The sequence below is a fragment of the Microtus oregoni genome, unplaced genomic scaffold, assembly GCF_018167655.1.
Source record: "Microtus oregoni isolate MIOR12 unplaced genomic scaffold, Mior012 000065F_ref0000479, whole genome shotgun sequence".
NCBI classification, from domain to species: domain Eukaryota; kingdom Metazoa; phylum Chordata; class Mammalia; order Rodentia; family Cricetidae; genus Microtus; species Microtus oregoni.
Window position 1 is genome coordinate 930,805 of NW_024543875.1, and position 72,089 is coordinate 1,002,893.

At 39.9% G+C, this 72,089-nt stretch overlaps 1 protein-coding gene across 1 annotated transcript; it reads left to right on the forward strand.

Annotated features, from left to right (window-relative positions):
- The first annotated feature begins 16,278 nt into the window (after positions 1–16,278).
- Positions 16,279–41,972, forward strand: Socs6 (suppressor of cytokine signaling 6). Its single transcript, XM_041640833.1, has 3 exons — positions 16,279–16,464; positions 22,451–22,574; positions 36,612–41,972. Exon 3 carries the CDS (start codon positions 36,739–36,741, stop codon positions 38,377–38,379), a length of 1,641 nt encoding a protein of 546 aa, XP_041496767.1. The 5' UTR covers positions 16,279–16,464; positions 22,451–22,574; positions 36,612–36,738; the 3' UTR covers positions 38,380–41,972.
- Positions 41,973–72,089: the final 30,117 nt, after the last annotated feature.

Consider the following 72,089-nt stretch of genomic DNA (forward strand, 5'->3'; position numbering starts at 1 on the left):
GTTTTTTATAAGCGTCTGCAGAGTCTATTGTATTTGCTTCTCATATGAAAACATATTCTATCACCGTGACAATTAACAGTAGTTATTGAAGAGAAAACTGGTGGAAAGGAAGTTCGTTGGTGGCCTTCAATATTTATATGTTGTGATCATTATTAACATAACACATAGTAGTAGACACTTGTGATCCCAGAACTTAGGATACTAATTCAGGATACCCAGAGTTTGAGGCTAGAATGGATTGCATAATGGAAGCCTTTCTTAAAAACAAACCAATCAAAACTACCAAATTGTCATTTGTAACTTGTAGTGATCGTATAGGATAGGAAAACAGTTGAAACTGGTTGGACCCCTTTTTGTCACAGCAAAGGGTTATACTCTCAACAAGAAAGAGAAACCAGAAGACTAGATTAGAATAAAAATATGGGTGGGGAGCTGGGCGGTGGTGGCGCACGCCTTTAATCCCAGCACTCGGGAGGCAGAGGCAGGCGGATCTCTGTGAGTTCGAGACCAGCCTGGTCTACAAGAACTAGTTCCAGGACAGGCTCCAAAACCACAGAGAAACCCTGTCTTGAAAAACCAAAAAAAAAAAAAAATATGGGTGGGGTGTGGTTTATTTTATGAAGATATGGGATTGAGATATTACACAGTTAATGTATTTTAAACATTCACAAGTAAATGTTGAATGTTTATTTTTGGTCTTGAAACATTAGTTGTTTATTTCATTATGTTGTTTAAATTAAACATTGAATTGCTACAAGTTAAATTTGAAAAATATCAGGTATTAATGAAGAAGAGATTAATCTGGGAAAGAGCAAAATGCTCCACCCCCCCAAAAAAAATGATTGCAAGAAGTGAAGAAATTGTTTATTATAAAATCTCCAATTACTATTATCAGTTTCTGCCTCAGTTCTCTTTCCTTTTGTGTGACAAAATAGCTCAGCAAATGGCCTGTGCGATGGATCCTGATGGGAACAGCTGCCTCACAAGCCTAATGACTTGAGTTGGATATCTGTAGGGAGGAGAGAACAACTCCTGAAAGCTCTCCTCTGACTTCCACACATGGGCATCCCCCAACCACAATAATAATGTAATATAATTATATACTCTAGTTAATAATAAATAAGTAAATAAAGATACCCTGACAGAAGGTATTTTTAGTACCTTCTTTAATACAACTTGAAGGTAAAAGGGACTTTTTTTTTTTTTTGGTTTGAACTTCCTAAGGATGCCATCATCACAGTTGAGAAGGCATGGCAGAGGAAAGGGACCGTCTGGAGGCAGAAACGGGAGGCTGGCTGCTCACACCACATACACACTCAAGAAGCAGAGAGAGACAGGGAACAAGGCTAGGCTGTAAAGCTTCAGGAACTTTCCCCAGTGACTCTTTTCACCCAGACAGGCTGTACCTCCAAAAGGTACCACAATCTTTCCATACAGTACCACCAACTGGAGCTCAAGTGTTCTAACATGAGCCTTTGGAGGACATTTCATATTCAAACCACAACTGTTATTTTTTTAATAAGGTTAATTAATATTCAAAGGTTTCACAGCAAATAAATAAATAAATAAGTGCTGTTCATTTTTGCTGTGAACTAGCACTGATTACTATGGCTTGTATATAGTTTGATGTATCCTTCAGAGGGTCACATATTGGAAGTTTTGATGCCTGGCATGTTGGTCTTGAAGGACTAGAACTTTTAAAGGTAGAGTCTCCTGATAGGAAGTTGGGTCACTGGGGTTGAGACCCGTAGAAAGAACTAAGATATGCATTTTTAGGCCCTTATTAGTTCCCACGAAAGTAAGTTTTTGTAGAAAGAGCAAGCCTAGACTCTGGCATCCTGACACATCCTATAATCTCTCTCATTATTGTGGCATCATCTGCTCTGAGACCCTCATCCCAGGCAGCCTCCCAAAGTATGAGCTCATAAACCTCATTTTTCTGTAAAGAACCTTGCCTAAAATTTTGTAACAATGATAGGAAAGAGGTTAAGACACTATATTAAAGGAAAAACTAAGGTTTTGAAAAGAAATAATACTAAGATGAAATGTTACAGATAGGCAAAGACATGCACCTGCTGATTGGCTAGAATTCCTACTCATGTTCCTGCCTCCTCTTCTTTGAGCAGTAGGGGCATAGCTAACAACAACATTCACACGCAAATTCTGGTTGGTTTTGCTACTTTTTGCTGCATGATACTGGGCCGGTTACTTAACTTCTCTGTGACTTAGTTTTCATTTAGAAAGTTGAGTGTGTTAATTAGCAGCTACGATGTTATAAATCACCAGAAAACTTAGTGGTCATGACTTTCCTAGTCATAGGGACATAACCCCTAACAGAAACAACTTTAAAGAGGAAGGATCTATATTGGCTCATGATTCCTGAGAAGCAGTCCCTAATGTCCAGGAATGGGTGGTGACTGGAGGCATAGCAGCAGGAGCTTGGAGTACAGATGTCTCACATCCCTGCTTCTGGTAGGAAGCAGCGGGCCACTCTGGAAGCAGGGCTGTCTGTAGAGAGCTGCGTGGAGCCGCACCTGACTCCTATTATGGCTAAGGCCTGATCACGCAATGATCACGCAATGATTGATCACGCAATGATTGCATATGCGTGAACCTATGGGCAGTGCCCACCTGGCAATCCGGGGTTGGCGGCCCGTGCCTTTTTAAGGGCTGGGAGAGGTTTGCCCAGGGAGAGAGGGGAAGAGAGAGATAAACAATAAAATGCAATTGTTAAAAAAGGTCCTGAAAAAACTGCTGTAAGAAGAGCTCCGGATGTTGCGTCATCCTTGCTGGTCGAGGCTGAACGCGACAGCTGTCCTATAACCCTCAACGCTTGCACCTATTACTCTATGTCTGCTGGCTAAGTTCCATATCCAGAAGGATTGCACCACCGCCCCAGTTAGTGCCACCAGCTGGACTCTAAGTGTCCCAGTGCATAAACTTTCAGGAAACGTTTCACCTTCAAGCCATAAGACGTTTAAAACAAGCATTCATCATTTTGTGTCTTCTTTGAGTAATGAGTTCAGAAGTAACTCCCTGAGTCAGATGTCTGTTCACTTACTGAGCTTATTTTTATTCATCTGTTTCTTTAATGAAATGGATGGTACCAGTCTATGTTAGAGAGAGTTCTGCTTTACCCAGTCTGCCAATTCAATGTCCACCACACACAGAAACGCCTTTGTAGACACACCCATAATGTTTGTGCCACCTGTCCCAGTCAAATTGGCACAAACATTAACCATCATAACCTTCTATGATGTCCGAGAAAACATGACTATTCCTTTCCAGTTCCTAACAGAAATAGAATTCAATATATACATGACCAATTGAAAAAGAAAAGCTTTTTTTTCAAACTTTATGATTGGTTTATTCATTTGTTTATTTATCTGCAAAAGAAAAGAGTTGGTGTATGGTACTATAGAATTATTGTATGTAAACTCCTATTAAGAAAGAAATATTACTTTCTACAACTATCTCATCAAAATAATTAATGGATACAAATGCTCTCACTCCTAAAAGTTATCTCTAAGGAGATCCTCTGATTTTTCATGCATTCTCAAGTAAGAAAAAAATTCTCATTACTTTTAAGACTTAAAAAAATTCCAGCCCATTGTAATGCCAAGTGCAGCATTCTGCAAATGTGACTTTGCAGGGAGAGCACCCAGTTGGCACCAGAAGGCCAAGGTTCTCTCTCTAGCCCTGCTCTAAAGTGGGGAAGTAGCAACAACACACAATCCTATGTGTGATGATACTGACCACTCCCACATTAGATACAGTCACAGAGCAACAAGCTCTGTCCTAATATGGTAGCTGTAAAAGCGCTTACCACTATTGCAGAAGACCAAAGTTCAATTCCCAGTACCCATGGTGGGCAGCTCACAACCACTTGTAACTCCAGTACTAGGGGATCTCACACCCTCTTCTGATGTATGAAACCTCCAAGTCCACCCCCACAGTGACATACTTCCTACTCCAACAAAGCCACGTCTCCTAATAGTGCCGCTCTTATGAGCCTATGGGGGCCAATCACCTTCAAACCACCACTGTCTTTTCAGGCGTGCGTCAGTCTGCTCCCCTGTTTGTTCTAACAAATCAAGCACAAATCCAGACTTAGCAGTAGACTTTTGTTTTTTTTTTCTGAAAGATATTACCAAAGTGCAGAGAGGGCCTATTGTATCATGGGAGAGGAACTGTTGCTGCAGACTAAGACTGTCTGATGGGAGGCTTTGGTTTACTCAGGCAGTAAGGGCACAGTCCATGGTCTCTGTCTGGTTTTCTTAAATCACCTCATCACTTGGTTCAAATGAGGAGGAAAACCCATTTTCTCCATCATTGAAAGAAAGTGTATGTATCTTTCTGTACCCTGAAGCCAGGTGGTTGAGCTTGCTCAGGCAGAACAGGTTCTGAAGCACCCTTTTTACAAGTCTGGCAGGGACTATCTTCACTTAATGCAAAGGTGCTTAGCTCCTATTGTTCTAGCCTCAGCCAAAGCTCGGAGCCAAGAGGACAGTAAATGAGTCCTGGCATGGAAAGTCCCTCAGTGGGAATTCTGCTGCTTTTCTTTCTGAGAGTTCTTTCTGGGCTTAAACTTTTGGCTTGCTGAGATAAAGATGTGACTCACGATAGGAAATACACACATGCCATTTCAAAGGCATTTTAACTACTAAGACAGAAAGACTCAAATGACCAACGCCTCTCTTAGAAAAGGGAATGGCAGCTGTGAGTTCAGCAATAAAAGCCGACATGAAACTATCCTTCATACATGAGTTTTAATGGCAGAGAGGAACTCATGGCCATAGGAGCTATGATTGGGCTTTGAGGTGTGAGAACATTAAAAAGGGACAGTCCATCATATCAGAGACAATGTATTGAGGCCTTAGTCGGGGGAAGATAGGCTTCCATTTAAAACCTGGAGAGGAGCTTCATTAAAAGATATCTTAAAGTATAAGAGAAAGCCTCTATGAGCAGGTGACCTGGATGAACCCAAAGGAGAGTCTTCAGAGTAAAGATGAAAATATCTGATTTTATATCTTTCAAGAGTAATGGGAAGTTTCATATCATGGGATTTAGTTCAATATAGCACAGAACATGGAGGAGCCAAGCAGCATAAACCAGTGGTTATTAGGCTATAGTATATCATGGGTTCTTCACTCTCTGTTCTAGAGAGAGAGAAAGAGAGCGCTACAGAGAGGCAAGGCCCAATTTCTTCTTCAGCCTATGTTGTATAGCCACCTGGAGTTACCAGCACCTTAAAAGCCTGTGAGCTAATGCTTTTATTTAACATAAATAATATGCTTCTGACATATGTTTGTTGCTAATGGAGGAGAGCAAAATCAGGTCTGTATGATATGCTCTAACGGTCCTTTAATACCATATGATGGAGACCTAGACCTAGCTGTTTATATCCCATATGTTTGCTTTGGGCCGCACACTAAGTGATATTGAAACAGGATAGGAAGACTTGGATAATTAAAGAGAACACAGGAAGGGAAATGCGGCCCTCACCCTGGACTATAGATGAGGACTTTTGCCAGCTTTAGTGCTAAGAATTCCCACATAATTAACTATTTATTATGAAGATTCTGTCCATACAGACAGTATTCCTCTTTTTTGTTTGTTTGTTTGCTTGCTTGTTTGCTTGCTCGTTTTAAAACAGGGTTTCTCTATATAGTCCTGACTGTCCAGGAACTTGCTCTGTAGACCAGGCTGGCCTCAGACTTAGAGATCACTTGCCTCTGCTTCCCAAATGCTAGGATTAAAGCCATGCACCCTCACTGTTCAGCAGTATTTCTCTTATATAGGTATTTTAAGTAAGAATTTAAAATTTCTGCACAAGTATGAAAACCACAGGTTGGAGCCCCAGCAACGACTTAAAAACAGGCACAGTAGCATGAATCTATAATTCCAATGCAGGGGGTGGGAATTGGGAGACAGAGACAGGCAGGTCCTTGGAATTCATCGGCCAGTTAATCAGTGGAAGATTCTGTCTCAAAAATAAGGCAAAGAGCAATCAAGGAAGACATCCAAAGTCAACTTCTGATTCCCGTACACATGTGCACATACATGTACAGATCTACACACACACACACATTTAGTATTGCTGAGACATGAGTGTGACACTCTTGAGAAACCTACTCTCTTGCTTGGGTGGACACCATCCTTTCCCCAGTGTCTCTTTCTATTAACTCCAACTCATCTTATTAAACTCCAACTCTGCTTCAAACTGGCTGTGCTGATACTCTTTTCTAGAGTGAAGAATCTCAACCTCACCTGAGTGGAGGTCTCTGTGAAGAACTCCTAGGGTTGCTGCAGACAGCAGTATGGAACTGTCTCCAGCTCATGCCCCTCTGTGGCTGACTATAGATAGCTACCACCTTATTTCAAAGCCTTCCTTCTACAGCGATGTTTCTCTCAATGAGAAAAGCCTAGGTTTCAATCAGATGTTTCTTTTTAACTATCGGGTATCTGGCTTCATTCAGGAGAGCTTGAAATGAAAATTACAAAAGAACTACCCCAAAATAAGTGTCTGTGCCAACAGGTACCAGGCTGTGCTAGATGTAAACAGAAATTATGGTTGCTCTGGAGGCAACTAGAAAACCTGGATTTTGGAAAACTGTCTACCCTCTCTCTACTTGCCTAAAAGTAGTGCACAAGTTTACAAGAACAAAAGATGCCCTTCTGCTACTTTTGCCAGAGAGAACAAAGTTTATTCCTGAAGATTTTTTTTTTTTTTTTAGAATTCCATGAGCCTAGTGGTGGTTCCAGAGTTATCTACTTTAATGTTGACTAACTAGCCTTGTTTGGCAACCCAAACTTTCCCTTCTCCCTTTGCCACCCACACAGACTTACAGTATTTTTCCTTTGTCTCATCATTTTTCTAACACTTCGTGTTTCCTTGTTGAAGATCCCATATTGAGGCAAGATAGACCGAGAGGGAAAATTAAAGGGACACGGGGAGAGAAAGGATCCCCTCACTCCAAAATCTGATGTAAGTTGCTTGCTGGTATAGAGTCAATAATTCCACTACAATTAACAAAATTGCTATGAAGATTGCTGGCATAGAAGCAATATTCCTTTTGTACAGAGATATTTCACATAAAAATATTAAGAAGAAATGAAGCACACTTGCAGCCTAACAATAAGTGACGTTCAAGAACAGCCACAATCCTTCTTTTCCAGATATAAGCCTAGAATTTTCTGGGACTCTACAAATAGGATTATAAGCTTCATTTACAATAACTTGTCTTAGCTTCCAAATGCACATCTTGTGACCTTTGTTTTGGGGCGACATCTGTTGGAGTTCAGCCTCAATGGTGTTCACTCATTCCAGGGTAGGTGTGTGTGGATTAGAAATATTAGATGGGAGAACAGAAATATGAAAGAAAAGGAACAGAGATGCAGAATAGAGCTAGGAGGGTGAGCCAGCAAATACTGAATTTGCCCAAGTTGATTTTCCATATGCTTCTATACCCCAATCCAAAAGGAGGCTAGGAAGGCAAGATTGCTTTAGCATGATTACAGTGAACAAACAGAGCAATTATCTGCTTCAATACCTGAAGCATCAAGCAACTATATCCTGAGTTAAGCATTCTGCTCTTTAGGCAGGACATGCAGCCACCATACCTTAGACCAAGCATCCTGTAGGCAGTCATTGCCTGGGTCAAACCTCCCATCATATCCTTGAAGGAGCAAGAATAGGTTTGAATTCTCTGACTTTTGGTCATGGTGTAATGGGTCCACCTTTGTGGCCCATCTTAATACCTAGAACACTGAGTAACCACACCCTAGGTCAAGATAGTTTCTTTGTAGCCACACTTTAAGTCAGACAGCTTGTCAATAACCTTAAAAGAGCAAGAGTAGCTGTCTGACTTTCAGTGAAGGTGGAGCGGACCACTTCTGTGGGCCCCTACACCTCTAGTTAACCTTACAATTCATCTTGGTAACCACCCCGCCCCATAATTGTCATCTGAGATGTAGCTTCAGAAGCATCCAAATCGTGTATTTGGTTACTGAAAGCCTATAAAGACACTTCAAACTAACTCTTGCAAGTTGTTTTATAACTTCCACGTTTATGTCATGGCAAGTCTGTACACACATATATGTTTGTGTACACACATACAAACAAACACATGCAATAAAACTTGCCTTCTTAATAAATTCAAGCTCTGCTCATACTGACACATCTTGAAATTAATTTCTGTGAGCTCCACCTGACTAAAGTCCTCTGAGAAGAATTCAAAGTACCACAGCTCTTCTCTAGGCCACATCTACTGCTGTTATAACAATGAAATTCAAAGCCACCTCATGCCTTGGGCATCTCCTATTATGTGTGAAATATACATATTAATAAATTCATTTTTCTCATGTGGATCTGTCTTTTGGCCATTCTGTAGTAACTAAGAATATATAAAGTTGAATAAAAGTTATATTTCTCTGTCTTACACCACCCTAAGAGTTTGTGACTTTGAATTAATATTCTATTTAAAAATAAAATGAGAAAAAAAATAGTTACCAACAAAAACTAAACTGTCCTTAACTGAACTTTATGTGGGGCTCTCCAGGTCCCCTTTTCCCAGTTTGGCTCCATCAGCAAGCCCCATGTGGCCCAGTGTTAGCATTCCTTTATGTCAGCTTGTGTAGAATCTCCATCATTTATATCTAGTTACTTTTGCTATCTGATCGGTTTCCTCAGCCTCCCCTCCAGGCTCTGACCTCTAGGTGATGCCTGGTCTCTCTAGCCTGCCTTCTACAAGGAGCAAGCACAGTTGGCTTAGCTAGAATCCCAGCTGCCCATGAGGTTTCCTCTTAGAAACTTTGCATCCACTGCCCACAGATGCTCGGCAGCTGTGTATCCCCAGGGACCTAGCAAATACCATGTGATTGGAATTGAGCCTACACTGTGCTCCCTTCCCGAATAAAACTCATTTACCATTCGTTAATAATCTGTGCACCCTCCAAATTCATATGTTGAAATCCTTATGATATCAGCAAGTGAAGTGGTTGGGAGAGATGATTAGACTGTGAAGGGGCCTTCTTGAGTGAAATTAGTGTTCTGATGAAGGAGACCGTGGGGAGTTCCCCAGTCTTACCTTTGAAGATGGCTCTCCATGGACCAGGACATGGTTTCTAAGCAACCTTCACTTACTGGCATCTTCATCTTGGGCATCTAGGTGTTGGAGGTGTGAGAGGCACATGTTTGTTGCAGTGTTTTGTGATAACTGTCCAACCAAACTGACACAGCTTGAGTTACAGTTGGTTTCTGGCTTTCTGTAATGTAAAAAAAAAAAAATAGGGTTTTGTTGTTGTTTGTTTTGTTTTAAGATGGAGTTGTCACTATGTTTGAAAGACTGATCTTGAACTCATGGGCTCAAGCAACCCTTCTGCTTCAGGCTGTGGATAGCTGAGACTATGGGCAAGAATTAGATTCTTAAAACATGATTAATCTTGAATATATGTTCTTTATAATCTAAAGTCTTACTTATATGCAGAAGCTGGTGTTTGTGAGACTTTAAACATGCCTTGAGATAAATAACAAAATATATCTCACTTACAAGTATGTGTTATAAAGTTTGTTTGAGTGACTAAATTATAAGCAACTCAAAAGTTTGGCAAACTTGATGACAGTTACTTAATTAGTTCCATATATGATACACAAATAAATTACCCACACAGATTCTCATTCACAAATTGACAATACTTTTGCTAAGCACATCTGGGGATTTTGCAAACAGAAATAATAAAAAACACCATAAAGCAAATTTACTGCCAGTCTTTTCTTTCCTACTGTGCATTTGGCGTCACTCAAAGTGAGCAGTTTCATGTTTATGTCTTAGGAAACAAATGCACTGGCATCATTAAATCATTCATTTATCCAGCAATGAGTTGCTATTTCTGCCTCGCACACAATGTGCCCTGCACAAGCAAGTGCTGAAGGCACAGTGGTAGATGTGAAGCCTCTGCCCTTTTGAAATTTAAAGGCTCAGAACAGAACGATGTTTAATGTTTAAGGGATGATCCTGTAAGAAATCACGTAGCTACACATGTAAGAAAATTTATAAATGAGCAATAAAGATAGCTTTCATTTATTAAGGATTTGTGACAAAGTCACCTTGTGTAAGCTATAGAATACTTAGTTCTATCAGCAACTCTGTGAGATAAGAGTCATTTTAAGTGTTGACAGATTTCCACTACCCAACCATAGCCAACGATGTCTGAGGCCTGTCTGGTTACTATTTGCCTCTGATTGTATCATCTCTAAAACCTGTATCATCCAGTTTTAGAGAAGATCTTGGTCAGTTTAGAAAAAAAAAACTGATCAAATTAGTCATTCCCCACCATCCCTTAGGTGCTATGTGACCACTCTGGTCTGTCTGCCATAAGCACTTTCTTGTTGTGGTTTAGTACACAATACTCAAAATTTATGACACCTTAACATGCTGAGGACTTTGAACTGAAGGTGTTTGGAAGGGCCCCAGATCAAGTTATCTCTGCTTTCCTCTCTCCTGTCCTTTAACCGCAAATAAACCATAGAAACCAGACTCTGTTCTCATGATGAGTCATAGAAACTAGAATCTCCCTTCCTCAAAGCAAGTCGTAAAACCTGAAAAGGTTACTCTCTCCCTTCTTAATTCTGGGAAGACCCTCACCCCAGAGGGATAAGAATGCTGCACAGAAAGACCTAAGAAGGGGATGAAAACAGACCTTTCTTCTGGCTTTCTCCAGGTCAATTTGTTACCCTTAGCTCAGTCCTTTTGTCTGTGTATTTCTCAATATACAATTCTGTTCAGTCTTAATGGCACTGAAACACAGAAATAGTTTTTCTTTGGATCTTTGAGTCTGTATCTCTGAAGTTTCCCACGCCACATAAAACCTTGATTAAGTAAATGTGTTATGCTTATTGCTTATTGCCCTGATATTTTTTCAAAGGAGTGTCATCTAGGACCTTTATCTTAAAAAATATTTCTTATTTATTTTATGTGCATTGGTGTAGTAATAAGGTAGTTGTGAGCTGTCATGTGGGTGCTAGGAATTGAACCCAGATCCTCTGGAAGAGTCAGATGGACCTGGAGCTAGTGCTCTTAACCATTGAGCTATCTCTCCAACCCCAAGGACCTTTATCTTACGTGAAGGAAATGTATTATACCTTTACACCCCATGCTCTGATTCAGCCTCAATGCCTTCTGTTCTGACGTTCCTCTTAGTAATTTACATGCTCTGACTTCATTTTCTCTGTTACTACAAATCCCACTGTCTCCTTGTGTTTGGAACAGAGTTCAGTTCTGTGACAGGGTCTCTTTTCTTCCATTGCAAGATTTCCTGAATAAATTCCTTTTTTTTAAAAAAAATTGACATTATTGTACAACCCTGGTGGTGTTCTTAAACACTGTAATGGGGTTCCATTTTCTGACTGGCTCTATGTCTTTGCCATCTTTGTGAAATGGATGTTGAGGCTCAGAAATCAATATCCCAAAGTCTGGCATTTTGGAATGACATACTTTTTAAATCAAAGAAGCATCAAGGCCTATCTGACCGTATCTCTCCTCATCTCTACTTACATCTTTTCTTTTCCAAAACACAGGCATTTTACTGTACTTGAAAAAATGAAGGACCTTGGGTATTTTCACTCATGTGGTCATCAGGGCTCTTGGTGGTATATTCTCATCTTCTCTATTTTGTTTTGCTTTAAATAAAGTTTTGTTTTTTTTTTACTGCTTTAGCTTTTTGTATTTATTTTTCGACTTATAATTATGTGCATAGGTGCATATCTGGATGCAAGCATAGGCACTTATGGCACCTGGAAGATCATAACAGATCTCCTGGAGCTGGAATTACAGGCAAATTGTGAGTAATGTGAACTGAGCCCTGGAAACTGAACCAGGTCTTTTTTCAGAGAAGAATGAGCTCTTAACTGCTGTGTCAAAGCTCCAGACCCTCCTTCCTACAAACAAAGTCGGGCAGCTACTACAGGAAAAGCCCGGACATATCTTTGTGACCCAGAATGTAAGCTGTTAGTCACTAAATTAAAATAATAGCCACAGCAATGTTAATCATATAGGGCAACTAATTGTAAGGATAATGGCATCTAAAGATACTGTTGATATCTCTGTGCTTGGCAGAACTTCATGCCCCGTCTTGTCTACAGACAGACCTCTTCTTGGCAGTCCACCATCATGCCCTTCTTTAAAATACTCTGTATTGCTTTGGGTGACATCTTTTCCCTACACCCAGAATAACCAAGATACATGTCCATGACTTTCACTATCAGTGTGGAACAGTGATGCAGGTGTGTGATCACACATGAGAAGGAGGAGCCATACTAATAGCGTACATTGATAAACTGATCCTGGTGCCAGGGGACCTAAGAAAACCTTGTTTTGCTAGATACTCAATTATTTTCCTCTCCTTTGTTTTCCTTTCGTTTGGTTTGGTTTGTTTGTTTGAACTATTATTTTTAAACAGTCTACCTAGTAGAAGATGACCTGGATACTCTTGCCTCTGTCTCCCTTCCCGTGTTCTAAGACTGAAATACATCCTCAGCCCCACAATACTTCTTTTACATATGGAAGGATGTTGAAACAGTAACGAGCCCTGTAGAGTGGATCTTAAGTATAATTAGAGAGCTGTGGTTACTGCCAAGGTGTGCATGCTACCACTGCACCCCTAGGGCTATCTTGTCCTGCTTATCATTGTGTGGTTCACAGGTATCATAGCAACCATTGGTTGCTTCCCTCCTTTGGGAGCTTGCACAGTACCTTCTGGTATCATGTAATGTACTTCTCTGGGAAGACGCTTTCAGGGATGTTGTTAGGAGGCCATTAATTTGTTTCTTGGCAATGCGGCAGTTCAGACCTGAAAAAATCACACAGAAACTGTATTAATTAAAACACTGTTTGGCCCATTAGCTCTAGCTGCGTATTGGCTAACACTTATATCTTAATTTAACTCATTTATAGTAATTTGTGTATTGCCATGTGGCTGTGGCTTACCAGATAAAGTTCCGGCATCTGTCTCAGGAGGGGCTACATGGCTTCTCTCTGACTCCACCCTTCTCTCTCCCAGCATTCAGTTTAGTTTTCCAGCCTAAGTTCTGTCCTGCTATAGGTCCAAATCAGTTTCTTTATTCATTAACCATTAAAAGCAACACATAGACAGAAGGATCTCCCACACCACAGGGAAGTTTCAGTTCAGGGTCCTCAAGGTCCACATAGTACCTTCATCAATAGGTACTTGCCTTCCACCTATGGGAGCGACCAAGGGAAATAGCAATAACCTGTAATATTTGGGGAGTCTCTTGGACAGCCGTTGGGTTTCTTATGCCTGGTGTTGGGTTTATGTAAGATGGTCTTTGACTCTTGGGGGAGGGGGATCATTGTCAGCCCAGATAGGAAATTTTCATTTAAATTCTCTATGTCCATTTTTATAGCAACTAATGTGTATTATACGTATTTTTAGGTAGGTACTTAATAAGTAGTATGAATCCTTATGACTTTTACAGATGTCCTTACTATTATTTTACCCTCCCCTCCTTTTTCTGTATTTAGCTCTTTCCCTCTCCCTAAACAGAATCCCCCCTTTTCCCCTTGCCCACTTCAGATCATTTGCACCCCTCTGTTCACCTCTTAAGTGTTCGCCCTGCTCGATGGACCCTTTTCACCTTTGTGGTTATGTACTCACATCTGAAGATTTGGAGCTAGGAGCCTCGGATAAGCAAGAACATTGAACATTTGCCTTTCTGGACATGGGTCACCTCTTTCAGTGTAGTATTTTCTACTTCCATCCAGATCTCATGACTTCAGTTTTCTTTACAGCTGAGTAATACTCCATAGTGTACATGTACTACATTTTCATTACTCATTCACCAATTAAGGACACTTAGGCTGTTTCTGTTTCCTAGGGTATTTGTCAAGTTTCTTTACAGCAGTGGTTATCAACCTCCTTAACGCACAGGCTCTTTCGTATAGTTCTTCATGTTGTGGTAACCCCCAACCATAAAATTATTTTGTTGCTACTTCATAACTGTAGTTTTGCTACTGTTATGTATCATAATGTAAATATCTGATGTGTGACCCCTGTGAAAGGGTCATTCAGTGCCCAGAGGGTTGTAACCCACAGGTTGAGAACTGCTGCTCTAGAGGAACAGAATTTACAGAATGAATCATATACACACACACACACACACACACACACACACACACACATATATATATAATTTATTAGCATGATTTACAGGCTGTGGTCCAGCTAATCCAACAATGGGTGGCTATGAACGGGGAGTTCAAGACTCTAGAACTTGCTCAGTCCCTGAGCCTGGATACCTCAGCTTGTCTTCAGTAGACCCTGGAATCACAAAGAAGCAGGCCCTAATTCCAGTGAAGGTGAGGGCAAACAGGCAAAGAACAAAGGCTTCCTTCTTTCAGGTCCTTTTATAGGCTTCCTGCAGAAGGTGTGACCCAGACTAAAGGTGTCTACCTCCACGATCTAGATTAGAAGTAGATATTTCCACCTCAGATTAAGTAGAAATCCCTCACTTAAAACCTTTTGGGGTTTTGGTTAATTTCAGATGTAGTCAAGTTGACAACTAAGAATAGCCATCACACCTAGCTATTGTGAATAGAGCAGCAACGAACACAGCAGAGCAAGTATCTGTGGAGTAGGACGTCAAGTTCTTTGGGCAAATGCCAAGGCCAATCACTCCCACTTTTTGGAGGTAGAAACTGGTTAAAACTTAGGGACTAGTCTATGTTTACGTAGTTCTATGAACTGTTCAAACTGTAACATGGTCCAGGTCTGCCACATTCACAGTCCAGGGTCTTGGTTATGTGCATTGTTGCTAATGGTCGACGGTTTCTACTGCTCAGTCATAGCATCCTGCCCTTAGAGCAGGTGAGGAATACCATTACTGGGAGCATCTCTAAAAAGCTTCCTTCTACTTAATCATCATTAATCTCTTTGGTAATTGATTTCAGTTTATATTCTGTTACTCACTGAAAACAGATATTGGACTTCAAATTAAATTGGACTGGGTTTGGTGGCTCAAGACTAAGAAGGCTATCTTGGGGATGACGAGAGGGAGGGAGGGTAGAAAAGAGAATATGAAGTGAGTTATATTTCAGCCAGGACACCAGTAGTGAGTGTTCATTAATCTATTCAAGTAATACTGAGAGTGACAGTGGTCAGTCTGGTAAATAACACATATGCCAACTGTTATACCATCCCATTATAAAAACTGATTTAACACACTTTCTAGTATTTACCCAGATTTTGTGTTTAAATGAACATCTTCTACTGAACATTTCTGGAAATTAATATCAATTATTTGAACTTTACTATTATTTTCTTCAACTAACATATTCAATAAAACATAACAGGCCTGAAGTTTACTTACACCTGAAGCTCTTCTAAGTCTTCTATTCCCCAGTCTTATTTCTTTGTCTATTTTCTTTTAAAAATGCCCATACCACTTAAGAAACACTTTGAAGGCTCACACTAATTCTGTTATATTTTAACAATATGTATTCCCCCGCTTTATTGAGATATTAATATTGTCTTCAATTGCTCACCATTAGAGGAAAAATAAACTCCAATTGGCCTACTTATAAACAGTAATACAATCTTCTGGATCTGCTGTACATTAGAAGCATATTGTGTTAATTTGTAAAAACAAAAAAAAAAGTGAGCCAGGCAGTGGTGGCGCATGCCTTTAATCCCAGCACTCGGGAGGCAGAGGCAGGCGGATCTCTGTGAGTTCGAGACCAGCCTGGTCTACAGAGCTAGTTCCAGGACAGGCTCCAAAGCCACAGAGAAACCCTGTCTCGAAAAACAAAAAAATAAACAACAAACAAACAAAAAAGTGAGTTAAGTTGCCAAAGCCTAACACACACACACACACACACACACACACACACACACACACACACACGCAGAGAGAGAGAGAGAGAGAGAGAGAGAGAGAGAGAGAGAGAGAGCGAGCTATTAACTGAAGGAATTCCCCTGAAAATGACTCCACAGAAGCATAGATGACTTGAAAGAAGGGCTAAGCCTAATTTCCTTAAGACCAAGCCTGAGTGGGAACGGAAGGCTTTCCCACTTGTGGCTCAGCCTGGACCTGGCTCAAGGCGGCTTTGGAGTCCGGAGAAGAGCAGAGCTCGGGTCCAGCCTCCTCTGAGAGCCTCCGAGGATTGAGAACTGCCCCGGTGCCAGCTCGGGAAAGGGGCGGGGCCTCTCGCATCCGCGGCCACGGCCCCGCCCTCCGGAGCCCCCCCACCCCGACGCCCCGCCTACCGGGCTGTGCCGAGGGCGCGGGCGGCCCGGGCTCCTGTGCGGCGGCTCCGCTCCCGCCTTGGCCGCGGCCGCGCGCCCTCCCTTCGGGGAGGAGGAAGAGGAGGAAGGAGGAGCGGCTTGAGGAAGGCCGAGGGCGGCAGTCGCGCCGCGGCGGGGGAGGAAGCGGAGCCGGCGACCGCGGGGGTGAGCGGTGCGGGGGGAGGGGGGCGGGGGTCGCTGGTCGCGTGCGGCCGGGAGGGCGGCGGCGGGAGGGAGGCCCAGGCCCCGACCCTCGGCTCCACGCCGGGCCCGCCGCCGCCGCCGCCTTTGTTGCCCGCGGCCCGCGGCTGTGCGAGACCGGGGTTCGGCGAGGCCTGGGCGGCGGGGCCTGCGGGCCGGGCCGGTCGGGGTTCCCGGAGCGGGAGCGAAGAATCGTCGCGGCTGTCCGGGCCGGGGGTGGCTGGGCTGGCGTCCCGGGGCCGAGGTGCCGAGTGGACCCGGGACCCGGTGGCCGCGCGCGAGGGGCCGCGGGAGGAGGGCCGTGGCATTTAAACTGCCCTGATCCCGCACAGGCCCTCTTGGGCTCCCGGAGTTGGCAACTTCAGGTACACACACACCATTGTGGCTCTGAGCAGCACAGTTGCTGTTCCCCAGAGCAGGGCCTGGCCCCAAACTTGAAAGAGTTTGTGTGTACCAACTTAGTGTGTAGTCAGAACACGATTTGGGGTGCTCATCCCCACTTTTTGTAATTGGAGACGGAGGTGGAACTGGGGCTTCCGGTGGGGAGATAATGTTGAATTCTTGAAGGTCTCACTAAGGCAACAGACTGCTGTGCCCGAGGACTGTGCAGTATACTGATTACAATTATAATGCGAATTAACACACCAGAGACTTCCCAAATTCAGTTTTAATTTATAGTGTTCCTTGGAATAAAGATAAACTTGTAATCAAACAAAGGTAAACTCCTGCCTACACAAAGGTGAAAGAGCAGCCATAGTAGGCAGCTGTTTAGTTTTTTTAACCCACCAAGCCCCACCATGGACCACGTAGTTTACTTGAATAAATGAATTTCACTTGGAATTCTCAGTGCTGTGAAGGCAGTGAAAAACACGAGTGGTACTGTTTACAGGTTTCACGGATAAAATCCAAAAGAGGTAGTTTATAATCTGTGACTTTCTTCTTCACTGATTTCTCTCCAGTGCTTTGTAGATGGATGTGGGAAGAGAGGTTTAGGATCCCTCCCTGCCCCAGGAAAGTAGGTCACCTTAACCTTTTGGTTCCACCACTCTCTCTAACCCTTGTTTATTTGAGGGCATGACACTCTGGACAGTGGGCTTCATAAGGGATATAGGAGAGTTTATTATCCAGGACTGAACTGGGTCAGACTGTGCCAAGTTTTTTACCTGAACCTTTAGCTTTTCTAGGGCTCCGTTTAGCATCTCCTTAAAGACTGTGCGTGTTTGCTTTTTACCTTTGAAGACATCCTCCGAGTTGGTCCCTGGCCCTGTTCCTTTCCCTTCTGACCACAGAACTAAAACACTGTCTCCCTCAGGAAGTCATCTGAGTGCCCTCCCTTGTTAGGACACCTGCAGGGAGTGGCAAGGCAGGGATTTGGGTGCCAGCCGAAGCACAGGGTGTGGTGTGGAAAAGTGCTGCTGTACCAACTGGATTCCAAGTCATTTACCTTACCATGTTCGTCTCCAGCCTTGCTTGAGCACGGAGACGCCGTTGCTTTTAAGAGCTGCCCTTTTTCAGAGGACAGAAACCACTTGCCTTTGTAACCTTCTTGTGTAAGTTCATCTTTAGAGAAAACCCTGTTATGTTTTGCCACTGTGGGCAGTTTTAGGAACCTCTTGGTTTGCTCACAGAGGTAGTTGTGTAATCTTATTTAAAACTTCTGAGGTCCATTTCTGAATTCTTGGTGGTCACTGACACCCAAGAATATGTGTTCATGAGAAACAGGGCAATGCACACATATGTGGACGACATATGTGTGTGCAACTTCTCTTCTGACCTCTTGCTGTTATAAAGGTGGTACTCATATCTGTGGCACCTGTGTCCTTTTGCAGAATTGTTATTTTCATGAGAAGTCAGGGTATGGCTTTCTTAAACTGACTGTCCTGTTGATATCTGAATGACCAGACCAAGTTTAAGATTTCAGTGTCCATAGTGCACAGAGAGGACATGACGTGTTTTAGGGTGTTCGTTTGCTAGGACTATGACCTTGAACAGGCTTTGGATCTCTCAAGTCTTACTCCTCAGATGGAATCTATCTCACACTTATAATATGTATTTTATTTGAAATAAATCCAGAGTCTTAATTGGGCTACAGGATTTCTACATCGGTTTGCACCTTGTCTTACACCACAGTTATATCCTGACCCTTCAGTTCCTCAGGATTCCACGCTGTTCTCCAACACCCAGCTCTGATACACTGGTCCTATTAGCTCTCAGTGTGTACCAGTGGCTACTTATATGGGAGGGTTTTTCCTAGGCCTTCAAGCCAAGTGTCCTTTCTTCAGAGAACCTTCCTAAGTACCTTGGAGTAACAAACTGGCATGTTTCCTTTAGACATTGAGTTCTAACTGTTCTATTCTCTTCTTTCTGCTCTGTTCTCATACAGGTTCCATGAGGGTAGTAGCCTGTGATAGTCTCTTTTCCCGTTGTGTCCCCAACGCATTCCATGGAACTTGGCTACTTTCCCTTTTTTGTCCTTAATGTATCCTGTGGAACTTGCACACTGAACAGGGACCTGGTATGCAGAAAGTATATGCAGTTCTCATCACATTAAAGAAAGAGGCTCACGGTGTAGATGTTAGTTAGCCTTTGGTGTTGTTTGTCTTTGTTTAGGCTGATCTGCACAAATGAATAAATCATGACACTAGTAAAATCAAAACCCTTGTGTCCACATGACATAAACAACCCTTCACAAAGAGAACCATTTCCCCGTGGAGCCATAATATGTGTGAGTTACTCATGAACCAAACCAGCTTATGGCACAGATGGACAGATCTGCCTCACTTTCGTTAAGTGTGGTTGTTTGTCAGTGTGGAGAGTAACTATTCTGTAACATATTTCCTCACTGTTCCTTTACATAGCTTTGTGAAGTCAAGCCTCAGTTCTGTGGATCCTTTTGGCAGCCTCACTTTTTAACAGATAATCAAGCAAGAAGAAAAAACCAATTTGTAATTAGACATGCCAGACAGTTAGAAGACTGATTGCAACAGTCTTTCACTGAAATACAAATCTAGATTGAATTTTAACACTTTGATTTTGTAGAATAGCTTTTTAAAAAGTTATTTGTTTTATTTGTAAAATAATAGTTTCTGAGAGATAAGTTGAAAAATTGAGAGTGCATGTGACTAGGTTGATGTTTAGCATATTAGCAAGTGATAATAGTAATTAGTTTAAAATATGCTTGAGCTGCTCAGCAGGAATATGCCGGGAGCCAGCAAAGTCTCCATATGATAGAAACATTCTTGCTAAAGAAGTCCAATATGGGAAAAGGGTATAAAAGACAACATGGCAAGAGAAATAGACATGACGGGGAAGCGACTGGGCGTCCGCACAGATAGCTGGTAGAGTGCAAGTTGCTGGGATGTGTGTGGGGTCACAGATCACAGCGTGGGTGCCAGTGGGAACTTGGCTGTGGGTTCAGTAGTCTTAGGCGGTATGAGCCCTCTCCAAAGTTCCTTGACATGTGGTGTGAGGCTGTCTTCCTTCTTATAGCCACCACACTAAAGTATTGCCTTAAAATTTTGAAGACAGATTATCACGTTTTCCCATAGCCAGCTCTTGGACATTAGAGAAGAAAAGAAAGAAATGATGGACTATAAGATGTCACTGAAGACCTTAGTGGCAGTGGGAGCTTGTATTTAAACTATTTTTTATCAGAAAATTAATCATTTAGTTTTGATCTTTGTAATTACACAGATAAGCTTGGTTTACGAAGTGATTCAGAGAGCCAGTCTTTGCTGTAGACCTCATTCTGACCATAGTGTCAGAAGTCTTAAATGGTTGAAGCAACAGGCTTAACAAACAGATCAAGATAAATTCTCATTTGTGATGTAATACTTTGCATGTGTGTTATTTTATCTTGATATTTATAATGCATTATTCTAAAAAGTTTAGCTTTGGGTTTTTTGTTTGTTTTGTCTTTTTTATTTTTCCAGACAGGTTTCTCTGTGTAACCTGTCCTGGAACTTATTTTGTAGACCAGGCTGACCTCAAACTCACAGAGATATGCCTGCCTCTGCCTCCTGAGTGTTGGAATTAAAAGCATGTGTCTCTATGCCCAACAGGCTTTGCTTTCAACTGAAATACTACCTTCTTTAATTAATACTTGTCTGTTGGCATCCCTTTCAGGGATGAAATAAACAAACCACATTTAGGGAATATTGTTACCAAATATCACAGATTGGCAGAATAAGTGGGAAGTGTCTGGATTTTTGTGCTTTTATACATCTGTAAAATTATAATTTCAGGCTAGACGGAGTTCAACAGATTATAATAAGAGTTCATTCTTTTACAGATGATTAAATAAGTAAGCATATAAATTCTGACGAGTGTTTACACAGTAAGCCTAGTTGTATGCCAGTTCTCTAGAGGGTTTCAACACGGGATCTCATGCACACAGCTCTTTAATTTAACCCTGGGAGGTGGACACTTGTACTTCCGTCTTTATGGACAATCATATGGGTTTGGCTGGGGAGATAAAGAAGCAGACAGAAAGTGCCTATGCATCAGCACAGAATTCTTCTTGTTTTCCTTCTTGAGTTGCTAGAACTCACACCTGTAGACATTCCTGAAAAGTGAGGAGGTAGTACCTTTTTGGTTTTGTGTCAGAAAATGCTTGCTCTGGGTATTTGGTTTTTAGTTTAGCTATGTATAGAATTTTAGGTATAATTTACTCAAGAGAAATAGATTATGTGGCACTGATGGGTTGGATTTGTCTGCTTTTCTGCATTTACTGTCCTATGACTTCAGTTTGAGGCACTGTTAATCCTCTTCCCAGAATCCATCATATGGGCTTGCAAGAATGCCAGAGAATGTGGAAGATTCAAGGAGAGTCACTGAACAGTTGGGGTGACGGTCTTGGAGATTTGAAAACAGTGCCACTGTCACCCAGCCTTCACTGTTACCTTGGGCCAGCTACCACTTGTTTATAGCAGTTGTATGTGTCTAGAATTTTTTTTTTGTAGTTTTTGTATTGTCTATTAAATGTTAAAACTTCACAATGATATATTGTTTTACGAATTCTTATTGGTCTTAATAATAAAATCTCGGTAAATGCTGCAAGATCAGAGAAGCAGAGCAACCAGCCACTAGTTCTTAACCTCTACTGAATCCTCAGACCGAATGCACTGAGCTCTTGTCTCCTCTGTTTTTATTCCTCTTCGCTCAGCCCTTCCCCTTCCTGTCTCCACTGTCTAGTGCTGGGATTAAAGGTGTGTGACTCCCAAGTACTAGGATTAAATGTGTGAGCCATACCACATAGCTCTGTTTCTCTTTTAGATTGGACCAATTTTGTGTAGCCCACTGTGCCCTTGAACTCACAGAGATCTGTCTGCCTTTGCCTCCTGAGTGCTGGAATTAAAGGTGTGTGCCACCACTGCTTGGCCTCTATAGCAAACTAGTGGCTTAGTTTTGCAATCTTGTCTTCAGGCTTTATTTGTTAGATCCCAGATGAGGTATCATATGTCTTATCATTATTCTTTTATTCTTAGAATATAATATTCCATTGATTTTAAACTTAAAAGACTTTAAACTTTTTTTTATAATTTCTTCCCCCTCATTTTCGTGAGTTTTCTTCTCTGAAGCTCTTTGTTGGCTACAGGAAGTCGAGATTGGTTTATTTATTAGTTATTTTCTCAGGTTTTCATGTCAATCTTTTGGGAGTGTTTTTGTTGTTGTATTTAAATGTTTCACAATGAATTTTGGTTTTCTTAACCTCCTGCACCCCTATAAGAATTGGGACTTGTTTCAAATTTGTCATCTTTTCTCAGGCCTGTTTCTTTTTGTCTTCCCTCCTAGAAGAATTGAATTTACTTGGTTATATTTTCGCATGCTAGATCTGGAAAGCAGGACTTGGCACATCGAAGGCAGGTGCACTGTCACTGGGTGCCGTAGCTCAGGCTTGTCTACGTAGATAACATTGCTCCCCTTGGTCATATTTTTCTTCTGCTTTCAGGTTTCATTGTGTATGGGGGAATGGTAGTATGCTCGTCAGATTTTTGTCAACTGGACACAAGCTACTGTTATTTGGGAAGAGGAACTCTACATTGAGAAAATGCCTCCATAAGGTTTGCCTGTGGGTAAGTCTGTAGTGCACTTTCTTAATGATTCATATGGGAGGGCCCAGCTCTTTCGGGACAGTAACACTGGACAGGCGGTCCTGGTTGATAAAAGAAAGAAGGCTGAACAGTGAGGAACACTGGTAAGCATTGTTTCTTCATGGCTTCTGTTCCAGTTTTCCCAGGTTCCCGCTTTGAGTTCTTTCTCTGACTTCCCTCTTTGGTGGACTTGATCAGAATGTGTAAGCCAGATAAACCTTTTCCTCCCCAAATTGTTTTTGGTCATGGTGTTTTATCATAGCAATAGAAACTCCAGCTAAAACAGGTAGCAGTTAACATGTATGCTCTTTCTTGTTGGTGATGGAGATTTTTGTTGCTGCTTGCTTTTTGAGGTAGTTTTGCTATGTTGCCAAGGCTGTAACTCACTGTTGTCTAGGCTGGCCATACACCCTTGTGCCTCTGCCCCAAACTTTCAGGCCTGTACCACATACTCTCCTCAGAAACTAGATGGTTAGTCAGTCAGGACTTCATAAAACTAGCAGCTAGCTGGTTTACCACCTCCCCCCTTTTGTTAGAGCTCAAACTCAGGTCTCAGTTATTCATGTTAGGCACACAAGTATTTTACCACATTCTGTATCTCTTCCTGAAGCCTGTTGGTCTACATTGGTCAACATGAATAGTTTTAAGTTGTATCTATTTTTTTGGAGAGATCAGTTGGTGGACATGTGCAGATTAGATAACAATTTATAGAATTTGGTTTACTCCTTCCACTATTTAGATTCTGGGAATTGAAAGTTGGGTCATCAGGCTTGGCAGTGTCAGTATGTTTTACCTGTTGAGCCAACTCACTAGCCCACGTTGTATCATTTTAATAAGTGGAAAGACGCCAGATGTGGTGGTGTAAACCTTTAATTCCAGCACTTAGGAGACAGAGGCAGGCAGATTTCTGAGAGTTCAAGGCCAGCCTACACAAAGAAACCCTGTCTCCGGGATGGGGGTGGGGGAATCTGAGTTAAACTTTTTTACTACATAGTTCAGTGCATTGAAGAGATTTTTATTTATGAGCAAATTACATCACATCTCTGGAGAAAATGCAAATTCTTGAACAAATCACATAGTAATATTATTTTGTTGTACTGCAGTAGAATAAAAACAAGCTGGCAAAATACAGATCTTTGGATTTTATGTCATTGTTCAGTTTGCCCAATTCTTAAAGAACTTTACCTGGCAGCTAACCTGAAAGGTTGTACTTATTTTATAGGCAGTGGCAATGGTGGGCTTTATGGAGAATGTGAAATATTTCAGCCAACATCATTCTGTTGATATTTATTAAAATGTTATTAAAATGATATTTATTAAAATTTTAATTTTCTACTGTCAGTTATGACAATGTATTAGTGAATTCTATTAAAACAATTATAATTACAACAGAGGACAGGACTTACGACATTATATAACCTATCACCGAGTATTACAATGGATCTTTTCAAATAGTCAGCTGTAATTGTGCCATAGTCAATTAAAGTAGGTGTGTGGGAATCGTTAGGATCTTAATAGGAAGTCCGGTAGAAGCACATAATTTCCTTTATCAGTGTTGCCCTGGTGCCATGGGTTTGAGGAAACAGTTTGTTAAAATGTCTGATAGTTGTTTTATGGCTGACCTGGCCCAAGTATATAGGTGTGTAAGTTGCCATATGTTTTCAGCACAATCACCAATTTCCAGCATGAAAACTGGTGTCTTTCATTGTGACACTGTCCAGAGTAGGCCAGACCCCACAGGTCAGAACTCAGTCCACAGACTTCACCCATTCAGATGCCAGCGAGAAGTCCTGGCCAGCTGTGCCATCTTGCTGACTGGTCATTAAGTCAGAGGTTCCTGTAACAACCTCTTCAACTTCTTCTGATTAGATAACATGGAGAACTCAGTAAAAGCCAAAGTTTGTAAAAAAGATTAGTCAGTAGGGGCCTCTACAAACATTGGCTGGTGCTTTCTCATGTATTAGTGTTGGGAGCCTGCGAGTAAGCCTACTTAAAATTTATTAAGACTTTTGCTGTAATTTTAAGTTGTCTTATTTTCTTTTATGACAATTTTATGTCCATTTTTCTTTGAGGTTATATATTTTTAAATTTACTTGTATAGCCCTGAAAATGTATTTCTTATGCTTCAATTATTCTTATTTGCATGTACATGCCAGACATTGTGAAGCTGGCCTGCTACAGATGTGAGGTCCCAGAGTACAAGATGTCAGCAACTGCCCTGCCTTTCTGGGGCACCGGTGCCTTTTTTATTAGAGTACAAACTAAGGAGACCCAGGGGGAGGGCGAGGAGACGCTTTAAGATGCTGTTCAGTAATCCAGGAAACTAGAATATCCTGACAAAGGCAGTTAGATTTCGGTATGTATTGAAGGTGGCTGTGGTTTGTCTTTCATGACATTGGATATGAAGCTTCAGATAAGAAAGGAGCCAGGGATGATTCTGAATGCTTTGGTCTGAGACCTTGAAAGAATGAGGTAACTTTAAGTGAAGTAGCTGTAAATGGAAGTGAATCCTACAGGTAAAGCAGATTTGGAAGTAAGGTTGAAAACATGCAGTTTAGTGTAAACCTGTTACATTTCAGCCATCGGCATGGTAATGTCAAGAAGAAAGGTGACTATAATTTGACTATAAATGGTGAGATAGGAATTTGGGAGCGGATGACCCATAGGTACTGTCATCATAAGTATGACAAGGGGGAGGTGCTTAGTCTTACCACAACTTGATATCCCCTGCTTTGTTGATACCGATGGGAGGCCTGCCCCTTTCTGACCAGAAACAGGAAGAGTAGATGTGGGGGTTGGGGTAAGAGTAGAGAAGAGGGGTAAATGCAATCCTGATGTAAATTAAATAAAGAAATTAAAAGAATAACTATAAAATTGTTTAGTGTGTGCATACAGATGAAGGAGGGGGCATCTGCGTGTTAGGGTGCTCCATCAAGAAGAGGCTGGAGTGAAACCAGCATGGGAGTCTAAAAATGAGGTGCCCTTGTAGCAAAGGCACAAATGGGTTGAGTTTCAGTAGCATCTTGGATAAGGGCTGAGCAGTTGGCTTCTCCGTGATGGAAATGGCTGTGGCTGATAAAAAGACCCTGGAAAGCAGGAGCTGTTGATGCTGAGTTTACGACGATCTCTGGGGAGTGCTGGTGTGAGGGGAACATGCTCTAGGAACATGGCTTGCAGAAAGTGAGAAATAACATTTTTAGTAATGACCCAATAAAGGGGAAATGCGAAGACAGGCTTTGATGCCTTTAGAAAGGAGTGAGGAGCTGATGTGGAGCAGACACTGCTAATTATATTGACACATGGTAGGATCCACGATTTCCTCTTCTTCATTCTTGGGTGCTGGGCTTTGAACCTAGGACTTCGTGCTTGTTGGGGAGGCTCTCCACAATTGAACTTTAGTCTTAGCTGTGAAGTTTCCTCTTGATGACTTACTTTCTCTGAAATTGAAGATGGAGTATTTAAATGTGAAGACATACAGGTTGAATGGTCAGCAACAAAAGAGAATAAACCCAAGAAAAAAGTTCTAGCTGTTATTACTCGGAGATTAAGAGCACTAGCTGTTCTTCCAGAGGACCCGAGTTCAATCCCAGCAACCACATGGCAGTTCACAACTGTCTGTAACTCCAGTTCCAGGGGACCTAAGACCCTCACATAGATATACATGCAGGCAAAACACTAGTGCACATAAAAATAAGCAAATATTTAAAAAATTAATTCTCAGAAGTGTGGGTCCCAAGAAAAAAAGGAGTCCATTCTGAATGACTGTTTTCCCAACCATGTTTAGCCATGTGGGTGCAAGTGTGGCCTGGGGAAAGACATAACCAGTGCTCTAGTATAGAAGTGGAAGGAGGGAGCAGAGTGGGGATCTTCAAGGGAGTGACTCCAGTGCTATAAACTGAATAGGGAGGCTTTGCCATTGTTGTCATTTAAACTTTGAATATGTAAGGCCAGTAGACCATGACTCACCCTGTGTGTGTAAAATCTTTTGTATATATCAATATAAAAATTTTATGTCAGATTTACAAAATGTTCCTTTCCATAAGATGAAAAGAAAGAGGAAGTTATCCAGGTTTTACTAAAGCAAAAATAATAGTCTCAATCCATTGTCTTACTCTTTGTTTCTGAATTTGTTTGTGAAATATCTTGACTTTCAAAAAGTAACCTTCTGATTTACTTGAAACTGGTAGATTTACTTGACCATTCCCAAGTAAAATCAGTTTTCAGAAAAACAAAAACCTCATAGACTTTATTCGATTAAAAACACTCGAAGTTCATATTGACTAACATGTCTAAAGAATGCTGCCGTCCAATAACAGCTCCTTCTGATCCACTTTACTCTCTATTCTTTCTACATAAGTGAGACCACACTTTACATATAATTTTATTTCCTGTGTTTTCCACTTAACAAATGAACACTATGCGCTCTCTCTGTGTTATTTATAGCTATATAAATACCAACTTCAGTGGTTCTCCAGTCCCATTGTGTAGCTGTGCCAGCATTTGTTTTAACTGCTCTCATACTGTTGGACATTAGGATGTTTTTGATTTTTAAAGCTCAGGTATTTTTAATCATAATTCAGGGAGCATAGTTACTTCGTAAAATGTATAAAAATAGTGTTGCCAGGAGAAAGTATGATAATTTTTAAAAGTTGAATATTGCTGAATTAACTTGCATAACTTCATTAAGATACTTTTAAGCAATAGCTAGTTAATTAGAAAATTTTTGACTGACTTGGAAAATGCTCTTACTGTTTTCTTATAAGGGTCAATATTTTCTGTGACACCAATTAGTTATCCAAGTGGAAAAATTAATCCCTACCTTATATAAATCAATATTAGACTGACCAAATACTTAAATATAAATGACAATTTTTTTTGTAGAAAATACAGGCAAAACTGTGTTTTAGTGTCAAAAGAATTTCTTGAGAAAATAAAAGGGCCGAATAATTAAAGTGTGTTAGAGAGACAGAATCAGAGACAAAGATAAAAACGGAAAGACACAAGCATTATGTAGCAAGCGAAAATGCAGAGACAAAGCAGGAAGCAAGGAAATCTGTGGGACTGATACCGAGAGATTTCTAGGCATCTAGAATGTCCCTCTTTATAGAAATTGATCATTCCTGTTAAACAACTTGTTCATGGGGCATGAAATAGCTCAGTGGGTAACAGGGCTAACTATGAGGGATGATGATCAAAATTCTATAGGAAGAGAGAATACAACTCCTACAGGGTGTCCTTTGGCTTATACACACACACACACACACACACACACACACACACAAATCTTGACAGCATGATCCACATACAAACACATACAAATACAACTTGATTATAATGATTTCTACATGTTGTCAAGTTTCGTTTGCTGATACTGAGTCTTAAGGCCTTTTGGATCACCAAGGAATAAATGTATCTCCAGTTGTCTTTGAGTATTTGGCTTTGGTATCAGGTAGTACTGACTGCTACGAGTGATTTACAAAGTATTTCTTTCTTCTCTGTTATCTGAAAAAAATTCATTAGAGATTTTTGTTTCTGATTTTGATTTCTTTTCAGAGTTTGAATATTTAATTGTATGTAGTGAGATGACCTAGGGAGGAGTCACGTCTGAACACATAGCTCTTGTTCTTTGTGTTCCCTTAGAGTACATAACATGAAGGTCATCTTTTTATTTTTCTAACCTTTGCATTTGGCTGCAATCTATCACAGTATGTTAGGTGTGAAATTTTCAAAATGTTGGATTTCTTTTGTTTCTAGTTTTGGATTTTTATTTTTGGGATCTTCAACCTTCTAACCTCTCACCCTTTCTCTTTTTCTTCCTTTTCCCTCCTCTCTCCGTTTCTTCTCTCTTTCATCCTTTCTTCTCTCTCCCATTCTTTTATCTCTCCCTCTTTTCTCCCCTTCCCTTTTCCTTCACATTGGGGATTGAACTCAGTGTTGATTTTGTCAGGAAACAGTGTCTACCAGTGAACTAGGTGTCTGCTTCATTGAAATCTTTGCATTAGTGAATTGTCTGTTTCTCCTTTCACACCATTATGTATTTGGGGTTTAATGTTAAATGAATATGCATTTATAAATACTGTATCTTTATGATGTGTTAACCTTCATTTCATTTTAAAATGTTTATTCTCTAGTAGTACTATGTCTGAGTCTCTAGTAATACTTACTCTCTTAAAGCCTGTTTTTTTCTGATGTTAATTGAGCTATTAGCTTTTATGGTTACTCTCTTGGTATAGTCTTTTGTATCCTTTCAAGTGATGTGCATCATTCCACTGTAGAAGAACTTATAGATAGCATGTCTTAGTTTGTTCTCTGTTACTGTTGTAAAACACCATGGCCAAAAGCAGCGTGGAGAAGAAAGGCTTTATTTGGCATACATATCATGGTTTACAGTCCATTGACAGAAGTCAAGATTGCAACTCAAGGCAGGAACCTGAAGACAGTTACTGAAGCAGAAACCCATGTAGGATGGCCCCTTACTGGCTTGCTCAGCCTGCTTTCAGTACAAATCAGGACCACATACTCAGAGGTTGCCCTCCCCATAATACCCACACTCGTGCCATTCAAGAAAATGTTCTATCTGTGATGGTGCGTGCTTTTTAATCCTGGCACTCTGGGAGGCGGAGGCAGACCAGACTTAGAGTTCAAGGCCAGTTTAGTATGCACAGTGAATTCCAGGACAACCAGTGCTACACAAAAAGACATTATCTCCAAAAACAGCCCCCTCCAATGAAGAAAATGTCTCCACACACTTGCCTTCAGACAATCTGATGGAAAAACATTTTCTCAGTTGAGATTCTCTTGTTCCTACCTATGGAGAGTAAGACCACTACCACAGTTTAAAGCCAAATTTGAAGCAAGCAGTAATTAAACACTGGCCAATAGATGGATTCTGGTCAGGTCCATACCCAGGTTCCTGGGAAGTGGTCCCAAATCATGGTTTGCAGCAGCTTAAAGGAAAACCTGTAATTCATTGCATTTCCCATCAGGTCTAGTCAGGGATAAGCATACATCCTGACATACCTCCAGCCTACATCCAGTCGGGCAAGTGTATATCGTGACATAGTTCTGTCTGTGACCCTCCTGCACACATGCAATCAAGAACATCTGGTGCAGATGGGTCAGACAAACTTGTTTAGGGGAGTGAGAACATGTGGCTTGTTACCTCCCACAAACAGCAGCCTCCAACATTTCAGGAACTCTCCGTCCTTGAACAAGAGGCTTGCAAATCAGTGCCGTTTTTGTTTGATGGTTCTCAAAGTCATAGTAATGAAAACTTAGAATGTAACTAGATTCTCACAGTTCCTCTTCTCCAACGACCCTGTTTTACATCAAGGTTACAAGAGAGTAACCTGCACATCACATAACGTTATTATTCATTTTTATTTATTTATTCTGACAGTCCTTTAATTAGATTAGGATCTATCAACTTTTTCTGTAAACTATCAAATATGTTAACTTTTGCTTGCTATAGAGCCTCTGAGCTCCTTGTTTTGAGGAAGCAGCTGTAGACAGTATGTGATATACAAGTGTGATACTTGCTTGATAAAAATAATTTACAGTCACAGAAATTTGAATTTCATGTAATTGTCTTGTTTTGATTTTAGCCAGCTAGTAGTAATACCATAACTAATTTTCCTTGACAAACATATGAAAAGAGTGATGATCTGAGTTTTGCCCACAGAGTACGTTTTGGGCCATAACACTTTAAAAGTTTAGTCCACTTACGTGTAACATATTTATTGATGTTGTCACATTCACATCTGTCATTTTGCTAGCTCTTAAATTTACTTCATTTTATATGTTTCCTATATTAAGGGAACACTTGTGTTAAATGCATATTTTAAATGTTAACTTCAGGCTCTCAGAGTACTTTGTGACTACTTCATGGACCCTTAGTTATTTCTTACCACAGTGTACTTCAAAATGATGTTAAATCTGGTAAAATTTGCCTCTTCCCCTATGTCCTGCTATTCCTTTGTGTTGTTTTGCATACATTGTATCTAGTGTATGGTATGTTTGCCTCCCCCTGCCCTGCTGATCAGTTGTGTTGTTTGCATACATTGTATCATCTAGTGTATGGTATGTTGTTTTGCATACATTGTATCTAGTGTGTGATGTTTTGTATACATTGTATCTAGTGTGTGTTATGTTGTTTTGTATACATTGTATCCAGTGTATGGTATGTTTCCTTTCCCCTGTGTCCTGCTGATCCATTGTGTTGTTTTGCATACATTGTATCTAGTGTATGGTATGTTTTGCATACATTGTATCTAGTATATTATATGTTTCCTTTTCCCCTGTGACCTGCTGATCTATTGTGTTGTTTTACATACACTGTATCTAGTGTTTGGTATGTTGCATCTCCATGAGTACTACAGTTGATTTATACTTTCCTATGTCCTTTAAAGCAGAAGAATGAGAGAAATGAGAGGATTTAAATTAACCTTTACTTTTATCACTTCCAGTTATTGCTAAGTGACACTTTCTCTGAAGCACTTTCTTCCTGATGTTTGTAGTTCAGACCTGCTAGCTGTCCAGCCTCTTCTCAGTGCATGAATGTTTATGCTCATGCGAGTTCATTTTTCTTGATTACCCACATTGCTTTGACTGTAGAATTCTTGGTAGCAGAATGTCCTTCAGCATTTAATGTGTCATCCTACTCCCTTCTGGCCTCCCTTGTCTCTTTTCTATCTCTGCTTCCCTTTCTGATGAGTCCTTCCTCTGTTGCTCTGAGCCTTGCCACCTCCTGCATAGACTGCTTTTTCCTGAGCTTAGCTTCAGTTACTTTGTGTGTGTGGGGGGGGACTTAAAAGCCTCTTATTGCATCATGATACAGGTACCCCCTAGGCAAATTGCTGTTTTTGCCTGTATTTCTGGATGGGGCATCCAGAGCACTAGGAAATAAGTAGTCCTGAAATGACTCAGTCAGGCTTATCCATCCATTCTCTTGATTTTGCTGTGAATCGACCTGCTTCATTCATGTTAGCATGTTGAAATAAGTGGCCTTTCCAAGTCACTCACCGAGCTTTCAGTGCCTGCATGCTACTCAGGGTTCCTCGTGGACTTTGGAGACATTATTAAACTGTCTTGGAATGATCAAAGAAGTGAAGGAAACGAAGAAACGGGTATAAATTAAGGAAACTTGTAGGAATCATATGAGTGTTGAAAACACTGTTTTGGGTGAGTTCAGGTATCAGGGTGTTAGACGTCAGGGATTTGGCTGGATGAGGTGTAAGTTCCAGGGAATAGACTTCACCACAGCTGATTGAATTGTTGAATTGGAAAGGAAACTGCTGGTGAAGTGAGTGTAGGATTTATAGAGTGAAGTCAGACATGAAGACACTACTGGGCATTGTGACATTTAAAACTAGGAAGACTTGGGCATGGCTGGAGAGGGCCTGAGGGGAGTACCTTTGGCAGAGCCTTGTCTTGAAATTCACTGTTCGACTCTGGCAGGTAAGATAACTTGGAGTAGTTGTTCAGTTCTTAAGTTAAACCTGCTTAGTTGTTACAGAAAGTACCGGAAAAGGAAAATGGGCTTTCTGACAATTTTCCTGTCCTTTTAAGGTATAATTATTATTATCTATGTATCACTTGAGATGTTTAGGTATAAACATACATACAAATAGGGCCATCTTTGCATTTTGTTTTTTAGCTTTCTTTTTCTCAGTAATGTTTCTTGAACATCTATCTTCACCTGTATGATTTACTAAACTAGTCTGTAGATATTTGATGTATGTATGTTGTTGTTTCTACAGTTTAGACTAAAACTGTGTTTTTTCTAAGACGATTTATGCATTATAAAGGTGTGTGTCATGATTAAATAGACTTTAGAATCAACTGATCAGGTGTGCCAAGTGTCTTAACAGTGTTTGTGCCTCAGTTTCCCTATTTATTTAGTGGAACTATTACTATTTACTACTAGCTACAAGCATGTAGGCTATTGCTTTAAGCACATCTCATATATAGGCACATTTTAACTTTATAAGTTACATGAGTGGTAGATTTAGTTATGTCTAAGATAATGTAACTTCTAAGCAGAGCTGGGGTATGCACAATCTCAGTCCAGTTCTACAGTGTCATAATTGCTTAATCAAACTTACAAGGTTCTAAGATGATAAGAACTGATGAAATAGTATATTCAAAAGACTTAGTTCTTCTGTCCCTCTGATAAAATGTAGCTTATATTTACCACATTAAACAGTGTAAGCAACAGTAGATTTGTTTAAACCAAATGATAGAAGGACATTGTTGTCTTTATAGCTTTGGCACAAGAACATATCCAAAAAAACAAATTGCTAATTGAATGTCTGTTTGGTTAAAGCATATGTGAATTGTATTTCAAGTAATTTTACAAAGCTGTTCCCAAATTCTGTGTTGATGATGTTATAGTGTTGAGTTTGGATATTCTTCCCAATGTCTTGCTGCTGATTTAACTACCAGATTCCTGGGTGAAGGTGTTATCTTTTTTATATATAATTTATTTTTATTTTATGTTCGTTGGTCTTTTGCCTGCATGTATGACTGTGTGAGGGTGTCAGAAGCCCTGGATCTAGAGTTACAGACAGCTGTGAGCTGCTATGGCCATCTCTTCCTCTTTTTAATTTTTCCCTCTACCCACTGCACTCCTTTCTCAAATACATGACCTCTTCAATTACATGCATATATGCACAAGCATAAATACAACCTTTTTAGTGTTGCTTATATGTATATGTGTTTAAGACTGACAACTTGAGATCGGACCATCTATCCCCAAGGACTTTTCTAGTGGGATCTGTGGTGATATTCACAAATGTGGTTTTTGTAAAAACAAAAACAAACCTTTTTTGGTGTTGTATGACAAACTAAAGCTTAATATTACACAATCATTTAGGAACATTGATTCAAATGCAAGATACAATTAATTTGTATGAAATAGAGTGAAAGTAAAAATCTCGATACAATTTCAGATTTTCCGGTGCAATTTAACTTTTAAGAAACTATTATCTAGCCGTGGTGGCACATGCCTTTAATCCTATCACTTGGTAGGCAGAGGCAGATGGATCTCTGTGAGTTCAAGGCCAGTCGGGTTTATAAGAGCTAGTTCCAGGACAGGCTCCAAGCTACAGAGAAACCCTGGTTTTTTTTTGGAACTGGAGAGATTGCTCAGTGGATAAAGTACTTGCTACACAAATGTGGATGCCAGGATATGGATCCTAGAACCCATGTGAAAAGATGGGCGGTGCAGCCCACCGTCTGGAACCCGAGTATACTAGGGGCCAGAGATAGACACACTCCCAGGTCTTATTGGAATATTGAGCTCCAGGCTCAACCAGAAACCCAGTCTTAATAATAAACTGTAGTAGAGGAAGAGATTGCAGCCAAAACTTCAAGTGTGTGGATGTGTGAACAGATACATACACACAAATACATGAAACAACTGCTCCTTGAATTTGATGAACTATCAGATAAAAATATGCACAGGTATATAAAAAGTATTACGCAAACTATCTTCTCTTCCTGTGGTCTCTGTGTGTTGAATTTCTTCTTAACTTTGGAATAAAGAGCACATTGAAAGATGAAACGCAGAAGCAGATGTATGCTCAGCTGTGTGCTCTGTTAGCACAGGATTTTCAGTAATGTGAAGCAGTGCTACTTCTCTTTCTCTGTTTTTACTGTTTGAAAAGTTTAGTTCTTTCTCAGGAAGCCGATTTATGTTAATGCGTAATGAGTATATTAATGTTTCTAAATAGACAGATAATTACTTTTAAACTCAGTTTTCAGGACAAATTTCAACAGACACAGAATATGGAATTAAAACATTTTGCTATTCCCCCAAAGCATTTTTCTTCTAAGAGACTAAAACGTAGATATAGGTCTTCTAAGAGACTAAAACGCAGATATAGGTCTTCTAAGAGACTAAAACGTAGATATAGGTCTTCTAAGAGACTAAAAACGCAGAAGGTGGAAAGTTTAAGGACGCTGAGAGTGAGGACTGCACCTGTAGGCAGGGCGTGGGGCGTAGGGAAAGGAGCAGATGATTTAGCTTCATTGCACAGGTTTTACTTCCTTCTTGTAAAAGGAGAATAATGGAGCTAGCTACTTTGTTAACTTTAAGTCATTGTTTGACTTGTCTCTAGTTTTTGTATTAGATGTTAAAAATGAATGGCACACATAGCCACCTGGAACCATCCTTTTAAAACGAGGTGGTAGCACCCAGAGTGCCCCCCTCCCCGTAATCTCAGCACTTAGGAAATTGGAGGCACGAGGCTCATTGAGTTCAGGTTTTTTGTTGGAGCACATAGTAAGCTTGAAGCCAGCTGGTCTACACAAGATCTTGTCTTTAAAAAAAGTGTAAAGTAATTAGATTTTTTTTCCTGTTTATACAGTATTTTTCTTTTATTTAAACAGTTTTTAATATTTAGTGTGTGTGTGCTTGCATGTGTCACAGTTGTTTGTATGTAGGTCAAAGGACAGCTTGGAGGTCATCAGGCTTAATGACAAGTGCCTTTACCTGCTGGGCATCTCACTGACCCTGTAGAGTTGTGGGTTTTGGCGGCGGGGGGGGGGGATTTTTATGTGTAAAACCTTTTCCCTTGAACTATCATGCAAATTTTCAAGTGTATACGTAAACTTAAAACTTTGAATTAGAAAAATGGCAAGATTGATTCAAAACACTTACTTGGGCACAAGACAGATGGTAATCCTATAAAAAGATGACATATATTTTTGGAAGTGCAAACAGGAAAATAGATACTCTTTAAAAAATTGTAGAGTAGTCTTTGCCTAGAAGATGCAGGAAAAAAAGATTAAAAAACATATGGCTTAATTGAACTTGTTTCTGATATCTGGGATTGGATCTTCTCCTCTTAATACTAGAATTGAGTTGCACATGCATTGATAGCATTTTTCAAATAGATATCTGCCAAGTGCTTTTCTCGTCTGTGGTATAGATATGTGGTAGTGGCCAGCAGGACTGTTTTAACCCCAGGTTAGTTAAGTTACTGTCTCAGAATCCGCTGCTGAGTCTGCTATCTGGGAGTTATCTTCTACACCTGGGGCAAGACCAAGTACTCAGTGAGTTCATTCAGAGTACAGCTTCATGTTTAAAGTAGCTTGTGCTCCAAATATTTGTAAGTATTCTATTTTTATAGTATCTTTCAATAACAGTGTATGACCGTGAGACTTCTTTTGCTTTTTATTAAGGTGATGTAGCTGTTCCTGATAGGTTGTCTAGTCTGAGTGGTTTCATTGAGCATGATTTCATGCAGATTCTGTGTACACACAACCACCTGCTCTCTGTGGTTAAAGTTGAACACTTCTCAGATTCTTTCCTTCCCTGAGCTCCCACCTGTGTTACCAGTGTGTTCCAGATAACTTTGTATTCTATCATCCACATATCTGTCTCTTCTACTGCCTTACTTCATAACTAACATTCATGTTATTGCACTGTGTTGTGTGTGTGGTCACTACTAACGCACTGTAGTTGTGTGTTAGTAAATCAGAGTAAGTTAGAGCTGTGCTCTGCTAATCAACCGAGTTGCACTAAGCTGTGGGTGGAAAGGTTATAGCATTTCTTCCTGAAACATACATTCTTCTTCTAGTCGGGCAGTGCCCCTGTGATGGCCAAGAGCTGTGCCTTCAGGAGTATGAAGGACCATGGAAAAGACGTGTCTCACAATTCATGTGCACGTATTTGAAGTGTAGACTTGTTCTTCCACGGCATTAGCAGTGCCCTCACTGTGACTTGCTCCCTCAGCCTGGTGCAATGGCAGTGGACGAGCCTGGTCAGATAGAAAAAACCCCGTCCTGACCTGTATAATAAGCAAAAAAACAAAAAAACCATGGGGTAAATTAAGGGCCCAGTATTTCCCTGATATCCAGTATCTAGCAGGCAGTTATCCAAATCTTCAGGATGAAATTTCAAAGACTAGATTTGGGCACATTTGTTTTGAAGCTTTAAAAAAAAATTGTTATGTTTTATTTGAAAACTACAATGTTTAATTTTTTTTTTCTACTTTGTTTTTCTTTGTTTTTCAGAAAATAGCTCCAGAGGTTAAATGAAGCTGGGCAGAGTTCATCCATGAGGCTTCATAGTTCCTGCCGGTGTTTGGGGATAGCTGCTCCAGAGAGAAATTGACCCGTTAGGATTAGGTAGCTAGTCACAATGAAGAAAATTAGTCTGAAAACCTTCCGGAAATCTTTCAACCTGAGTAAAAGCAAAGACGAAACCGAGTTCATGGTGGTTCAGCCCCAGACCCTCGCTGGCGACTTTGTGAAAGATGACTCTTTATTTGGGAGCTGCTATGGCAAGGACATGGCCAGCTGCGACATTGGCGGTGAGGATGAGAAAGGGAAGAACAGGTCCAAAAGCGAGAGCCTGATGGGCACCTTGAAGAGGCGGTTGTCCGCCAAGCAGAAGGGCAAGGGCAAGGGCGGCACTGCGCCCACAGATGAGGATACCTTTTCCTCTGCTTCAGCGCCTGGTGGCCTCAAGGATGTGCGTGCCCCACGGCCCATCCGTTCCACATCACTGCGCAGTCACCACTACAGCCCCACACCCTGGCCGCTGAGGCCCACCAGCTCAGAGGAGACATGCATCAAGATGGAGATGCGGGTGAAGGCACTGGTGCATGCTGCCAGCCCGGGCCCAGTCAATGGTGTGCGCAAGGAGCTGCGGGAGTTGCAGCCCAAAGAGCTGCGGAACCTGCAACCTAGGGAGCTGTTGCAGTCCAGGGAGCTGTGTGACCAGCAGCCGGAGCCACACCCTGAGTCCCGCTGCAGCCCTGGTTCACCCGGGGACCTGCGCCTCCATCTGGAGGAACACGTGCCTGTAGTTATTGGACTCATGTCTCAGGACTACCTTCAGTACACCGTGCCTTTAGAAGACGGGATGTGCCCTTTGGAAGGGCCGCGCAGCTGCTGCCTGGACACGTCCTCACCCATGGAAGTGTCAGCCGTGCCCCTACCCGGGGCGAGCGCCTTCTCCGAAGACGACAGTCAGATGGACCAGGACCTGGTTGTAGCCCCAGAGATCCTTGTGGATTCTTCGGTGAACAACTTGTTGATTGGCACCACAGGAGTCATGTTGCAGAGCCCTAGAGCAGGTCATGACGATGCCCCTCCCCTCTCACCATTGCTACCTCCAATGCAGAATAACCCAATCCAAAGGAACTTCAGTGGCCTCTCGGGCCCGGATGTGCACATGGCTGAAAGTGTGCGTTGTCATTTGAATTTTGATCCCAACTCTGCACCTGGGGTTGCCAGAGTTTATGACTCAGTGCAGAGCAGTGGCCCCATGGTTGTGACAAGTCTAACGGAGGAGCTGAAGAAGCTTGCAAAACAGGGGTGGTACTGGGGTCCCATCACACGCTGGGAGGCAGAGGGGAAACTGGCAAATGTGCCAGATGGTTCTTTTCTTGTTCGGGATAGTTCTGATGACCGTTACCTTTTAAGCCTGAGCTTTCGCTCCCATGGTAAAACACTTCACACTAGAATTGAGCACTCAAATGGTAGGTTCAGCTTCTATGAGCAGCCAGATGTAGAAGGGCATACGTCTATAGTTGACTTAATCGAGCATTCAATCAGGGACTCCGAAAATGGAGCATTTTGTTATTCAAGGTCTCGGTTGCCTGGATCTGCGACTTACCCCGTCAGACTGACTAATCCAGTGTCCCGGTTCATGCAGGTGCGCTCTCTGCAGTACCTGTGCCGCTTTGTTATACGTCAGTACACCAGAATAGACTTGATTCAGAAACTGCCTTTGCCAAACAAAATGAAGGATTATTTGCAGGAGAAGCACTACTGAAAGATTGGGAGCCCTGCTTCTTGCACTTTGGGGTTCAGAAACAAGACTGGAGTACAGTTTACAGACTTTTATCGCCATTGAAGTCTTTGCTGCCATAACTATTTTAGTTTTTACGTGTGAAAGAGTCATCAGTTTATTCAGGGGTGGGGAAGTGTCTGCAAGTTGTCTTGAGTTTATTTTGATTCTTTGGAAAAGGATGTCTTGAGGATCTAGAAGTGTGAGTTATCTTTCTTTAATGTGCAGAATAATCACAATGTGAATGACCAGATTCTCCTTAACCCCCTCCCCAGTCCTTTGCTGCTATCCACTGTGATTCTTATGCATTAAAGCACATTTCATGTGTATTTAACCCTAAGTAAAGTTGAATGAAATGTAAAGAATAAAAATTGTTATGACGTTAAATGCCCAGTTGAATAAATGTGTGGGATAAAACATATCTACAAATACACTGAAAAATGATTTCTAACTCTCACACTTTAAAAAAGGTTTATTCAGAATTGTGAATTGACACAACCTTGTTTAATGGAATGCAAATCTGCAACATATCTGTACAACACTTTTCTAAATTATTTTTTAAGGATGTGATAATTGTTTTGGTTGTGAGAAGTTGAATTTCTGTTGCCTTCATTTTCATCTTGTGATTTGTCTCTTTTGATAAATGGCCTTACATTAAAAATTGTAAACAAATATATACCCAATTTATAAATTGTTGCCTTTTCTGTCATTAAACTCGGGTACAAATTGGCATAACTTAAAGCCCTGTAAAGCCCAAACCATTGTTACAAAAGTGAGATGACCCTGGTTTCTCGTGAGCAGTGTGTGAGTGTGTGAATGAGAGATTCTTTCAATTAAATATTTTATCTATGATTTCTTTAGTCAATACTTTTTTCCATAAACTTGACAAAACAAGTTTCATAAATGAGTTGTATTTTCTTACATTGAAGTTTATATAAAGTTGTAAATTGATTTGAATAGAAAAGTTATTTTAAAGTTGACTTACCTTTCTTCTTTGTAGTCATTACAATGTGCTGGGTTTGACCATTCTGCCCCCAAAACAACAGCCCTGACTGACGTCATTTAAATAATTGGAAATTGTGATGTGCGTGAGAAAAACTGAAAAAAAAAATCAGATTTGCAGAGAGTTTCCTGTTGTGATTGTCCTTTGAAGATAGCATTTTGGTATATGCTAATTTTGCTAATTCCTAAGTAACTTGGCTTCTCTAGTTTTTTTTTATCATTGTGTTAAGAAAATGGTGTGCCAGGTTTTAAAACTTATTTTGGAATGTAGTTAAGTTCAGAGTTCTGCAATGGTGTTATTAAAAATATTAAGTGCTAGAATTTAAAGATTGCCCCATTCAGAAGGCATTTGTAGCTATACATGCTTAAAGAAAAATCACAAGGGTAAAGGTCTTAGGTCAAACTTTCTGGCTTTGTCATCCAAACATATCCTTCTCTTTACATTTTTCTCTATTTTTCTAGGGGTAGAATTGAGATATTGCAAGAAAAGGCACAGTGCCATTGTGTTACAGTGGTAATGGCATTTTAACTTATAAGGAACAAGGTACTTACTTTTGATGGGATGTTGGTTGGACCTTGTTACAAAGAATTTCGTTTTCTAATGTGTTTCATCTAATATGATGGAATATGGAGTATACTGTAATAATACAAGCACTCATTATAAGCTATTGGAGTAAGAACTATTGCAGAGTTGTAGGCTTGTTATCAAATTAATGCAAGACACTTAGCTATTTTTTTGCAAAACTATTTATTTTTAAACAGCTGAAGATATATCTATGTGGGTTGAAAGTCCCTGCATCTACGTTATATGGTAGGTATTGTCACATAGTTACTGTATTGATGGTGAATGTCAAGAGGCTTCGTGTCCTCAAGATCATGGCTCATAAAAGTCTCTGGACTGTCCCCAACATGTCTCACATGAACATAGCTTGTGTCCTACTCTTTCTCATGGTGCACCGTGTTAGGGTCTACCCATTAAAGGCCAAGATTATTCTGATGTTCATGGAAGTCTTTCTAATCAGTTTTGTGCTACTTTGTAGGGAAATCTTTATTACGAAAAACAACTTTTGATGAACTGTATTTTCATACTTAACAGGACCTGTTGTAATTCAATTTGAAATCATCAGGTTCCAATAGTTGATGAATAAAAATTGGCATTTGTTGAGAAATTGGATTCACAGAAAGGTGTATTGTCAGTATTTTTGTGTTTTTGTAGCCAAGACATTTATTTGACTGAAGTGGGAAACTGGAACTCTGTTAAAAATGGAAAGAGAAAGACCAAGTCCTTGTTTTGTATCTTGGCTTAGATAGAAGTTGGTTAACTTTCTGGGATTCTTTGATCTTAGACTATATAAACACAGCCATTAAGCTGTTCTTAATCTGCACATTTAAAATTCCTAGGTTAAAGCAAGAAAATAGCAAGCAGGAAAGCTGCATCCATTTGTGACAAGTGAATTGGTTTTTGTTTTGTTTTGTTTTTAACTCAAGTATTTCACCACCAAACGTGCTGGAGGCTGGAAGTTACTTGGGGCTTCCTAGGACACTTAACACATTTTTATAAATATGAGAGCTGCAGAAAGTACTTGAAAAATACCTTGTTTTCTCTGAGGAAGACTTTTCTTTTTACTTGGTGCAATAATCTGAAAACTTATGTCACATATCACAGTAAATAACCACAGAACTAAAAATAATTTTAAGAAAACCAGCTACATAGGGCAACCATCTTACTGTTGAATAAAATCAAGTGCCAAAAAGGCTAGCTCATTGGCATTAAGATAAAACAAAGTATGTGTCATAGTTTCTGAGCCAGTATTACTGAAACAGTATGGAAGTTATTGAAATCTTACAGGTTTATGCTGTTTCTTTCCTAGTGCTAAGTATCTAACTGCTTTCAGGAATACCAACTTTAATTACCGTACATTTCACATTGTATATGAAAGAAACTTAAGAACGATTCAAAATAATATATTTTGATTTAAATCTGAATTTCTTTCATTGAATGTGAAGTGTTAATTAGAAAATGGAATGACACTACCAGCAATAGACAGTTTTGTTGAATATTCTTTAATGAAGAACAATAGCCAGTCCCACAAATAACTTTAAAGTTCTAAAGGTATTGGTACGTTAATAATAAAAAAATTGGTTTCTTTTAATACTTTTTTAATCCTTTAAAGTTTTTATAACATCCTTTTTATTGATTAGTCATAACAAGGCAAATATGTACTTTTGTTTGAAAAGTGATCCAAATTCTCCAACGAGAGAGGATGAGGAGGTCTTAGAATTTCCAAACAGTATGTATTCATGTTGGGGTAAAGAAGTCTCATAGTTGGTGTGCTGTGAGATTAATACCTGCAATCCAGATTGCTGTAGTTTACACTTTGTACGTTTCAAATCAGGTGTGTACCGTTTGTACTGAGAACACCACAGAATGAACTATCCAAAGTCCATTGATTTAATGTGTTTTGGTTTGTAAGCGAATTATAGTAATTTCTTGCACATTTTTTTGGAAATCAATTGTATAAAAATTTATGTATCTGCTTCTAGATACAGTGTGTAAATAAAAGTTTGGTTCACAACATCTGCCTTGTCATCTGTAACATCCAGGTGCAGGTTCTGCCTTAATTAGCATATGATTTGCTGGAGAGTTTATGCATGGTTCATCAAGTGAGCACTGAAGAGTGGGAACATCTTAGTAGAAAGGGAAACGTGAAGTGTCATTTAGGATGCCCAACTAGTGGTCAGTTGGTGTTGATAAGTGGCAGTGGTTAATCTAATGACTGCAGTGAGTTGAGAAACCAACTAAAAGACTAAATTACAACTAGCAAAGTACTAAAATCTTACAAAAAGCAAGTTAGGCAAAGTGATTATGCTTGTCTAACTATGAAATGTTTGTATTAGGATATTAAAAGACATCTTATTATTTAATAGTATTTTACCAGAAGAAAAATCTATAAATAAGAAAGGTTTCCAATATTCACTGAATTTCATTGTCTGCTTTGTAAAAATTTGTGTGTGTGTGTGCGCGCGCGTGCGTGCATGCACACAAGCTGAGACACAGAAGATATCATTGGATGTCCTCCATCACTCGCCTATTCTGAAATCAAAATCTTTCCCTGAACTTGGAGCTCAAATTTTCTTGGGTGCCAGAAGTCAGCAAGCCTCAGGATACAGTCTGTCCTCCTCAGGGGTGGGTTTCAGTCATGTGTGGCCCACCCAGCTTGCTAAATGAGTGCTGGGTTCCTAACTCTGGTCCTCATTATGCAGCAACAACCCTTAACCACTGAGCAATTCTCCAACCCAGGTGTCTGCTTTTAATGTTCCTGTCTTATTTTTCTCTAATGACAAAATACCCTGACCAAAGTAGTCTGAGGGAGGAAAGGTATTTTTGGCTCACAGTTTAAGGTATAGCCCACACCAGGGAAGTTAAGACAGCAGGTGCCCGAAGCAGTTACTTTTCCACTTTGCATTTAGTCTAGAATCCTATCTAGGGAATGGTGGTACCCATATGTAAATCGTAAAATAATTTCGCACAGGTTTGCCCAGAAGCTCAATTTCGCGGTGATTCTAAATTGTTTGGCAGCACTACCATAGTACCTAAATGTTTTGGTTAAATGTTGCTTGAGAATTTCTCCCAACATATTTTAAAGTAAACTCTTAAAAAATATCATAGGTAATTGAAAATTAGTTTTAATTTTACTTGTTGAGAACTACTTTAAGAAATTTGGTGATAGTAGAACCCAGATAATCAAGTGTTCTAATCAGTTTCCAAAATTTATTCAGTTGATAAGATGGTACTAATGAAAACCTCAATTATGAGACTAGAATGAGCAGACCTCAAACATTGTATGATAGACTACGAACCTGTCAACATGTGCAGATGGACAGATTTTTAAAAAGTGACCCAGATGCTGATTCTCTTGAATATAATATGTAAACATTGCATAAAGATACCACTTAATACTCCCCTGTGTCTTAGTTTCTTTTCCTTTTGTGATAAAATATCGTGACAAATGCAATTCAAGGAAGAATGGATGAGTTCTGGCTTGTGTTTCAAAGATACAGTTTGTCATGGTGTCACACAGCAGGAACTTGAAGCAACTGATCACATGAATTCACAGGAAGCAGAGAGCAAGGAATGTTTATGCTCAGCTCATTTTCCTTTTTACACAATCTATAACCAAGGAATGATATGGCCTGCTAAGAATGGGTCTTCCCACCTTGATTTAATCAAGATAATCCCTTATAGGCAAGCTCAGGGCTAAGTCATCTATGGAGGCCTGTTTCCGAGTTTTGTCCTATTGACACTTAACACTAACCATCATACCTTCTTTTCTCAGTCATTATCTTGATAATAACACAGTACTGTGAAGTCAGAATGATTTTCCAAAATCCTCTATGACATAGCTTAAATCATATCAAATCCCAAGATTTAATAAAATCCAAATAACCAGTAGCTTCATGGTTCAACTTAGCTAAGAATAGTTGTTTCATTTAATGTCCTGCAGGGCAGACATCAAAGACAAAACTAAACTTTTTTATTGGCATAAAGACTATTTATTAAAGGAGGTACAGATCTGTAGCCTGTTCTCGGCTGTCTTATCCAGGATGTGTTTAGGAGCATGGTGAAACTTATTACCAACCCAGATTTTAGGTTTAGAACTTTTCTTAGAGCAGTTGCGGGGCCTTTGAGGAAAACAGGAGAGGGTTTCTCTAAGAAAATAGATGGCTCTTATCTGTAGAGCAAATACAACAAAATTATGAAGACCCCAGTGAGTCCTTGCTGACCTCATGGGCAATGCTCACAACAACCCAGAGCATTTCAGACTCTGTATATGAGCCAAGCTGGGACCCAGGCCAGCAAGTCCAAGGATCTCTGAGGTCCAACCCAGGCAGTAGTTGTAGTGACAGCATTCTAGGAAAGGGTTATCTTTGAGTTTAACTTCTTATAGTTATTTTGAGCACATCAGATTTTTCTGTTTCATATAAATTACTATTTTTTGTATACTTTAAATTTTAAGAAAATTGTATCATTTCTCCCTTCCCCTTTCTTTCTCCAGCCCCTTCCAACTCTTCCCAATGTTTTCCCCTTTGCTGTCATATTGATAGCATCTTTCCATATTTCTATACCCAGGTGCATGAAAACACACACACACACACACACACACACACACACACAAATACAACCTGCTTTTATCCACCATCCTTTTGATGGTCATTCATTCTGTCCCATAGAAGAAGGCGGACAAGTGGGGAGGGTATTTGCTGAGAGGCTAGATGATATTCCTAAAGGTCTTGTGAGGAGGGTTAGGAGTTGAGAAACATGCCCTGAGGATGAAGGATCTGGTCCTACAATAGCAGCTAACTCACTGAAAACGTCAGTCTGGCCTTGGATTGCTTAATTTACTTTTAGTTTAACAGTGGATTTCATTTACTTCCACCTTCAAATTCTTAACTACTTGCCCCTGCCCCAGTCCCAGATGTTTTCTTTCTTTATCTGAGGCTTTTAACTTCTGAATCAAAAATAGTTAACCTTTATTCCAGTTGAATTCGCCTACTGTAGAGCCTGATATTGTGGTATCCAGTAACGTTTTTATTTATTCTTCTTTAAAATTTCTGCCCTGGGTCTGGAGAGATGGCCCAGCTTCTTCTTGAAAAGTGCTCAATGCCCCTCAGATACTCCGAGTTTTGTGATTACCACATACTTGGGCAGTTCAGGGCTATTTTTAACCAAAGCATCAAGAGACCCCTCTCCTCTCTAAGACTTCACTACCACATAAGATTTTTTTCCTGAGTCATCTGTGCCTTTGAAGTGACAGTTTGGTGTGTGAATGTGCAGCTCTGTATTTAGAAAATTCCATTTTTACAGGAAGATCTGTCATGAGCTTTTGTTAGAGAATAGTTTTAACTCGACATGGGACTCATACCTAAAATCCTCGCTCTCCTTAGTTAAAGGCAGGAAGCTCGGGAGTCCAAGATCATCCTCTGCTTACATAGCTTGGTCAAGATTAGCCTAGGCTACTTAAGTAACCACTGGCTTTGAGGAGAAAAATGAACTTCATGGGAGAAGTCAAATCAAGGCTTCTGGAAGTCTCAAAACCTGATCCCGGCAAAGAGCCATTAGGAACTCTAAGAACAGCTAAGTTTCTATGTGTATGTACATGCACTCATGAATTCAGGTGTTTGTGTGTGTGTGGTGCATGCATGTTATGTACATGTGTGTAAATGTTTGAAAGCTATAAGTTAACAATATGTCTTGCTCAATGGCTTATCCACCTTAATTTTTGAGGGAGGGTCTCTCCCCAAAGTTGAGCTTACAAATTTTCACTTCCTCCCCTCCTCCCATTTCCCTCCCCCTCTCCCTTTCCAGTCCTAAGAGCAGTCAGGGTTCCCTGCCCTGTGGGAAGTCCAAGGTCCGCCCCCCTCCATCCAGGTCTAGGAAGGTGAGCATCCAAACAGACTAGATTCCCACAAAGCCAGTACATGCAGTAGAATCAAAACCCAGTGCCATTGTCCTTGGCTTCTCAGTCAGCCCTCATCGTCAGCCAGATTCAGAGAGTCCGGTTTGATCACATGCTCCATCAGTCCCAGTCCAGCTGTCTCAACTTAGAATGACTACTTAGTAAGGCTCATTTTCACCCTTCAGCACCGGTGTTACATGTATGGCTGCCATGCCCAGGTTTTTATTGTGGGTGTTGGGGACCAAAATTCAGTGCCTCCCCACTGAACCATCTCCCAGCCCCTAGAGCTGAGTTTTACAGCCACATTCCGCTAACTGCTTTTATGCAAGACAGCACTCTTTCTATTTAGGACCACAAAGCCTAATCAGCATTCCTGGAAGATAAAGTGTCCCATTGGGAATGCCTCCCTTGGATTAGAAATATCATAAAGAATGGTGAGAAGACTTCAGTATAGAACCAGGGCCAAATCCCAACAGCACCATGGGTTTACGTGACTCATAGACAAGGACAGGGCGCCATTTACTGATGGAAGGTAACTCTAATCTCACCTCCCTAGCTCTTTAATCTAGTCTCTAGCCTTGTGTATGTAGCCCTGGACTCTCCCCATTTTCTTCTAGTTAAAGGTTTAGTTTTAATCATGTTTCTGCATGTTATATACGACTCTGCACTGGTATCTTGGTGAGTTAAAGTTTGTGGGAAAACCAAAACCACAACCAAGAAGGTATTCCTTTTGCTTTCTGAAATTATCTGAGTGGATATATCTGCTCTGGTAGGCAAGTCATTCCAGTGGTGATTTGATTTTAGTGTATTCTTACCCACCCTCCAACCAAGACTTTGCTGACTGTAATCTAACTGTGCCCTTGCTGTCCTGAAATACTACTTTTGTTGATTCTTTACCAGACGGACACATGTAATTCCAATATACATCAACCTTTCCTTTTACAAACAAACAGAAAGGATTTGATGTTTATTGTCATTAAAGATTCAATTCTAATACACGTCTCCCAGACTTACTGTGCAAATAAATTAGAGGCAAAGGAAGATTCAAGCTGCTAAAGCTCTTCTTGTAATGTTTAAACCTGCAGCCTATTTTCACTGGCTCAGTGAAGTCATGGTAATGAAAATAACACGGAAAGGCAGAAAGCAAAATTGCACACCAGAACTTTGCTCTGATAGGACCTACAGCTCTCAGGAAATGTGCCTGCATGACCCTAAGTCGTTTACAGAATGAGTTTTTCGCAGTTTTGATCACTTTTAAAGCCAGTCTTAGATTGACACATGCCATACTTTCTTCTTTCCCACATAAGAACACTGCTTCAGACAGCAAAATAGAGTTTACGGAATGAAACTTTGATCTATTTACTTTGATTTTGGGGGAAATATGAATGTAATTCACTTATTAGAACTCATGTGATGTTTAAGCTTTCAGTTAGCAAGGACGGCTCTAACATGTGGCATATAGAAGTTTATTTGTGCCTTTGACTTTCCACAGTGTTTGGATCCTAAGTGCAGACTTCACTCATAATGAAGGCTGGTTTTGGTTTAGTTCTCTTTGTGCGTGCATGAGTGTTTTTTTAAAACTACATCTAAGGAAGTAGTTTTTCCCTGTTTAGAATTTAAAGACAATTGGTGGAATCCAGAAATCCAGCAAATGCCAACTGGAAGGGGAAATCTGGACTTGAGTTCTTAGAACAGTTTAAATCAAGAAATGATTTTTTTCCTTTCTGCCTAACATTCTGCAGTATCTGTGCATTTATATTGTCTTCAATCACTGCGAGTTTACAAACTGCCAATGCTCGCTCTGTAACTAGGTGATTAAATGTAAGTTCTACATTCTACATTTAATTAATAATTTAATTACTTTCAGTTATTGGCTCAAGAGTATAAAGGAGTTCATCTAACAGCATAAAATATGTAACATCTATCAACTATTAAATTGTTGTCCTTTATCGTTAATTGACATAATCTTGGATTTCAACCTGCTGTTAAAATGTGTTGGAAGAATTTCCCTATCTATAAAAACTGGGTTTTAACATCAGAAAAGAATAGGAATGTATTTCTATGGTCTTCTGAGGTAGTTAAAATGCAAGATATAGAAATGCTCACAAAAGTATGTATGTTTAGAAAACTCTAGTTACAAGAAATGTTTTCAATTTTGTTCAGGTTTTTGCCATATCAAGTCAAGAATAAAAGTTCAGCTGTAACATCATAAAATTTCAACTATAACAGCACAATACTGGTTTCTATTCAGAGCTTTGTGAATACATTCAGATCTAGAGGCTGAATATATACCAAGAGATCTATTTGAATTTCTTTTTGTATTTTCAGTTTATTTATCAAGTTGCTTTGGTTTTCCTTCATCTAAGCAGACCACAGGATAAAGTTCTGGCACCAATTCCCTTGTCTTTCCTCAGACCCAGCCAGAAATCATATCTTTATAATTATCATTTTGGCATTTGACTATAAATAGTCTAGCTTTTCATTGTATAACTAGCTTTTCTTCTACAAAATCATAAAAACCTAGAAAGGAAGGTTACAACATTGCCACAATGCCCAATATCTAGACCTGGTTGCTTCCTAAAGTGTTACTAACATTAATAATTCCCAGCACGGTACAGACAGGAACATGTAAAAAACTTGCTGGCAATAAATTTAGGGGCGGGGTTTTTCTTTTCAAGCTCTTTTATAGGTTTGTTCATTTTACTTTATATAAATGAGTGTACTTCACTATTGTATGTGTACCGTGTGTGTATGTGTGTGTGTGTGTGTGTGTGTGGTGGTGGTGTGGTGTGTAAGTGGCCTTCAAGGTCAGAAGAAGGTGGATCTCCTGGAACTGGAATTACAGATTGTTGTGCATCATAATGTGTGGATACTGGGAATCAAACTCAGGTCCTGTGCAAGAGCAGCAAGTGCTCTTAACTACTGAGCCACCTTATTTGTTTGTTTCTTTTCATGAATCTTGAAAAACATGAATTTTTAAAAATAAGATAATATATAATATCTGCTGTTTCTGTTCAGTGTTGATTAAATGTATATGTTTTTAAGGAGGCTGACCACTGGTATTAGATAACCATTTAGGAAACTCATTCCTGGGGAAGACTAATTTTTGCTATCTCTGCAGTCATTAATTGCCTATAACTCTTTTTGTCTAAGGGTGGGGCCCCATTAGATTTCCCCCATCCAGGCTGGCAACAACTAGTGTTGTCATTGTTTGGTTCTTGTTTAAATAGGCACGCTTCTTGGATTTCATGAGAGTAGCTTCCCTTCTTCATATACAGAAGACACAATCTTAGAGCAAACTTCCTGGTTCTCTGGCTCTTACAATCATTCTTCCCCCTCTTTTGCAGTGTTCCCTAAGCTTTAGGTGTGTGTGTGTGGGGGGGTTGCATTGTAGATTTATCAGTGAGGGCTAGGTACCTCATGATCAGTTGTTCTCTGCCCAGTTGGGGCTTCTGTTGCAAAAGGAAGCTTCTATAATGAGGAGTAAGAGTTACACTTACCTGTGGGTATAAGGAATCTAGTAGTTTTTTAAAATCTAAAATGCATATGTATCTTCAATTTTTTATACCTACCATGGGAAAACATGTTTGTTTCTAGAATCGATTTTAAAATGGAAAAGAAGAAAGAACAATTGCTGCCAATAATAATTACATTTCACTTTCTGATCACCCAAAACACACAGGCCACCAAAGCACTATTATTGTGTTCTAGAAATTGGATGGAAGACAAACAGAAGAAAGAGTTAAAATTTTGTGGTCTGAGAGACTGTAAGGAAGTGAGGATTTTGATATCTCCCTCCTGGTTTCCACACTCCAGGAAGGAGTGATACTTTAGAACAATCTTTAAAATAGAGCAAGTCCATGCTATGAAAGTGAAGGTCATAGGACTTTTTCTTACATGTCTAGGAACTGATACATTAAGAAAACGTTTCTCAGTCCCTCAAAAACTATGTAGTGTCGTCTAAAAGTCATGCCTGAGAACACTCTGGAGGTGGACTTGTCTTTACAAAGGTTTTCTGCTGCTTTCATAAAATCATGATCAATGAAACTCATAGAAGAGTTTATTTGGACTTACAGTTCCAGAGAGATGATAGTCTGTCACGATGGGAGAGCATGGCAGCAGAAGCAGGTATGGTAGCATGGCAGCAAAAGCAGGATGCGCTCTAAGAACTCATATCCTTTACTGCAAGCACAAAACGAGAGAGAGAGAGAGAGAGAGAGAGAGAGAGAGAGAGAGAGAGATAGAGAGAGAACAAAAGGCATGAAGGGTAAGACCTCCAAGCCGGTCCCCAGTGACATACCTCCTAAACCTCCCCAAGCAGTGCCACCAACTGAGGATCAGGTGTTCATATACCCAAGACTATGGGGACATCTTATTTAAACCACTGTTTTTTCCTTGTATTTTTTCCTCAGGGAGCTATCAGATAATGTGTTTCCCCCAAAGAGAGAACTATGAAATATGAAAGGGACTCCAAGAGTGAGCTCCAAAAGATATCTCCAGGATAACAGCTATAGCAGCTAGACAGTAATCAATCCAAGTTCAAGACAGGACCAAGGTCCAGTCAGGGCAAGAAGACAGAAAATCCAACTGATTACTGTTGTGTTAGGTGTTAGTATGTACTGAGAACAAGTCTCATTTCCTTTTAAAACTTCAAATACATAGAAAAATAAATATTAAAAAGAAAAGCATAAGAGAAATGTAGCAAATAGTGACTTTGTACTAGAAAGAATATACATATGTCACAATTATATTTAATCATATCCCCAAATTAAAACATAACACTATTGTGAAGACAGGCAAAGGAGAGAGCATGTATGAGAGCAAATGATTTGATAGATAAAATAATTAAATGATTATCTTTATGTAAATACCTCAGTAATTAATGCCTTAAGGCTAAGGATTAAACTAAACCAGAAAGTCAGGAAATGGTAGTATATTTGGTACTATAGCAAAAAGAATTTGGAACCTCTGAATTGTGCTTATGTTACATGGTGAGGAAAATTTGGTGATGTGTTTAAATTAAAGATATTGGGATGAGATGACCTTTGCGTTCATGAAATTTTTAACAGTAAAGTGCTCTTCCTGGATGAAGTCAGAGTGAAGTAATGGAGATGGGAAGGACGAGACGAGCCCAACTTATCAGCTTTGGAGATGAGAGGAGGCAGAGCCAAGAAATGAGGATGGTGTCTACAAGTTAGGAGTGATTGGCATCAAGGAAATGGTAACTCCGTTCTGCAACTTCAAGAAGCCAAATTCAGCTCACAATCTGAATGAACAGGAGATAGATTCTCTCCAAGAGCCCAGATATGAACGACCTTCCAGATATGGAGACTTTAACTCTATAAAGCTCCTACCTGATGTAATGTCTACAGAATTGTGAGATTATAAACCTGTTATTTGGGAACTGTCTGTGTTACGTGCCCTCAGAGGCCAGCAGAAAGCATCAGATCTCCTGGAGCTGGAGCTACAGGGTGTGGTAAACTGTCAAATGTAGGTGGTTGGATCTGAACTCTAGTCCTCTGCTAAAAGCAAGTGAATGCTCTTAGCCACTCAGCCATCTCTCAAGTCTTGTAAGTTTGTTTTGAATACACAAAATTTAAATCTCTAATAGGATAATAATTTATGGATGCTTTCTTGGTGAGATTAATACGCATAATTCAAACTAATAGGCTCTTTCCAAGTCCTCTTCAATTAGGTATACTGCACAAGAATCCTGGTGATTATACAGCCTGTGACCTTGGATAATGACCTCTGATATTTAAGACACTTTGGATGCTCCCAGTGTCATATCTATGCCTGTTAGGTTACAGTGGTTTAGAATTATGATTGCACAGATTCTAACATTCCTTCTATTAATAGATGGTGTTATTCACCTTATACTTTTGATTTAAGATGGTTTGTGACTACTTTGACAGTCAACAGTAGTGACCATTTATGGCTTCTGATGGTGGATTACTAAAGGCCACATTGCTTCATTCTTGGAACTGAACCACAACATGTTAAGTTTTGGTCCTTTTGAGATTATTTTGTCGGAGAGGCTACACATAGGTACTCAACAAATCCACTGAAGCCATCCTGTAGCCCTTGCTCAGGGAGATATTTTTATGCCTTGATAATACCATTTAAGGTTCCTTCAGGGTATCCCATTTTCCTATTGACAACCATAAGCTTTGTCTGTCAACCTGTCATAAAACTGAAGAATGTCTAAGATGATTCCTACTCAAATTCAGGTCTAAAAAAATCATGAAACCTAATGACTTTACCTTCATACAACAATTTAAGTGTTTGGAAAAGATTTTAGGTAGCAATAAATGACTAACAAAAATTGATTAGAGGCATGTTTTGATGGGGCCTCTACAGTCTCAATATCAAATTTATCTTTGGGATTAAAGCCGAAGATTATGTTTAAAATAGAGAAATGGAAATTTTTACATGTATCCCTGGCAGGAAAATATATCACCACTACGAGTCACCAGGCTCTCCCATAGTGCAAAAGTTCTTATTCAGTGGTGGTGGCCAGGTGTAAGGAGATGTGTGAATTCTACACTTAGCAAAAGTGATTGGTTAGTTCTTGTACCGTTGCCCCAAAATTAGGGTTTTATATTTTGTGATTTTTAGATTCTATTGATATATTCTTAATATATAATCACTTATTGAAACTGTCAAGTTTTCACACATCACACACACATTTTTTTTTGTGAATGTGTTTTTAAATATCCATTAATCTTATCATTCAATTCTTTTGATAGTAAAAATACTTGGTTAATATGACTGTCATTTAGGCTTCCTTCTGGAAACTCAGGTAAATCAAGTCTGCGATGAGGGGAGAGCTCTGAGAGGTTGGTGCCCTTGTTACACCCTCAAGAGCTTCCTGAATTCAAGGCAGTGAGAGATTAATCATGTGGCTAGGATGAAGCACGGCAAGGGTGTGGCTCAGGCAGGCAGATTTATGTTCTAAAGGCCCTCTGGTTTACAGAGACTTTATTTCAACCCATGTCATGTTATTTTTGAAAGATTTGCAGCATGGCTAGCTCATAAAATAAAATGCTGACTGATCCGCAATTAACTCTCAAACAATACTTTATATATTTACAGAATATTTCCCTTTTGAAATTACATTTATTTATTAGTGTATGTGCATACAAACAAAATCATGCGCACACTCTCACCCATGCTATAATTCATATGTGGACATCAGAGGACACCTGGGGGAATGGGTTCTCTCTTTCAATTATTGGGTCCCAGTTACTGAACTCAAGTGGTCAGACTTGGCAGCGAATGCCGTAACCCTTGGAGTCATCTTGTTGGCCCCGCTTACAGAATATTTCTTTCCTGTCTGATAGCTCTATATTTTTGTGTATGTCATATATGTATGTGTACGTGTTTATGAGTGTACATGTGAGTGTCTGAGTTACTCTCCACCTGTTTTGTTGTTGTTGTTTGAGACAGTGTGTTTCGTTGAACCTGGGGCTTCCTGCTTCAGCGAGGCTGACTATACACCATGCTACAGGAATCCCCCTGCAGCCTCCAGCCTCCACAGGGGTAGTATGCTACCATGCCCACCCTACTTTTTATATGGATATTGGGGATTTGAACTCAGGTTCTTGTGCTTGTGTAACAAGCAGTTTGCTAACTGAACTGTTTTCTCAACTCTACTGCTTGTGGACTTTTTAGTTTTGCTTACTTTGTGGAAGTTGTTTGGAAACAGCTGCCTTTTAATCATTGTCATATTTCTGTTTATTCTGGTTGTCCTTATATCAGTGGTTCTCAACTTGTGGGTTGCAACCCGTTTTTGAGGTTTTCTCACAGGGGTTGCCTAAGATGATGAGAAAACACAGATATTTACATCATGATTCATAGCAGTAGCAAAATTACAGTTATGAAGTAACAATGAAGGTAATTTTATGTTTGGGGTCACCACAAGATGAGGAACTATATTAAAAGGTCGTAGCATTAGGAAGGTTGAGAGCTGCTGATTTTTATATCTTTTTATCCCTTTATTCCTTCTTATTTTAAGTGTGTGGGTATCAGAGCACAAATAGACTGCCTTAATTCCAGTGATTTGGATGAGCCAGTTTGATTTGTCTACTTAATCTGCTTTTCCCTCATATCCCTGTCTAGTTTCTGGGAGGTGCCAGGAGCCAGAGTGACTCAGTTGAGTGTGCTGAGTCACCAGGAGAGTGCCTGGGAGCCAGAGGTTGGATGGAGATCTAAAGCACTTGCCATCTCGCCTCTGCTGGTTTATTGGCTGTTGACCTGGGGCTGCTTTTTGATTCTGGCTTACAGCTAATCATTTAATTGCATGTTCATTTCATCTCTCCCTCCAATGGAAATCATCCTTTGTCCCTTGACCTCCCCATCAGGATACTAATTATTAAAAATAAAGGAAAGCAAACGTTTATTATTAATAAAAATGAAACTACCATTGTTCTCATTGGTAAGTTTCTCTGTGACTTCCTTGTTCTTCCCAGCTATGCCTGCAAGTTGAACAAGCACATTTTCATTGAAAATGAAGCCTTGCAATTTTTTCTAGAGGTCACCTGCATTCATTGAAAACTGTTCCAGCTAGCTCTTTCTCTGCCAGAAGCTGGTTTTTGTTTGTTTTCTTTTGTTTTTCATAATAGGGTTTCTCTGTGTAGCCTTGGCTGTCCTGGAACTAGCTCTGTAGACCAGGCTGGCCTTGAACTCATAGAGATCTGTCACTACTGCCTGGCTTGCTAGCAGTTATTTCTAAGGCATGCTAGGTTTTAATGGGATGCTTGTGGATGTAGCCTTTACACTTGCATTGTCTGCATTCCCTTTGTTGTTGCATTGGTGGAGGCTTATGAATTTCCAGGATCTACTTCTTGTCTGTACTAGTCCATGTTTCTTTACAATGCAGGATAGCAAAGATGGGTGGATGAACCCACCAATGAAAGGGTTTCTATTAATAGTATTTGTAGAAACAGGTGTTCCTAAGTTTTCTAATGGCTTAAGGTCGTGGAGTTTCATACTATTTCTTTTCTTCCATTCTGAAGCACCTTTAATTTTTGTCTTTAGGTTTAACACTTCGTGGTCATCAAATCAGTGCCACACTTCTCAAAGCCAAGTCTTTACATGGATTTGTATAGGTGCAGAAACAGAGCCTTTGCCAGTATGGTGAGAGAAGAAGGCTCTTTTTGAATGCATTTTTCCTTTTATCCATGAAAAAGTCTTTCCCAGAAATCTCTCAACTCTGCTCCTATTGGGGCCACTAAATCTCATGGCCTCTTTGGACTGCTCCCAGCATGACTCAGAAAGTGGACAAGAATCTTTTTGTTCAATATCTGTGTTGAGAGGAAAAGGAATGAGGAATGATTATCGAATGTCTTTATCACAACTCCCAAGCTCTTTTTCTGTCTTCCCCTTCTGTGTCATTCTCAGGAATGGTTACATGCCTGTAGCTCTTTTGGAGAGCTGAAGAAGTCCTGAATGAATGTGTATTGTTGGCATGGCCAAGCCAAGGACTAATGCCTCAGACCTTTCCTGGGGTCAAGACCAGAGTGTGAATGTTGTCAGTGAGTGCAACACTAGCAACTAAAGCTATGGGAGTTCCCTCTGTGTGTTGCTTGTATTGTTTAATGAATAAAGAAACTGTCTTGGCCTGATAGGGTAGAACTTAGGTAGGCAGAGAAGATAGAACTGAATTCTGGGAGGAAGAAAGCAGAGTCAGAGAATCACCATGGACCCACTGCGGGAGATAGCCGTGCAAAGACTTTGCTGGTAGGCCACAACTTCATGGTGATACACAGATTAATAAAAATGGGTTAAACTAATATGTAAGAGTTAACCAATAAGAAGTTAGAGCTAATGGGCCAAGCAGTGATTTAATTAATACAGTTTCTTTGTGGTTATTTCGGGGCTAAGCTATCTGGGTGGTCGAGACAAGCAAGTGGCCTTCCTGTTACAACAATTTGAGAGACAGAAGTTCTGGTACTAGGAACTGGGTATTCATAGCTCCCTTTACACACTTGTTGATGAAAGATAAGCTTTTGTCTAAGTACAGTTAGCACTGTCTGTCCAGAACTGGGATTCATCATCTGAAACCCTAGGATCCCTTGGATGTCAGCATGGCCTAGTAGGCTAAGGTGCTAGAATCCCCTTTCTAAACAGCCATTTTCTCCAAATTTCTATTCTTTGCATTGGAATGTGTAGCTTGCTCTCCCTGAAGACTTGGGGAATGAGCTGGTATGGAATTATATGAGGACAATATGTACTCTCATTGATTCTGTCTTTTCATTACAGAGTCATTTTTCATTGGTAAGAATATGGAACACACAGGTTGGCGTCATGACCATATAAATTTAGCTTTATTTTTATTACGATTCACAAAATACCATAATTAAGGAAAGTTTGATGAGTTATGACTCTTCTTTAGTTTTCCTTTATTACCTAAATGATAGCCCTCAAACGTGACTTCCTCTGTAGTTTTGGTAAGACATGAGGGCAATTAACACATCTTCTGCACAAACAAAGAAAGCTACCTGCTTGAAATAAAATTTCCCAGAGAATTCTAAGAAAAGTTAACCTTTCTTGTACTAACTGGTTTTGTGTGTCAACTTGACACAAGCTGGAGTCATCAGAGAGAAAGCAGCCACAGTTGTGGAAATACCTTCATGAGATTCAACTGTAAGACATTTTCTTAATTAGTAACCAATGAGGGGAGGTACCATCCCTGGGCTGGTGGCCCTGGTTCTGTAAGAAAGCAGGCTGAGCAAGCCAGGAAGAGCAAACCAGAAAACAGCACCCTTCCATGGCCTCTGCATCAGTCCTTGCCTCCAGATCCTGCCCTGCATGAGTTCCTGCCCTGACTTTTATCAGTGAAAAATAGCAGTGAGGAAATATAAGCCAAATAAACCCTTTCCTCTACAACTTGCATTTTGGCCATGGTATTTCATCACAGCAATAAAAACCCTGACTAAGATACTTCTTATTCTACGTTTTCCTGTTGATATTGGTTGAGCTGAAGGTCAAGACTTTGATATTGCTTAAATGAATAACTGGTTTATTTACCATGCACCAGCATTGGGGTGGTTATTTCAGGGACTAAGGAGGGTGATGTAGGCCTTGGTTATCTGTGTCTATCAGTCGTGCTATACTTCCAACAAAACTAACTGCAGAAAAAAGAGGATCATGTTATCGATATGAGATCAAGAATGTACATGAGGAAGGAAGGACAGACAGTTATTTCAGCACTTGGGACATTTCTACAAACTAAAAACTGCTATCTCACCTGAACTACCTCTTATAGATACCTTTGGCCCCAAGAGAACATAGTGTCATAGGACTGTGTATGTTTGTGTGCACATGTATGTGCAAGCATACATGTATGTATGTGCACATGTATGTTGAGGCCAGAGGTTCACTGTTCAGTGTCTTGCTTAATCACTCTAAACCTTAGTTTTTGTTTTCGTTTTTTGAGACAGGATTTCTCTGAATAGCTTTGGAGCCTGTCCTGGAACACACTCTGTAAACCAGACTGGCCTTAGTTTTTGTTGTTGTTGTTAACATGGGTGATGGGAATATAAACTTAATTCCTCATGATTCAAAGCTCATTGAGCCATGCACCATCTACTGATTGAACCATGAGCCAATGACCAAGCCCTGCTTTTTTTTTTTTAAGGCTGGGCACATTGCCATCTTATGAAAACTGAAATTCTCTTAATGAGGATAAACCAAGGAAGTGTAGTCTCTAAACAGCTGGTGGTGTGTAGTATATCTCTCATAGTCATGCAAATTATGGTATCAGTACTTACAGCATCCAGAGACAACAAGCTGAAATGATTGGATATAAAAGTTTACTTACTCATTTTCTTTTTCCAGTAAGCATCTAGTGATGACCTAAGCATCAGGACAGGCTGTGTTCCATGCAAACACTATACCATTTTGAGCAGGTTTTTGAACATCCTAGAACTTTGGTACCTGTTGAAGGTCCAAGAACTAAGATTACATGGATACCAAGAGACAATTCTATCATAAATTGCAAGGACCATAAAATAATTCTTATGGTTCTGGAGACCGACAAGTTCAAGATCAAAGTGGCAGCATATTTGGTGTCTAATAAATGTCCCTTTTCTAGTTTATAGATGGTGCTTTTTCCAGTGGCCAGTGAGCTCTTTGAGTTTCTTCTATCAGGACACTCATTCCATTCAGGAAAACATAATCATTATGCCCTAACCATGACTTTGGTCATTAGAATTTCAACATTGAATTTTGGTAGATAGGGACCTTCAGTCTATTTCAGTTCACTTAAATAAATAAAATTTGGAAGAACAAAGGCCATTATGTTGACCAAGGAGTGAGGGAGACATCTTGAAGAGACTGCTTCTCTGTCACCTACCTTTCTCCACACACACACACACACACACACACACACACACACACACACAGAGAGAGAGAGAGAGAGAGAGAGAGAGAGAGACAGAGAGACAGAGAGACAGAGAGAGAGACAGAGAGAGAGAGATGGAGGGAAAGGGAGAGAGGGAAGGAGGGAGGGAGAGAGAAAGAGAGAGAGTTTGTGCACCACATACTTTACTTTCAGAACCAGGGAATCCCAGCCCTTGCTAGATCTGGAGAGAACTTGAACTTAAAAGCTAGAAGCAGCTTCTAAGTGAGCAGTTCTCCGTGTGGCCCAGCTGCCTGTCTGAGATGTTCAATCAAGTCCTTTGAACAAATGTGCATAGTGTTTGCATGTAACACACACTGTCCTGATACTTAGGTCATCTTTAGATGCTGCAATGCCAACCTTCTTAATGGTGTCATAGGCAAAGGTCAATGTATATTTAAAGGGAGTTTGAGAAACGCTGAATACAAGGCCTGGGTGTGTCAGGAGTCCAAGGTTCCTATTCTTGGAACCTGATTGAGACAGACATACCAAACTGAGGACTCACTGTGAAGTCAGCCTGTTGCAACCTTGTAAGTAACTGGAACAGTTTTGCCCCCTTCTAACTGTTTTCTTCCTTTATTTCCTCCGTTTCCTCTGTTGATGTTCTTATTGAAATTGGATTAGAGACTTCAAGTTCTGAGAAACTAATGAAAGGACCTTTCTGAGCTCTGCTTGTAGAAATCCCAGAAAATTGTTCAGGTCCTGCATGCCAACCTACAGAGACAAGTTGAGACACTCACACAGACACTGGCCAGCTCTGAGTAATGTGTAAGAAAGACCAAATTGCATCAAACTAGTATGAAGCATATTCTAATAGTATTCACATTCTCATTTCAACAGTGAAACTCTAGTTGTATTTAACAGAATGACTGAAGGATCTTACGAATTTGTTGCTTCCTGCTGCACAGGCTTCCTTGATTCAGAATTAAATGATATCTTAAGGGTCCTTACAGGAAAGTTGGAGTGGAAGTATATCAGAAGCACAGAAACAGTTCTGTGTAAAAGCTAAAAAAAAAAAAAATTGAACAGTGTGGTAAAGAGAAACTCAGCTCTACCTCATATAGTTCTGTCTTCATTAAAATTAAAGTATTGAGGCTACGCCTTCATGAGGGTCTTTCAATGTTCTCCTATCTCACTTCTATCTTTGTTTCCTCCTTCTCCCTTCCTTTTTCCTATTTATAACCTTGAGAGCTTCAAGATGAGGCTAACCAATTTGAAGTAGAATGGCAAGAGAAAATTCTGTGAATCGAGGGAAAGCTTGGATTAACCTAGAAGGAGGGTGTGGGCATCTGGAAGGGAGAGACTGAACAGGGAGATGGACAATGTGGTAAATTTTGTGAGTTCAGCTTGAGTCATTTTGTATTGACTACTCACCCAGAGGAAATGTGCACCTGGCAGCCTCTGGGACTGCTCGTGTTGCTGCTACTCCAGTGGGAGAGCCACCTTACAGAGGCAGGCACTTCCACAGAGGTGCCGTAAGTCATGTGCCAAGCTAGGCAAGCCACTTGTAACTTTATTTGCTTCTTTCTCACTGTAGGGCAAAATACAGAAGGAGTAGGATTCATTCTACTGAAAAACAGCTGCAAGAACAGTGTTTGGCTTTGCGAGAGTGTCACTTCTGATTTAACTCCGCCTGTGACGTCAGCTGATGATTGGTTCTCAGAATAAACACCTGTGCGGTTCATTGGCGATTGTTTATTTGAAGCTCATAGTTAGTACTCCTGAGTTCCTTTTGGTGTAATCCAACGGTTTTTAATGGATCAGAAGTTCTACAGATAGTGTGGTTTAAATATAATATGAACTCGAGTAAATGTTTTAGACACTTGGTTTCCAGAAAGTGGATCATATTGCCTAGGACCCATTCCTGTCTCGTTTTCTACTTTCTCATTGGTCATAAAGTGAGCAGCTCTCCTCCATTAATGCTCCTACCAACATAATGTTTTTTCCAAGCCTATGGCGAGTGGTCAAGGTCTGAAAACCATCTCAAACTCTGGGCCAAATCATTCCCTCAAGTTTTTTTTATCTGGTACATTTGTCCCAGTGACAGAACGGCAACAAATACAACAGAAAAACAAAAGTGTTTGGTTCAACTACATTTAAACCTCTTAGGTTCCCAAAGTCTTATCCTAGTGAGATATTTGTAAGTGTGTGCAGGCGACAGAAATTGGTAGTGAGTGAACAGATTTATGATTGACTCTCCAACTCATCCTATTGTGTTTTCTTGGCTCAAGGTCGACACGCATGTGGGAGGAACACTAAGACTTAGGCTCATGGGTCTTGTTTCTGCTAGAATATCTAGTCCTCATCTTGAGTGAGGAGTGTCACGGTGTATAAGCTTGTTCTGTGTGATTATTGCACTGATCAGTAAGCTTCCTTTCTAGCCTAGGGAATTCTTCTCAGCTGAAAGATGATGATTATATACAAAGTTTTTGGTTTATTTTGTGAACAAATATGACATTTTAGTGATTTGAGCCAGGCTTTCTTACTCTGTGTTACTGTTTGAGAATGGAATGTCTCCCACAGGCTTATGTGTTAAGTTCCTGGTCCTCAGTGGGTAGTGCTATTTTGAGAGGTTGTAGAAACTTTGGGAAGTGAAAGCTAGAAGGATGAAGTAGCTGCAGGGCTAGATGATGTTCTTGTGGGGTGGGATCTTGTCCAGGCCTCCTGTCTGTCACTCTATTTCTCTCTGCCCTGAAGCTGTAGAGCCAAGGACTATGTACTGAAACCTTTGAAATCATGAAGGAAAAAAATCCTTCCTCCTGTTTTCTCATATATTTGCCTTTGAGTTATATTCCCTCACCTATCCATTTTATATTACCTTGCTGTGTGTTGTAAGTTTTCCTGTTGTTATTGTCTACCCCTTTATTTTCAGCTTCTCCATACAATCTAATCTCTATTTCAATATTTCTATAGCTATTATCACAGAATTGTGTGGAGTGTGTCAACCCAAACCTACTTTCTCTGTACTTCTTTAAAAGCAAAGTGAATGTTGTGGGGATCTTAGACTTAGACATAACAAAATACAACAGGCTCGCTGGATTATAATGAGAGAATGTTATTTCTCGAGTTTGGAGACGGAGATGAGGATGGATTCTGGATGCATACAACCTAATTTTTTGTTGTGTCCTCGCATGAGGGAAGAAAGACCCAAGAGCTCTGTGGGCTTCCTGACATTTGTCTCTATTCATACTCATTAGTGCGCCACCCCCATAACCTACTAACTTTCCAAAGTACCACTCTTGTATACATCAAGTTGGAGGATAGGGCTTTAACATATGAAAACTGGGGTGACACAAATATACCACCAATCACATCCCATTATATTTGTCTACTTAAAGACTGTGGGACAGTTGGACATTTTTTAGATCATGATTTTCTGTGCTTAGGCAATGTACTTTTCAAACTTTAAGAACATAATGCTGTATTTGTTTATTGGAATCATTTTCCAAATTTGTTGCTGCTAAAGAGAAAATGGATTCATTTTCATCCTGGTGACATAGGCACTTAAGTTTAGAGTTTGCTTGCATGGAGGAGGGAACTGCTCCAGTGTAGTGTGTCCTGTGCATCCCAATCAGGCACAGTATGCAGTGTTTATACCTCCAAATTGTGTGCTTATGCTATGAAAGCTTCCAAGAATGCAGGTTCCAGAGACATACCCGGCTTCTGTGTATGGAAAATATTTTGAAAAAGCTTTTTTGTTTCTGGAATGTGCCAGATGGTTGTTCTCTGTATACAAACATTCAAAATTCTTGAGAAGAGAAAGGTGGGTTACAGTTTAACACTCACTATCTCTAACAAGACAGGAAAATTCCTGAGACAGAGTTGGAATACAAATTCATGAAATCTGAAGAGAGCAGCAAATATTTGACTAATTCAATATTGAGTAATGAGCTGGAGGTGCTTTTCCTGGTCCCACTCAAAGGGCCTACCCCTTCTGCAGGGACTAGCTGCCACCCACTCATCTGTCACCTTGTTCAATTGTCACCTACACAAAGCCTTTCTTCTCGGCAGGCAGTGTGATGCCATCCTCCTCTGAGTCCCCAAGCCCTCATGTGTTCACTATACTTAGAACTAAACAAAGTGTTCTGTAATGATTTGTTTACATATCTGTGGCTCCCAGGAGCTGATGAGTTCCTTACTGGCAGGGACTGCATTCTCATCACTTCAGTATTCCCTTCTTCTTTTGTTGAATAAATCTTTGAGTCTATTTCTGTATCCCTCTGAACTGCTCACAGTGATCCCTGTAGTCATCAGCAAACTTCACTTCTGTCAAGTATCTTGACATGCCAGTAAGACAGAATAGTTTTAGAGCCTCTGTGGATGCTAGGCTCTGTCTTAGTTAGTGTTTCTATTGCTGTGAAGAGACACCATGACCATGGCAGCTCCTATAAAGGAAAACATTTCATTAGGGTGGGCTGGCTTACAGTTCAGCGCATTAGTTAGCCATTATCATCATGGTGGGACATGGCAGTGTGCAGGTAGACATAGTGCTGGAGAAGTAACTTAGAGTACTACATCTTGCAACAGGAAGTGGTCTTCTCCCTGGGTGTGGCTTGAACATATATGAGACCTCAAAGGCCTCCACAGTGTCACACTTCCTCCAACAAGTCCACACCTCCAACACCTACTTCAGCAAGTCCATGTTTCACATTACTATCACATGGGGTCCCTTGGGGACCGTTTTCTTTCCAACTTCAGCAACTCTCTCCTCACTTTCCTCTCTATGATAGGACCACTCTCCTCAAACACTAAACTATTTTTTTTCCATTTGCATTAGGTTATCTCATTCTCAAGGCTTGCTGGAGCTCCCCTTCCCCAGGCATTGGCATACTATTCCTTGTTTACCCCAATATATTGTATGACACACACCACTGTAATTTGAATTTACTTGTCTCTTTATCCCTAACTTGAACAATGCTGGAATGTACACTATGCAACTTCTCTTACTCCTGGTAAGGGCTGCTACTTAGCAAATATTCTTTAAATTGTGTTTCTTTCTAAATTCACATCATATACTGTAAATGTTTTCTATAAAGTAAAAAAAGGACATAAAGTGAAATAGAATCTTGCAATCTTATTTGGGTTCTGTTGCTTATAGATAGACAGAAAAATAAAATATAAAAGTTTGCCCAAGCTTGAACTCACAGAGATTCACCTACTCTGTCTCCTGAGTGCTGGGATTAAAGGCATGCGCCACCAATGCCTGGCCACAATGGATATTTTAAAATGGAATTCGTTCATTTTTAAATGCAGATTCATTTTTCTTCATATTCCTCTCTCTGGTTGAGCTGCCCCAAGCCTAGATGCAGATATATACAAGAGAAACTTAGCAGAATAAACCTATGGTGAAGACCTGACTTGTTTTAGACATGAGATTGAATTCAAAAGGCAGCAGAATGGTGGCTCGTGCACATGTGTATGTTAGAGGTATCCTCGACCCCAGTGTAAATCTCGGTGAGTGTGAGTCACTATAGTCACATTGTTCCTGCATGAGAACAAGCGCACAGCTGACCTCAGAGAGGGAGTACCTGGAGAGGTAGTGGTGGCATGCAACCAGCTCTCCCCCTAACAGGAGTGGGAGTGACTGCTGGGAAGGACTGAGAGAATTAGAATCCTTGAAGTGGTTGCAGATAAGTTTAATTAAGAAACTCTGTGGCAACTGCTCTACTCATTATACCACATTCTGTTAAATGGCATCACATAGTTCAGTTATACCAGCTATTTTGCAGAGGCAGTCCTTTTATTTTTAGCCTAGAATATTTAGATGGTACTATTAAATATATTGTAATACCAGATATATTAATCTGATTAATATAATTAGATCCTTGAGGAACTTTTATTTATGTATTTATTGTACTGTTAGGATCAAACTTAGGGCCTCAAGCATAAATCACTGTAAACCCAGGGTGCTGGTTACACCTGCAATCCCCACCTAGGAAAGCTGAAGAAAAGCATTGCTGTGAGTTCAGGGCTAAGATGGGCTACACACTGAGCTTCAGGCAAGCCTGGGCTATACAAGACTCCCACCTCAGAAAACCAAACAGAAAGCCAAATAAACAAATAAGTAAAATAAATTCCCTTAAATGTTACTGGCCTAAAATAACAGAAAACATTTGCTATGACGCAATAGTCAGCTTGGGTAGATTATAGCACTGAATAACTCATTCAGTCAAACATCAATGTGGTTCACTGATGTGAGTTTTGTTGATGTCATTGACATGAAGAGACTTAGTGTTCTCTGGAAAACTAAGTCACAGCCTTTGTGCATGGCCCAAGCTGTCTGACAGCACAGTGGCAATGATTCCCAAGGAAGCACAATAAAAGAGCATGATTTTCATCTTAGAAGTCATGGGTCTTCCATTCAAACCTATTTCGTTGGCAGGAGAGTCAGAAAGGTTCATTCAGGTTCAAAAAGAACAACACAGACAACCACTTGATGGGAAGAGAATTAATGCCATGTTATATTGAAGAAAAGCTTCTGCCATATCCCAACTCATGGTGGGATAAGGAAAGTAAAACCAGATTGTTTCATTTCAGGGAAAATCTCTTCAGACTTGAATTTGATGGTACAGTACCCTATATTTGTCATGTCAAATATCCTGTATGTTACAATGATTGTTGGATATGTCAATCTTTTTCTTAAATTAGTATATTTACTATAAAAAATATGACCAGTCAATGGGGAGTGGTGAGATACAAGATTAAGCAATTTGTACCCACTTTCTACTTGGTCTTCTAAAACTTTTGTAGTATTCCCCCAAAGTGGTTATTTTTCTTGTGAAAATTTCCAATGATTATGTGCTTTCCCCATGGAAATCCTGGCCGTCCTCACCTTGGAGAGTCTTTACTAGAAAAAGTTACCTTTTTCCTCCTTACTTTAGCTCCTAGATCTTAAATCCCTTTCAATTCACTTACACTTTCCACTGTCAGTATCTCAGTCACATGCCTTTCTCTAGGATAAGCAACCCTCTATCCTTGTGAATTTTATGTGTGGGGTGCAGGGAACTAGGTAAGCTTGTATAGGATACTGGTAACTACCATGCTTGTAAGAGCTTGTAAGATGCTGGGGTTATGATCTGTAAGGTACTTTCAGACTACACACCTCTACATTTTACAAATGCTAATTATAAATTTGGAAGCACTGCTGTTGGGTAGTGTTCTCCCTCAAAAGGAGATTACCACGGAAAACAGGGTGTTCTGAGCAATATGGAAAACAATGAGACCATACATGTTTAATAAACAACTTATGCTTTTATTACTATGTCCAAGTCTTTAAAAATAAGGTATTACTTTTTATTATTTAAAAATAAGGTATTATAAATTTCACATTTAGAAATCATAGATTTCCACTTTTGCTCATATTGTTTGCATGCAGTTGAATATTTTACCTGAAGATTCCTACTTTACGTTCCTTCCTATTTTTACAGGTTTGGAGCTGCTCTCGTCACCACCTATGCTGTGCACTCACAACAATGCATTTTGATTCTTAGCCTTTCTTCTCTTTGTGTTCCCAGCGATTGCTGGCCCTTGTGCTGTCCTACACATTTCTCATTTTCATTTCCTCTGGAAATTTGACACAATGCCCCTGACTCTTCATCTAGGTGGCTAAGTGAAACGGCCAACAGGATGGTTTGAGTGGGTCACGTGGGTTCACTTCTCTGATATTTCTTGACTCTGTGCAGCCAAACTTTACCTTAGTGCGCTCCCATGCTAAATGCCTTTCTAAACTAAGGTTTCCAAGGCAGGAATGCTCTGGGCTCTATTTTCACGCTGGAGAAGCGATTATGTGAAAGCTAGCTGAGAAGTGTTTGCTGGGTTCCCTAGTGCTGAGAGGATTTCTGTTTTGTTTTTTTTTTTTTTTTTAAGTCACAAAATACCCATTTTAAAACCTGCTTTCAATTGTTTTCAAACTCACTTTCAAATATGTTTGTAATGTTGAGACCCATGTTTATGACTATATCAGAATACGACCAACATTTGTCATCTCCATTTTTTTTTTTAGAATATTTCTCCATTCTCTATACTTTCTCAGTGCTTCCAAAGAATAATTTAACTTTGTATCTCTTGGTTCCTGGTAATTAATTGTTCTGGACCTGGAAATCAGAACAATTATATTTTATGTGTCAAGTGTAGGCTCAGAGCCAAATGTTGCTCATTTAATTCCAGAGTATGGACAACCTGAAACCAACAACAGCTATCTGGAAATAAAACCAAACATGAAATATGAAACTAAAGTTATAATTAGCTATACAAACACAGTCACTTCCATGGGACAACTGCAAATGGGGATAACCTAGCAATGACAAGGGCATTGGGAAAGGGTAGGCCATTCTAGTTTTATTGTTTCTGTAAGTCCAGAAATGCTGCTGACAAGCGAAGGAAAACAACCCTAGTTTAGGCTATGATAAATAGTCTGAGTTGACATTTTCACATCCGTCTTTGTATTCTATGGCATTCATAGCCCCAATCAGTTCGGAGTCAGTTGTAATTAATTCCAGATTGATGGTGGCTTTACTGTTTTCCAGCATTTAATTGATGGATTATCCTCAGGGCATTTCTTAAGTCATGGCAAGAATTATTCAGAGATTTTGCACCAATGATTCTAAAGTTTAAATCCTTTTGTTCCAGTGGATGGCATCTTGGTACTTTGTTGGTTTTGATATTCACAGGGTGAATACTGTTCTGTGGTCACAGTTAGGAGCTGTATGCTGCTTTGATACCACTTCTTTCTTTTCTGGTCCCAGCCCATCATTCTGAATACATTTTCCTCCTGTGCTTGAGAATAGTGCCCTTTATATATTTTAATGCACACTATCATGTTTAAATTCTTCCTTTTAGAGAACAAATAGGGATGTTCTCTTTTATATCTGTATCTGGGAGACAGTAATTTTCTATTGTAAGTATATATTGTTTAATAAGAGTAAAGAGTTTTTTTTAGTATATTTTCTTTTGTTGCCATTTTTCTTTGTAGATTTCATACTCAGCTATACTGAATTTATGAGGGAGAAGGATTTTATGTTATCTTTTTTCTCCCACTTTGGCTAAACACACATTGACTCATTCCCTTGATACTCCCATTGCCACGACTTCAGTGCCATGATGGGCTTATCCCTTCAAACCATGAGCCAACACAACATTCCTTTCATAAATTGCATTTGGTAGATGTATTGTCAAACCAACAAGAAAAGCAATAATTAACCTTCTCCTTGTTATGTAAATTGATATAGTAAGAGTTGTTTGGGAGAATTTGAAGCCACAACTATTTGAAAATATCAATATGCCTTCGTTGATTATTGATTAATTAGAAAATAAGAGCCAGGAAAGAAAAAAAGAAAAGTATTGATCTGTTTATGTATCTCTCTGCGCGACTGACACATAGGAAGTAGACTATATGCATCTTTGAATTTTCTAAACATAGCACAATGCTTACTGGATAAGTGGTTATGGGATGGAATTTAATTAGTTTATTTTGTAATTGTTTCTTGTACTTTTTAACTTTCACAAATTCCTCTCAGTATCTGACTGGGTTTCTTTTTATGACTTATCGTCAAACATGTTCTGAAAATCAAATAATTTGTTTCACGTAGTTAAGTGGAACATCACATAAAAAACACATGAAAAGAAAATACCTTAATTTTATGTTTTTAGGAGAAGAATGAAGATATGGAAATTTTCTTAATATAAAAACCTATGATTTCTTGCATAAATATTATTTTTAAATATTATTTTCCTGGAAAATCTTGCTTCTATTAAGAATGGAACTATTACTTATATGATATATAATCCACAAATATAAAGCAATTAACTCAGATTATGTGCTGTTCTGGTATAGCTAATATACCAGTATTTGCATCAGTACAAATCTAATATTTTAATGTATTGTTATATATTGAGAATATGTAATGATGCTCTGGAAAATGTATGTTACTTCATCTTTTTCTTTTATTACAGTTTTTTAGTGTGTGCGTTTATTTGTATGGGTTCACATGTACCATGGCATGTGTGTGGAGATCAAAAGACAATTTGGGGGAGTCAGTTCTCTCCTTGAATCATGTGGGTTCCAGGAATCAAACTCAGACTGTCTGACTTAGGGGCAAGCATCTTTGCCCACTGAGCTATTTTACCTGCCCTCACTTTATATCTTTCTTCATTGTCTCTTGAGTATACTAATTTGAGTGCAGATGACTTAATTAGCATATTTTCACTCATTTTCAGATCATTTTTTGAATCTGAAATTTCACCTAAGTAAAAATTCCATTGGTTAGTAACTTACACTTTTAAGATATAATTTTTAATACTGTTTTCTTTTCTTTGTTCTCAAATTCTCTTCCATTGTTCCTTTCATTGATGTCTGCTGTCAAGTGTCAACATTGCTTATTCCCACAGTAGCATTTCCTCTCCTTTGGGAAAGTGTGCTTGGATCTACCTATAAATCAAAGTGTCTAAAGACAGCAAGTAATCTCACAGCGTCTTGTGGGCCCAGTGAAAACAAAGAGTCATCCCCACAAAGTGAATTCTGTTTTTAGAAGAAAGGTTTGCCTGTTCTCACAGATCTTCCTCTAGGGATGGTGTCTATGTACTGTGGCTTTGTGTAAGTTAAGATCAGACAGCAGGACCAGTCCCTAAGGTGTGTGCTCTTCATGGATCAATAATTTGATCATTTCTGGTGAGAATGTATATAGTTCACTACAGAAAAATGCTTTTTCCAAGGTAAAGGGGGGATATAGCAAAAAATATTTCTCTTTCTTAAAACCATTAATCCATGCAAAAGTAATTCATGAAAATATAGATTTTTTAAAAAGAAAATTTACCCACAATGCTATCAATCAGAATGAGAATGAATATCATAGTGACAATTATCCACTTTTAAAAATCGTGTGTGTGTTTGTGTATGATATGCTTGCATATACCTGAGACTGATGGATGTGAGGAGTCTTTCTCAGCCTTTCTATACTTTAGATATTGAGTCAGGGTCTCTCCGCTGAGCTCAGAGATTACTAATATGGCTAGTTTGGCTAGCCAGCTTGCTTCAGCAATGCTCTGTCTCCTTTTCTGAATCCTGGAATTACAGGCAGGTGCTATGACCACTTGGCTTCCACATTTACTGAGCACTCTAGACAGAAATGCTTTAAGTCTTGATACCAGATAGTAAAGTGGTCCTGAAAAAGGCTTGATACTTTATTGTTGTAATAAGAGCGGTGGGGCTGCGTCCCCAGCACCCCAGCCGCCTGCTAGCTTATGCCCCCGAAATAATTACACGGACACTGTATTCTTTTAAATACTGCCTGGCCCATTCTGCTTGGCCCATTAGCTCTAGCCCTTACTGGCTAATTCTGATATCCCGATCAACCCATCTCTAATAAACTCTGTAGCACCGGTCTTACCGGGAACGATTCAGCATGTCTGACCTGGCGGCTTGCTTCATCTCGTGCGTCTGCCTGGGAGAGCGGAGCATGGCGTCTCTGCTCCAGAGAGCAGAGCTGTGGAGTCTTAGCTCACTTCCTCTTCCTCCCAGCATTCTGTTCTGTTTACTCCTCCCACCTATGTTTTAACCTATCAGGTCCAAGCAGTTTCTTTATTGCTTAACCAATGAAATCAACAGATTGATATATGACACTCCCACATATACATCAGTTGATGGTATATGTGATGATGGTGTTTGTAACTACTACCCTCTTGTTATCGTTGAGAGTCAATTTGTTTATGAATTAAAATAAGATCTCAGTATGTAGCTCTGGCTAGCTTGGAACTTGGTATATAGGCCAGGCTGGCTGTAAACTCACAGAGGTTCACCTGACTCTGCCTATAGGACCCTGGGATTAAAGGTATGTTCAGCCAAGGTTATTGTTTCCTTTTTAGATTAATTAATTAATTTTAAATCCAGGCCACAGTTTCCTCTTCCTCCTTACCTCCAAGTTCTTTCTCCCACTCCCTTCTGTTCACACCTCCAAACCACTCCTTCTTCATTTCTGTTTAAGAAAGAGCAGGTCTTCCACATGTATTAACAAAACATGGCATATCAATTTGCATTAAGACTAAACATCTCCCCATGAATTAACCCTGTTTGATAAGTAGGGTCCCAAAAGCCAGTAAAAGAGTCAAAGACAGCCTCTGTTCCCACTGTTAGGAGTCCCACAAGAAGACCAAACTACACAACTGTAACACATATGAAAAGTGACTGGGCCAGTCCCATGCAGGCTCCCTGGTTGTTGGTTCAGTCTCTGTGAGCTTCTATGAACCTAGGTTAGATTCTGTGCGTTTTCTTGTGGTGTCCTTGACCCCTCTGGTTCCTACAATCTGTCTTCTTCCTCTTCAGCAGGATTCTCAAAACTCCAGCTAATGTTTTGTTGTGGATCTACATCTGTTTCCATGAGTTGCTGGATGAAGCCTCTCTGATGACAATTGGACTAAGCATTAATCTGGTCAAAAGAGAAGGCCAGTTCAGGCTATGTATCTGGTATTGCTAGGAGTCTTAGCTGGGGTCATTTTTGTAGATTCATGGGAGATTCCCTTTCACTGGGTTTTTGCCTGACTCTGAAAAGCCTCCCCCGTTTCCAGCAGTCTCTTTCAATACTCTCCTCCTCTGTACTCCCCTTGGACCTAATGGCTCATGTTCCCATCCCCAGTCACACTCAGTTCTCTCACGAAATCACTTCTATTTTCTCTTCCCAGGGAGATCCTGGTGTCCCCCCATAAACCCTCCATGTTACCTACATTCGCGGGGTCTGTGGATTGTACCAGAGTTATCCTTTGTTTTATAGCTAATATCCACTTATGAGTGAGTACATACCATGTGTGTATTTCTTGTCTGGATGATTATTTTTTGTTATGGAATAATCCTTCTATAGGCTGTGAATATGTATTACTCTTGTTGCTTAATAAAAAAAGCTGATTGGCCTATGGCAAGGTAGAATAAGGCCAGGTGGGAGAGTCAAACTAAAAATGCTGAGGGAAAGAAGGGCAGAGTCAAAGAGACACCAGCAGCTGCCGAGCAATTAGGACACGTAGAAAAAGAGGTAACAGACCAAGAGCTGTATGGAACAATGTAGTGTAATAGAAATGGGTTAATTTCAATGTAAGGGCTAGTTAGTAATAAGCCTGAGCTATCAGCCAAGCATTTATATTCATATATTGAGCCTCTGAGCCAATTATTTAGGGCCAGGCAGTAAGGATTGGAAAACTCCTTTTACATCTTACTTCACTCAGAATGATTTTTTTTTTTTCTGGTTCTGTCCATTTGACTTCAAATTTCCTGGTGTCCTTAACAGCTGAATAATACATGTACTACATTTTATTTATCCATTCCTCAGTTGGGGGACATCTCTGGTGTTTCCAGTTTCTAGCCATTACAAATAAAGCTGCTACAAACATATCTGAGCAAGTATCTCTATGGTATGCCTTTATTATTCTCAAGAGTTCTCTCTCTTCCTGAAAATTCCACCTATTTTCTCATGCCTAGCTTTTGACCATTTAGCTCTTTATTAAACCATCTGCAGCAATACACCTTTGCACAGTGCAAATAAATGCTGTGAAACAGCTAAGGATGTTGAAAATCTTCTTAAGTATTTCTTGGCCATTTGAAATTCTTCTGTTGAGAACCTCAAAGGGCAGATCCTACTGGACCTGGAGACACATTAGTCACCAAAACCCTTGTTCATTTAAGCCAGAAGACTAGAGAGAAAAGAAAAACCAAGAAACAAAACACCCATACAACAAAGACAAATGCAAGAAACAACACCTAGACCTATAATCTTTCCAAAGCCAGATCCCTAAATGCCAGTGTAGGAACACAATCATTAACAGAAAAGGCAATGTGGCATCATCGGAGGCCA

Excerpts from the sequence above, each read along its gene's own strand:
- Socs6 (XM_041640833.1), top strand. The coding sequence starts at position 36,739 with ATGAAGAAAATTAGTCTGAAAACCTTCCGGAAATCTTTCAACCTGAGT.